Source organism: Populus alba, chromosome 5, assembly GCF_005239225.2.
Source record: "Populus alba chromosome 5, ASM523922v2, whole genome shotgun sequence".
Classification (NCBI taxonomy): Eukaryota; Viridiplantae; Streptophyta; class Magnoliopsida; order Malpighiales; family Salicaceae; genus Populus; species Populus alba.
The window spans coordinates 10,874,477-10,946,565 of NC_133288.1; the positions used below are offsets into that span (position 1 = coordinate 10,874,477).

General features: G+C 32.2%; 5 protein-coding genes and 1 pseudogene across 6 annotated transcripts; 3 read left to right on the forward strand and 3 right to left on the reverse strand.

Moving 5' to 3' along the window:
- Positions 1-11,769: 11,769 nt before the first annotated feature.
- On the forward strand, positions 11,770-13,838 carry LOC118048243 (protein JINGUBANG). The gene has a single exon (XM_035057846.2). The coding sequence runs from the start codon at positions 12,183-12,185 to the stop codon at positions 13,587-13,589; it is 1,407 nt and encodes a 468-aa protein (XP_034913737.1). The 5' UTR covers positions 11,770-12,182; the 3' UTR covers positions 13,590-13,838.
- Positions 13,839-20,849: 7,011 nt separating this feature from the next.
- LOC118048251 (extra-large guanine nucleotide-binding protein 1) lies at positions 20,850-26,894 on the forward strand. Its single transcript, XM_035057859.2, has 8 exons — positions 20,850-22,385; positions 22,493-22,630; positions 22,721-22,825; positions 22,920-23,105; positions 24,094-24,274; positions 24,752-24,993; positions 25,547-25,710; positions 25,948-26,894. The coding sequence occupies exons 1-8, from the start codon at positions 21,240-21,242 to the stop codon at positions 26,537-26,539; spliced, it is 2,754 nt and encodes a 917-aa protein (XP_034913750.1). The 5' UTR covers positions 20,850-21,239; the 3' UTR covers positions 26,540-26,894.
- Positions 26,895-30,527: 3,633 nt separating this feature from the next.
- Positions 30,528-33,824, reverse strand: LOC118048255 (uncharacterized). Its single transcript, XM_035057871.2, has one exon. The coding sequence runs from the start codon at positions 33,693-33,695 to the stop codon at positions 30,873-30,875; it is 2,823 nt and encodes a 940-aa protein (XP_034913762.1). The 5' UTR covers positions 33,696-33,824; the 3' UTR covers positions 30,528-30,872.
- A 12,347-nt stretch (positions 33,825-46,171) lies between these two features.
- Positions 46,172-50,964, reverse strand: LOC118048266 (uncharacterized). 2 transcript variants are annotated; one of them, XM_035057882.2, is made up of 7 exons: positions 50,797-50,964; positions 50,413-50,540; positions 49,941-50,210; positions 47,222-49,833; positions 47,023-47,131; positions 46,867-46,947; positions 46,172-46,407 (listed from the first exon to the last, which is right to left on the reverse strand). In XM_035057882.2, the coding sequence occupies exons 2-7, from the start codon at positions 50,473-50,475 to the stop codon at positions 46,321-46,323; spliced, it is 3,222 nt and encodes a 1,073-aa protein (XP_034913773.2). In that variant the 5' UTR covers positions 50,476-50,540; positions 50,797-50,964; the 3' UTR covers positions 46,172-46,320. The 2 variants fall into 2 exon arrangements, with proteins under 2 accessions (XP_034913773.2, XP_034913770.2); XM_035057879.2 differs by having other exon boundaries at positions 50,413-50,543.
- LOC140955622 (uncharacterized) lies at positions 50,771-52,937 on the reverse strand. The gene is made up of 5 exons (XM_073409399.1): positions 52,679-52,937; positions 51,641-51,846; positions 51,294-51,541; positions 51,044-51,150; positions 50,771-50,939 (listed from the first exon to the last, which is right to left on the reverse strand). The coding sequence occupies exons 2-5, from the start codon at positions 51,831-51,833 to the stop codon at positions 50,771-50,773; spliced, it is 717 nt and encodes a 238-aa protein (XP_073265500.1). The 5' UTR covers positions 51,834-51,846; positions 52,679-52,937.
- A 14,245-nt stretch (positions 52,938-67,182) lies between these two features.
- Positions 67,183-68,475, forward strand: LOC118048281 (dof zinc finger protein DOF3.4-like; annotated as a pseudogene).
- The last annotated feature ends 3,614 nt before the right edge of the window (positions 68,476-72,089 follow it).

Consider the following 72,089-nt stretch of genomic DNA (forward strand, 5'->3'; position numbering starts at 1 on the left):
GAGAGGAAAAAGCTCCTACCAACATTTATAACCATGCTACATTAGTCGAAGAAGTGACCAGCAATTTCTAGCAACATATATGACCCTCATTTGATTTTTTTGGCTTTCATATTTAGTTTTTATTTTTTCATTGTTAAATTTTTTAATTCTTTTTTTAATTAAATTATTATTTCGATTTCTTCTCTCAATATCTTAGTTCATTTTATTTTATGTCAGATTTAATCTTTATTTTTTTTATTTCAATTTGTTTTGTTTCTCGTCCTTTTTTATTGGAACTTTCTTTTTCGATTTCATTTCTTAACATTTTATCTATCATAATTTTGTTAACCTTTCGGGTCACAAGTTTGAAAAATTAAACAAGATTCGTTTATATTTTTTTTCAGGTCTTTTTTAACAATTGATTTTCTCTAATTCTATCCTTCTATAAAATTATCCCGATCTAATGTATCAGGACACAAATTTTAAATGTTAACCCAACTTGATTTATCCCAATATTTTTTTATTACTTTTGTTTTATATTATATCATCAAATTAATCAAGATTTAACCTTCTCTTAAGTTTCTCTCCTTTATTTAAAAATGCTACCGTTACCTAAATATTTTTGTTTTTTGCAAGACACCAATCTAATTATAGCTGAGAAGTTTTGATGGAGAGCATGAATGTGGATAGAGGTGATCATTTTCGGTTTGGTTTTTACCTATAAAAAACAATCAAACTGAAACTAGTCCAAATCAACTGGTTTTAGTTTGGTTTTTGATGTCCAACACCAAGAAAACCTATATTCTTTTTTTGGGTTTTTTTTTTTTGCTTTGTAATGGCCTTTATGATGGGCTTTTAATGGATTTCTGATGGGCTTGTAATTGATGTTAATATTGTCTAATTTTCTTAGAATATTCCAAAGTATATTTAATTTTTTGGCCACTAAATATTCATTTGTATTAAATTGTTATTGCCAATCTTGTGTTTATTAAGTTTTTTGGCCATTGAATATTCATTTATATTAAATTATTAGTGTCAATCTTGTGTTTAATATATTTTTTAGTTTTTACATTCCAAATATTTTTCTTCTGTTATGTTTGAGTGAGGAGGACTCCTGTCTCCTGCTTCAGAAAAGTTTAATTCACACACCAATAAGTTAAAATCCAAATTACAAAGCATTGCCTTCAAAGAGCTTAAAGAAAAAACAACAAATAATGTCATCATAAAACACTCCAAGCCAAAAAAATAAATCTTCATTTGCACATCGTCTCAATATAAAAAGCACATCAAGAACATTGCATTTTGATTTTTGAAATTCAAAATCTAGAATTATAACATGACAAATTAAATTAGAAGATATAAAAATAAAAAAAAAATTGTATTTTTACCATACATTTTCAATAAATACATCAATTTGTGAACTAATTATCATCCATTGCTAGATGCAACTTTTCACCAAATTCTACAAAATAAAAAATTAAACAAGTTAGAATAAAAATGCTTTAATTAATAAATCATAAAATAAAAAGTGTAACTTAGCAAAATCAAATCAATTCTATAGCACATGATGATTTAACAAAATTTAAAATCTCTATCGTTAACTCTCTGCTGTTAAAATCAAAGGAAATTAGGTGTTGGTTTTTGACGACAAATCACATCGAACTAAAGAAGAAATCATGTTGTCAAAGAAGAAATCACTCTCTATTGCTATAACACATGATGATTTAACATAATTTAGAAACATTGAGAAATCAAAAACATATGTAAAAAAAAAAAAAAACAGAGAGAGAAATCTTACTGCAAAGAACTGAAGAAGGGTGCTTAGATTGATTACTGCTGAGGCTTGGCCGCTTGGGGGTGTTGCTGGGATGCTAGATCTGGAGATATCTAGCACTGGAAGGTTTTCCTGCTATATCTGGTTCACATCTTCGTTCACTACCATAGAAGGTTTTCCTGAACACAGGATCTAAGCCTAAGCTTGTTGAACTTGCTAAGGGAACCTCTTTCGAGATGCGAAGAATAGCCCTAGTATGGTAGCGAAGTTAAGTGGAGGGGAAGAAAGACAAGCAATACAGAAAGGAAGAGCTCTAGGGTTTGTTTAACGAAGATAATGGCTCACCATCGCTAGAATATGGTGATGACTCTGTCAGATGACTGATGAAGATTTTGAAATTGGGTGGGACTTGTTTGTTTCTCTGTTTTAAAAGTATTTTTAAAAATTTTAAAAATTATTTATTTTTTTATTAACTTTAAAATTAATATGTTTTTGATGTTTTTAAATTATTTTAATGTACTGATATCAAAAATTATTTTTTAAAAATAAAAAATATTATTCGCATGTATTTTAATACAAAAAATTATTTAAAAATCAATCGTAACCACACTGTCAAACGAGGAGGTGTGGTGACATGTCTGTGTCTCTAAACTTTTAGAGGGAAAGACCGATTGTGCTGAGTTAATCTGTTAGGGTTAATGACTTAATGAGTTATTGTCTATTAGAAAGTTTTTTTTTTTTTTTTTTTTAATTTTTAATCTGAACTAGTTCGATTCGGGTTGCTTGGTTTAAACATTACAAAACCAAAAACTTAACCGAACTAAATATTTTTTTAAGTATTCTAGTTATTTTAATTGGTTTTTTTTTTCTCACAATTTGGTTATATAATTAATTTTTTATTATTTTCTCAATTAAATTGATTTTTTAATTTTTTTACTCATTTCTAAACACGGATGCGGAGCCGCTAAAAAAGAGAGCGCAAGACAAAGCGAGTTGCTCAACTGCCCAAAGCTTATTTTCAAGCTATTGCGCCATAGTAATTCTTACATGATGCTCAACTCCTCTAAAGCGCATGCAAAACTGAGTTGCGTCGACACATCAAACCCCGCATTTTGTTTTATATCATTGAATTACTTTATGATTTCCATAGATTGATTGTTGATTATTATGAATTTTTAATCTGTTCTGGAGAAATTGTTTGCGGCAATCTGACCCATTTATTGGGGGGCCTCCTGACGTCCTCAAATCTTTGCCCATTTTGAATCTCAAGGCACTACTACAACCATTGGATTCCAACCATTCTTCTTCTCTTCTCTTCTCTTCATTGGTACTTCAAAAGTCGATAGAACATATTGGTGTCTCGTTGTTGCTGGAAAATACAGGTTAGTCTTTCAAAAGGGACCACTGCATTCTGGATATGGAGTCTCCTCCTATAAACAAATTTGTAGAATCACTCAGAAGCCCTCTCCTGCCATCTACGGATTATTTTAATCTTGGTGTCTTGCTGGATTCAATCTCTTGGATTGATTAATCTACTCGGTGCATGCATATAATAGGTAGTTTCCTGTACTTTTCTTCTCTATGATTAGTGATTAAACTTGCCGTCGCATACACCATAGCTGCTTTATCATCCGAGACCACACCAACTATGATAGATTTTATAAAATATGACTCGAGAGTTTCGAAGATGGATAGGAAAAACTAACCCCAAATGCATTATGGGCACTCGAGTCTCTCTGTGACTCTTTCCCTTGAGACTGGTAACAACATGGAATTGGGGGTGAAGATGCTTCGAGCTTATATTAAATTCAGAGAAATGTTCTTCGAGGCAAGTTCGTTAAACTGCAATTGCTGAACAAAGCCGTTTACTTTGTAAGAACTTCCATACCTTGAAGGCTTACAAACTAGTTTATTATAACCTATCATTGCTTCTGATTCTGAGTCGTTTAGATGACTACATAGATTAGAGGATCAGTTCTCACTACAGATCCTTAAATGCTCATGTTTTATGGAGATCTTGCTGAGGGACAGCTCCAGAGGCGCACTAATTGTCAAAAAAGAAGCTAAAATACTGATACTAAACATGGCAATGGAGGAACGTCAATTTAAAAGATAATATATGCAGCAATCATAAACGTGCAGGTTACAATATCTTTACCTGGTCAGAATGAAGCTTTAATCAAGCAGTTTACAATCATATTTTATTAATGAAAACAAAATTGCCACATTCAAGGTGAGGAGAACGCATCATGAGGTTCCAGCCACTTTTGTTGGTAAGCTGACGCCATGTTTTCTTGGTCTAAGCTGCTTGCAGCCAGAGCTTGGAAAGCTTTCTTAACCTTGTTTACGCTCTTATGGTGGCGGATACGTTTCAGAATAACATCTTTCTCCATGGCATGAACTGCTGGTTTTAAATGAAGCTGGTTGCTGATGGGGTTAGTGAGTACCTGGTTGTCTTCGACTTCTCGGTGGTTAAGATTCAATTTCTCGTTTTCTGAGAAAGATTGCGGGGCTTTAGAAACCATGAAAGACATTGTTTTTGGAGATGGATAGATGAAGGAGAGTAAGAAGTGTCCCATGTCCTCTCTCTCTATAAATAAAGTGAGTGTTGAGGTTTCAGTGGGAGCTTCCTTTTGTTTTGTTTAGTGGTTTGCTTTGACACCAAATCAGTGGGTGTTCCATTCTGGTGGTAGTGGCGGCTATCCAACAAGACACGAAGAAGCTGTAATTGGTGAAAGCTAAAACGTTAATCTGTCAATTCATGACCAATTTTTTTTATTTATTTTACATGCAAAATTTTATCTTACAACTGTTTTAATTAAATACATATTTTTTAAATTTACTTTAAATTGCAACGACAAAAGCTACCCAAAGACACACTTATTCTCTTAGGCGAAAGGCTTAGTTGGAAACAATAGAGTACTTGGGGTTTCGTGAATATTGCCAAAGAGTAACTTGAAACAAAGATCATATATGAAGCAACACGTCTTTTGACGCTGGGCTTTTTCTTCCGTTTTAAAAATAATTCTTTTCATCCCAAGAGACGACTCTTTTGGATTAAAAAAAAAAAATCATTCTCAACGTTTTTTGAAATACCTATTCAAGAATACATAACACCAACTAAGTAACAAATCCATTCATATATATAATGGCAAATGAGTTAGAAAGAGATGCTATGATTTTTGAAGAATAAGATGGGACAATAATATTTGAGAGAAGAATGGTATTCTATATTTGTTTTCATAGTTTAGTGATGATTATATAAAATATTTGCTAAGCATAATTAGTTGAGCGTGATTTCTTCAATCAATCATGCAATTCCTAGAAGCCAAAAACACCATGTTAGGAGCATGCAGCATATCAGATAACAACATATCATCCGTAATCCATGCTTCTAATCAAGATCCATCAACTTCTCCCTTCTCCATTCCATCATGCCTCCGCAAGCACAAGCCATTTGGTAGAATGCTAAGCTTGGTACGGTGTGTTTGAAACAGTTTTTTTCTTGGCAAGATGTTTTGTGAGAGAATCGATCAACTTATCAGTACTTGAGTGAACGTGAGAAACTCGTATTAGATGTTCGGCAACTTGATCAATGACAATATGTTTCATACGAGAGTGAAATAGTGGATGAGCACAAAGATAAGTGGCCCTAACATTATCAAAATAATAAATAGTTGGAGCTCAGGATAATGGAAAACCAAGTTCTTAAATAAGCTGGGTTAGCCAATTAACTTCCGCAGTGGTAGACGCCATGGCCCGATATTATACTTCAATTAATGGAAGCTCTTGCAACAATAAGTTGCTTTTTTAAGCTCCAATATATTGGATTGGTACCAGGGAAGAAGACAACATAAGCCGAGGTGGATGTTTTGTCATCAGTGTTATTAGCCCAATCTATGTCAGCAAGGCATGGAGAGATCATGTAGATGGTTTTTTGTTTAAAAATAATCCATAATCAATAGTGCCCTTAATATATCTTAATATCCTCTTGACAACATCCCAATGAAAGATGGATGGTTTGTGCATATATTAAGAGATTATATTAACAACAAATATAATACACTTATTTACATCGAATGTATATATATATATATATATATATAGAAAGAAAGAAAGAAAGAAAGGAAACCTCTTTTTTTTTTTTTTTTTTTCTGTATAATATATATTAAACAACCATGTTTTTCATTCAATATTCCTCCATATATGGCGAAGTCCTTAACAAAAGTATCGTAATACTTCCTTCCCAATCCTTTTTCAAGCACTTGAGCTTTATTTTGTAAGACCACAATTTTGATTTTTTTTTTTTTAATCTTTAACTACACTCTTCTCATATAGGGACCAACTGCACTTTTGCCATATACATTATAATATTATAAATATTACATTGAGCAACAATTGTTGATCCATCGATAAATCTCCATCTTCCATTATCAAAATAATTGTAATATTTGGAGGCAATATCCAAGGCATGAATAGAAAGCAAATTCAAACATAAAGTCTTATACATAAGACGCATTCTTCAAAGTCAATGTACACCTTGTTCTTGTCTTTAATCTTTATACAAACATTCATTGACTTGTAGGTTCCTTGAACATATAGTCAAATTGGATAATTAAATGAATCTAAAAGATCAAATAAAAGATTAGGATTCTAAAAAGAAATCCTAACCAAGGGTTTTATATCTAGCAAAAGTTGGTAGATATTGAGAGGAAAATGAGGATAATTACACTTACAAAAATAATAAAGAAAACATTAAATCATGACAGTGTATAGCTATTAAAAAGCAATAAAACTTGTTAAAAATATATTATGCAGCAGATAAAACATTGAGTTATAAAGAAAGATAAATCACAAAACATAAATCTTGACATAAAAATATTGTACCAAAGTTTGTTTGATGGAAAAGATGTTAGAAACTTTGTTTTAAAACATGATTAATGAACACATTTAAGGTCAAATTAAAATTGATATTCTTTCACTTCTGAGGTTAAAACTTTGTTTGAAATTATTCTCCAACAATAGTTTTTTAACATGGAACGTTAATATCATTCAAACAAATTATGAGCTAGTGAATAAGAAATTGATCTAAATGAACTTTTGGTTGATATGTTTATATGAAACCTAATTAAAAACTCTATTCCAAATAGAAAAAAAAAAGATTTTCTTATTATTTGCATGGTGAAAATATAAAGAATTAAAATTGGGTCCGAAATATACCTAATAGGTAAGGGAAAGAGGACCTGAGTAAAGTCGGTTGTAGGCTTAAGCTACATGCATGCGCTCAACTCGTGTTTGGGCTTCGAACTGAGTCTAACCTTGAGTTTATAGTAAAATAATTTTTTTTTATTACAAAAATAATTATGTTTTTTTTACTACCAACGTATTTTGGACCTAAGTTTGAGTTTATAATTCTTTGGTCCATGAAAAATTATTTTTTATTGATCCTTTAGTTTGTCCAACCCATGTATTCTTTATCAACTTAAACAGTTTTACATATTAAAAAATATCAAATTCAAAGCCAAAAGGTTTAATATTGTTTTATGATAGATAATTAAGGCTTGAAAATGAAAGGGAATTTATTATGGTAAAATATCATAATTCATTTTATATTAATTTTGGTTAAAAATCCACTATAAAGGGGGCTGAATGAAGAGTTTCTACATAGATTTTACAACTCATCTTCACATCAATTTTCCTATTTGTTTTTCCTCTTACTCTAGAGCTTATGTGTAGTATTTGTAGAGAGATTTTTTAATAAATTTTTTTCAAGTATATAGACCTTGTTTATAAGTGTATCTAAACAAGAAATCTTAAGAGACTAATTGCACACATCATATTTGCACTAAATGAGGAGCAATAAAACATCAAGGATAAAAATTAATCATTGACAATAACTTATAATCAACTTAATCAGATTTTAAGAGCTTTAACAAGTAAGTATTTTATGTTATTTTAGTTTAAGTTTAATATTTTATGTGCTTAGTATGCATGCTAGGATCTTATTATATCTCTTTATAAGTTTGATTATATGCTTAGTACGCATGCTAGTATTTTGATTTGATATCAATTACTCGTTCACATAGTCAAATTAAAATGGCATGAATATAAACTAAATAATTATAATCACTACTCTAATCTTTGGACAATAATCTTAATGCTTTATGTTAATTAGTCTTTTTTTTAGAATATTATTGTTTTTTTGTGCAAACTAGATAATTCTTAAAAAGGTTATTAACAACTTTAAGTTTAACTTTAACTTTAACTTTATCTAATTTACTATATTCATGCTATTTTGAATCATATTGTATTGACGCATATTATATATCCTTTTGAACTAAGTAATTAAAACAATGTTTAATTCTACTAATTAATATTTGTTTAGTTTCTACATGTAATTTTGCAATCTTATATGATATGTTATGCTAATTGTTTAATTCAATTAAACAAATTTTTATTGGTATGATACATGCAAAAGGTATACAATTTTAATAAAATCTTGCATAGTTAGAAAATTTTGATTTTTTAGCTTTTGTAGTTGCTATACTTATTTATACAATTTTTTTAGTTGTTTATTTCTTGGATGTAAGAAGCCAAAATTCTAGTTGTAAATTTTTGGCTATTTTTTATTTAGAGTACCCAAGTCATCAACTTATGAATTGGTTGCCTTAACCTTAACCAATGTTGCTTTGACGATTATTAGTTTAGTAGGGATGACTCCACCTTTACCTTCTTCGAAGCATGTTAAGAAACTTGAAAAGTGCAATGGATTGGACTTTAAGAAGAGGCAACATAAAATATTATTCTATCTAATCACTTTAAACTTGGCTAAGTTCTTGATCGAAGAAATGCCAAAGCTATAAAAAAAAAGAATATGATCTCGCAATTATGGTAGTTGTGCACGCATGGAATCACAACAATTTCATATATAGAACTACATCTTAAATAGATTGAATAATTTAATATATAATATGTATAGTTCAATAAATAATATATGATCTAATTACTAATGGACAACTGAAAATTATTTGTGTTTAGGTGAAATAGAGTTATTTTTTAGGAGCATTTATTAATATTATGTAATATATCGTATTCAACAATTTCTTTCCTATTTCATTTAAAATTTCACATTTTAACCAATAATTAATAGATAAATTTTGTATAAAGGCTTTCCTTCCTATACACTTGTTAAAACAATAAAAAATTTAAAAAACTATAAATAATAAAGAAAGAAGAAGCATTTTTTTTGTAGCTGAATATTCCCGTTCTGATATTAGTTAATAGCTGACTTTCTAATAATATATATATATATATATATATAGGAAAATAAATAACTTTTTTTAAAAAAAAAAAACCCACCAGGGGGATCATGATATGCATGCATTTTATCTTTCTCTACCTCCAATTCTAAACTTATCTTCAATCTACGATTTACCAAGTGGCTAGAGCCTCTTGGTTGGAGAAACAGGAGGATGAAAATATTTTGAGGAGCCGACAGAGAGAAATGCTTCAGTCCTTGAGAGTTGAGCTTCATTTTCTGTGCATGATCGATGGAGATACGTGTATTTGGTGGAGACTTCTGCAACACATCTTGCAAAAATGGATTTATCTACTGTGTCTTTCCTTGGATTCACCGAGGAAGACAAGTCCTCCTGTTCATTGTCGTATGCAATCCGACCGAAACATGGTAATAAATGGCCTCTCTTTTCACTGTTTGGATCATTATCGTCGACTCTCTTTTCTTCCTTTGAACATCATCATCCTTGTTAAATTCCTTTTTCTTTAATTTATTGGTCCACATTGTATTTAATTAGTTGACATAAAAAATAATAGAAAGGGTTATATATTGATGAAGAATATAAGCGTAGAAAATCTTACGGGTTTATCCCAAAATAAAAATCAATTGTATGAGATTATAAGCAGTTAAGTTAATTATTGTGATAGAGATTGTTTTTTAAAATTTATTTTACTTGAAAATATATTAAAATAATATATTTTTTTTAATTTTTAAAAATTTATTGTTGACGTTAGTGTATAAAAATGATTTAAAATATATAAAAAAATTAATTTTTTTTAAAAATACAAAAAACAAACTTGATCAATCAAGGGGCCATCCATGGTATTTTGAAAGTGAAGAATCTAGAAAGGTCCAAATTCCCAAGCTAAAGACAATGGGCAGATAAGCTTGTTTCAAATATCAAAACTAGGGGCATATTTAATGGGGCTTTTCTTTCGCTGTCCGCTATCCTTCAATGTTGAGACTTTGACTGTGTAGTAATTAATATTTGAGATTTTTGTTGATTTTGCAATATATGTAATTACTTAAGTATCCGTGTTACACTGCAGGTAACATTCTAGATTAATTTATTTAATTATAAGATAATAAAAATATATTTTTATGAAAAGAATAATAATTTAAATTATGTAGAAAAAAGTTAATTTTTAGTCAAAATTATCCTTTTCTTATTAATGTATTAAAAAATTTACAGTTTTTTAGCTAGGTGTTTTATTGCATAAAAACTAAAAGCAATTAAAATAAAGATATGAATTTGTTTTCAATTATTTGAAATTAGTAGAAAAAAAATATTATCTCTTTAATCAAAGCTAGCTTTTCTTATTTATGTGTTCCCTTTGTTATTATTGTGACTTATTTCAAGCATTTGAGAAAAGATGATTTTCAATAAGGCTACATCTATAAGTGATGATCATACCTTAATTAATTTAATCTAGGGCATGATCTATTTGCTTTATGGGCTTATTTTTTGTAATGCATAACTTTACATTATCAAGAATATTTTTTATCTGATCTTTGGATCAAGATAAAATTTTACTAGAAGATTTTAGATTTTTTTTTATATATATACAATTAAATTTTATAACTATTGGATATCGCAAGGGCTTTTCAATAAGGTTTAAAAGCTATTATGCGAGAATTGTATTAGTATTCTAGTTGATTTGGGATTTTTTTTCTATTTTTTTTTAAATTTTATTATTTCTACATCCTTGTTTAAGGTGTTTAACCTAGTATAAATAAAGTTGTTGAACTTATAATAATTTTCTTTTACAGACTTTCATTTCAAAATAATCTATTATATGTGGGAGAGGAAATTCTCTTAATTTGGTTCTTCATTGAACTACTTTGACTTACCAAAAAATTAACCAAGCTCATGGCTTCTTCTATACTACTGGTTTGTGTCTCTTCATAGGTATTAGGTTAGGGTACAATTTCTATAATTTCTATAAACTTGAATTTGGATTTCTTAAAAAGGGTTAATTTAACCGTGCATTTCTTGATTTTTATATCAACAGAGTTAGCATTTAGTTATGTAGTGCTATTAATTGTGTTGTGGTGGTTATGTGTTAGTCAGCTAGAGGGTGTGGATGTATAATGTGGTTAGTTAGTCATGGTGATAGAGAGGTATTGTATGGCTAGAAGAGAGAGATGAATGCTTAACAATGGATCATGTGTGGTTAATTATGCTTGAGTTATTGGGTTGTGTAAGAGAGTGAAGGAGCAGATTATGTGCAGTCTTTTTCTTGTTGTTGCTAGGTGAAGGAGAGATGAATTTATACCAGGAAAATAGGGCACATCTAATTCGAGGGTGTTTGGATTGATTTTGGAAAGAAAAAAAATCATAATATATATAGGATGTGGACATGATGAAAAGAGACTGGGATATTCTAACTCTAATTTTTTTTCTCTTTTTACTCTCACTTTATTTTTTCCCTTTGATTTCTGTCTTGTTTTTTCTCTTCCTGCTTAAAACTAGAATACATTATACAAAAACATCAAAAATATATATATAAAAAAGTTTAGGATATAGTTAAATTTTGAAAAACATCAAAAATCTACTTAATTTTGTCGATTGACCAAGTCAAAGTTGGTTCTGCCTCTTATTTCACCCAGAATCTGTCACCTGTTGTTCCTTTTAGAAGCACCCTTGTTTTAACTCCACCAATCATCCCTTTTTTCCCGTTGAAGAACCTGATAATAACATGAAATCATAAATCCATTATCCTTTTTAAGTTTAACACAGCCTGGTGGTCTAATTCGTGTCCTAAGCTAGCTACCCTGTTGACTATAATTTCCAAAAACAAAAATAGTCTGCATGGCAAGCATGGCTGGAATATAATAACCTAATGAGATAAGCTGTAATTTTAACCGAGTAGCTGCAAAAAAGATGTCAATCTGCTAGCAAAAAAAAGAAAATGGGCCTGCCACTAGTTTCCGTTTCATTGACAGTCAGGAATAAGCTCATAATCCTCTCCTCTTTAGGCCTTTTGGTTTACTCTTTGCTCTCGGATTTCTTCATACCTGGCTACCCTCTTTATTCTCTGTTTGTGAATATCATACAAAGGCATCTTCTTATTTTTCTATAGTTGTTCTTCTTTCACCTTATTTACAGCTAATCGAAACACAAACTCTTTAATGCTAAAGAAAGGTTCAAGAAGAGCGAGCTCATCAAGAGGAGCGCGCATCTTCTCTGAAGACAATAGCGTGCATAAATTTAGCAGAATCAAGAACCCAAACCTTCTTGAAGAGGACGATGACATTTACAATACAAGAAATAGACAAGATCAGTTCTTAACTAATTCCAACTCGAGCTCGCCTTATAATGATCGTTCTTCTTCCTCTCCAATGGACAAGTCTCCGTGGTCCTCTCAGACGAACGTCAGCGTTCCTTTTGAAGACAATGATGATAATTCCACTCCTAATGTGCTAATGGGATCCCTAGTACGTGAAGAAGGTCATATTTATTCCTTGGCTACATCTGGTGATCTTCTGTATACAGGTTCTGATAGCAAGAATATAAGGGTTTGGAGGAATCAGAAGGAGTTTGCGGGTTTTAAATCGAATAGTGGATTGGTTAAGGCAATTGTGATTTCTGGTGAAAGAATATTTACAGGCCATCAAGATGGTAAAATAAGGGTATGGAAGGTATCTTCCAAGGATCCAAGTGTTCATAAACGTGTAGGCACCTTACCAACCATGAAGGATTGCATCAAGAACTCGATGAAAACAAGTAATTATTTTGAAGTTAGACGTCGTAAGAATTCTGTATGGTTCAGACACTATGACGCAATTTCATGTCTTAGCTTGAGCGAAGATAAGACATTTCTTTATTCATCATCATGGGACAAGACCTTCAAAGTTTGGAGAATTTCCAATTCCAGATGCATTGAATCAGTCATTGCTCATGATGATGCTGTTAATTCAATCGTAGCCGGATACGATGGTCTAGTCTTCACAGGATCAGCAGATGGAACTGTCAAGGTCTGGAGGAGAGAATTACAAGGGAAAGGAACCAAACATTTCTTTTCACAAACGTTGTTGAAACAAGAATGTGCCGTTACAGCGGTGGCAGTTAATCCTGATACCACAGTTGTCTATTGTGGCTCATCGGATGGGCTTGTTAACTTCTGGGGCCGTGAAAACCATTTATCTCACGGTGGTGTTTTAAGAGGTCATAAATTGGCCGTTCTGTGCTTGATTACAGCGGGGAACCTTGTGCTTAGTGGCTCAGCTGATATGGGGATATGTGTGTGGAGGAGAATGGGAATTGATCACACGTGCGTGTCATTGTTAACAGGCCACAATGGACCTGTTAAGTGCTTGGCAGCGGAGAGAGATGACGAGTCCGCATCCAGCGGGAGGCCATGGATTTTGTATAGTGGTAGTCTAGATAAATCTGTGAAGATGTGGAGAGTGTCTGAAAACTCACCTCCAGTGGCCTGGAAAGGATGCGCTAGCAGTGCTCCTATCGCCATACCAAGCTCACTGCCGGCAGCTCCAAGCTTCCCAGCTCAGAGCAGGGTTAACGGTGTACAGAATTAAAGGAAACAAAAGGGTTTGACTGCTTGCTTGTTCGTGTCTAAATGTAATTTGTTGCCTTTCAATATCTGGTGGCGGATTTGGGTTTTATAAGTTTTTCCTTAGAAACTGAGAGCTGAAAAAATGAAATTGCAAATTCACCAGTGTTAGTGCCAGTGTTCTTGGACGCATAGGGCTTGTGGAACACCCACTTCATTTGTTATTGCAGTTCAATCACATGAAAAAAAAAAAAAAATTGATTTGTGGTAATGCTGTTGAGTTTTTACAGATTCCTTTCCTTTATTCTTTTTTCCCCTGTTATCTTCTGCTTGCAACTTCCATCAAATTAAAAAAAAAAAAAAAGTGTGATTTCATAAGTAATACAATTGCTTAAGAAAAGGAGGAAAGAATCTAGCAGAGCATTGTCTCAGTGAAAGCTACTGTTAGAAATTCTACCTCTGATAAGTTTCTGCTCCTTGTTTTGAAGGTTGATGTATGAAAGGGATGGCTTCCGGATAAACTATGTAAATGTTTGAAGATTCCTCACCACCGAAAGTATATTTGATAGTGAACTTGATATAATCTTTTGTTAATTAAAGCTCAAGAAACTTCAATGCCGAGGAATTATATTTATTATTCCTACCTATTTCATTTTGTGGTTTGGACTATCGTGGATAACCTCATGAGCTCTTAAAGCTTTTTTAGAAGAATGTTTTTTCTTTAAAAAAAAAAAAATATGTTTTCAAATTATTTTGATTTTGGTATATCAAAACTAAATTTTAAAAAAAATAATTTAAATATATTTTTAAATAAAAAAATACTTTAAAAAATAATTATTACCACCATCATAAATAAAATTTTTTAAAAAAGTTATTTGTCCTTCAAATTCTAAAACATGATTAATTACTCCTCTCTATTTAATCAATTCCATCTATATCATTATTTTTTTCATTATCAATGGTCCCAACATAATAGTAATTTCTCTAAATCATGAAACATGTGTCCATCAAGAAATCATTAATTTAAGAAATATGTTATGAAAATATTTAGACCATGATTTCCAACATCAATCAATCTATAATAAACTCAACAAGCAAATATGGATCTAAACCCTAAGGTTCTTTTTTTTTTAATTTGGGCTTGAAAAGAATCTGAAATCATTTTTTTTAATTAACGTAGATGTCCGAACCAGCTTGCGCGCACCTCGACTAATCCCACAGATCCTGAAGTTAAGGACCATGTAAATCTCTAATGGTCATTATATTAGTAATTATAGGGCTCGAACTTGAGACCGCAGGAAGAGCAAACCTCTGATTCCAAGCTCTTACCACTAACCGGTACTAAATGGTTTAAAATCATTTCTTTTTAATTGTATGCAACTTGAATGGTTTGGCATCTTTCAGCCCTCTTACAATAAATTCTTTATTTTTCTTGCATGAGAAACCATAACCTAACCTTTTACAAAAAAATATACATTTTTCATTTAATCTTGAGTAATTAAGCTAAATTATAAGGCTTTTGTTCTTAGGAACAAAATTTGATATTTCAAGGAACGTAGGGACCCAAGTACAGAGAATAGAGACAAGCCAACTTGATTTTAGTAATTGACGCTGTGGCTGGACTTCCCTGCGGATACTGAGCCAAAGTTTGGTTGGTTTTCTATTATGAACGGAAAAATTATAGAAAAGAGGAATTGATAATTATGAATAATACTTGACCACAAGTTTAACATCCTCAAAAATAATTTCCGGAGTTTCATTTTATTAGAATTAATGTTTATTTAAAAAGACGTAGGATAGTACTATTTATTTTTCTATTTTATTTAGCTTACTACTAGTCTTGGTTCCAATATTTTGCTGAGGAGCTGTATTATTATTTTTATATAAAAATTAATGTTTAGGTATTAAAATAAGGTTAAAAAATAATATAAAAAATTAGTCATGATAAATATAGAACAACATTAATTAGGGTTAAGTTAACACGGAATAACAAATATTTTATTATTATTATTATTACTATGCTATTATTATTATAAATAACATTATTACTATTATTATTATTTTTAACAACCATTATTATTATTATTTCTAAAAAACCATTATTATTATTATAACTAACATTATTACTATCATCATTATTATCATCATTATTATTGAAAAAAATAAAAATCATTCATTTGATTTTAAGGATATAATTTGTCGGATTGACTCGGATTGACAAGTTAATCAAGATTGACCTAAATCGATCCAATATGTTGCCATCTTAATATTTTAAAAAAAATATCATCTTGAAAAACTATTTTGAGTCAAATCAAATTTTTCCAGGTCACTTGGGTTGCTTTTGAACTCTTCAAATTAATTCGGTTACAGTAGGTCAATTGCTCACTATTTAAAAATATTTTATACTAAAAAAACATCAATAATGCTTATATATTGTCTTAATTTAAAAAAAAAAAAAAAACTTTTGATCCAACCTACAGCTTACAATGACTAATGAACATTATTCAATAGTTTTAAAATTTTATTTTATTTATTTTTTAGTATCAAGAAAGAGGAGAGTGTTACCAAAAAATAATGAATGAGATAATATTAATGATTGGTCAATTCTCAATGACAAAACAAGTTGTTTTTTGTGTACATGAATTTTATTTAATGAGAATAATTTTATTTAGAATTTTTTTTTTTCACTTGATCAGAGTTAAAAAAAAAAAAAAAATTTGAGGTTATTAGGATATTTATTAGGTGTTTTTAAATTAAAGAAATATGTTGAAAAATGGTTTCTTGGATCTAAAATACCCTTCTCAATTTCTGATCGACACTTCGGTGATTAAAATGTAGGTTTTTAGACAACACGTAGTTAACCGCAACGAAAGATGGGCTGTCTGATTTATTTTTTTAAAAAAGTTAATCTGCACGTAAGCCAAGCAAAAAAATGAAAAGAATAAAAGGCGGTGCACAGACTTGTCCTTGCAAGCCTAGGTGTTAGTCTAGCCTTCCTAGCCAACGCATGTGGCCATTTCATTTTATAGGCCATGCATACTTAGCCCACCTATGTCCATGGGTATGACTTTTTTTTTTTTGCTTTAATTTATTTCCTCTTTGATATAACTTTAAATTCAATTCATTTTTTTTGTTTTTAACTTTAATTTTATTATGTTGCTTCATTGCAAGTATCTATTTTTAGTGTCTTATAATAAAATGAAAGATAAATTCTAAAACATTATAAGAAAATCTAAAAGGTGTAAGAAAACTACTCTAACAATCAATAATAAAATTATATTTTTTTCTAATTTCAAAACAAACCAAATAATTAGCTATCGCAATACAATCTTTTTCGCAGGGCTTCATTGGTCATTGTGATATGCATGAGAGATAAATAATTCCTTTTGCATTTATAACACACAATGAAATAACTAATTTGCCATTCAAATCAAAATTTATAAAACTGATGCCCAAAGATGTTTTAATATTTTTAGTTTTTATACAAGGTAAAATGATTGTATTACCTCTAAAAAGTTAAATCTCATTCATTGGTCGTCAAGGGTGTTTTGGTGTGTGTGTGTGTGATGGAGGGAGAACTTAGTAATTTTAAAACATCATAATTGTACTGCACTGCACTGCACACGTTAGCGTATGAGCTGCTTGTGTACCATTCAGGTGATGTGTGAAGAGGCTTTGGGTAGCTAAATGGTGTCTTCCATGGCGGTGTTCGAATTGTCTTGGTGGTCCCTCCATCTCTAGATGACGCATGTAGCTTACTAACCTCTGATTTAGCGTCGACGGACTTTTCCCCCCCCCATTGTTTTCTCTCTCCTCCTAAATTTTCCTGCATGACCTTGCAAAATTTCAAAGCAGTCATTCAATTTGTTTTTTCTTCAGATTTGGTCCTGTTGTTTTGATTATTATTTGTGTTTATTTGAAATGATTTATAAAATTAGGATTTTTTTCAATTGTAGTTTTTTAATTTTTTTTTTATCTATTAGATTTGGTTCTCATTCTTTTGATTGCTATTTATTTTGTTTGAGATAATTTTTATAATTAAATTTTTTTATGATTTCACCCCCTTTCAATTTTTTTTTCTATTAATTTTGATCCTCATTTTTTATTTTAAATTTTTTACATTGGTAAAATTTTTAGATTGATTTTATTTCTAGTTTCATTCTTCAACATCAAATTGTTTAAGAGGGTTTCTTGATTGAGCCTGGGTCTAAGATTTCATAGGATGCGAGTTTAGAAAATTAACCTAGGTTCAGAAGATTCACCTGAGTTTGCTTGGTTTTTTTCCCTCTTTTAATTTTTTTTTAATTTCATCATTCAATATTTATTTAATTAAAGATCAAGCTCTATTAAATTTTTTATCTGTTTCCTATAAGATTTTTCACTAATTTTGAAGATGACCCAGGTTTTCATAAGTCTTTTTATTTTTTATTCTTTGTTAAATTTATCTTTTTTAAAAGATGTTCTATTTTTTTTATTAAATTAAATTAATTTATTAAATATAAGCATGAGATACTCACTTCATGATATTTTATTAGCTCATATTTTTTTAGTCTCAACATTTAGTATTTGTTTAATTGGAGATTAAAGTTCGTTCTTTTTTTTAGTTTCTTTCTATAAGATTTTTCACTGATTTTGAAAATACATAAGTTATCTCAACTCTTTTTATTTCTCAATCTTTTTTAAATTTAGTTTTTTTTAAAAGATATTTTGTGTTTAAATTAAATTAAATTAACTAATTAAATATCAGTATAAAATGCTCATTTTGTGATATTTTATTTTGTTCGATTAAATATAAGCAAAAAAGATGAATTATGAGATTTCAATTTTTACCTATTGTCTACCAAAATAATTTCTCATGACTTAGAATATTTTATTTTAGTGTAACTGGTGAGGTAACACATTCTTCATAGCTAGTATTTATTAAATTTTAGTGAATTCATGATTAAAATCATGGATTTTATGGATTAATTAGGCTGGACTATTTCGATTCAGAATAGGATCCTCTTAATATTTGTTTTTTAAATAAGGTAAAATGACATGACTTGGAACATTTCTTCTTCTTCTCTTTTAATCGATATAATAAATTTTATTATGAAATCTGAAGTGATAATTACATTACAATGAAAAGAAAAACCAGAAAGCAAACATATAATAATAGCGTTTTATTTTAATAAAAGATATTTTATCATCCCACATGATTATCCCTTAGAAACCCCAAATCAATAAAGAAAAAGTCAAGTATTATTTTTGATTTTTTTTTCCTTTCCATATCCATTAGAGATGCTATAGCTATCACGAAAACCTTGTGCAATTCAACTTTGTCTTTCAACAAGCAACCACCCACCCACCCACCTGCCCATGGAAAAAAATACCAACTGAAAAAACAGTATCAAGCCCACGTCCTCGCAGAATACAGAGCAATATTCTTCCTCCCGTTGGGTGGTCGCGGTGGTCCCCGGGCCCAACCGAGCCCCACATCTATCCCCCGATTCCACCCCCACGACGGAAAAGACAAAAGTTTTTGCCCCTCCACCCACATGCCCCACCATCCCCGGCCTCTCCTCCAGTTACCTCCTCTATCTAATAATAACGAAGAAACACATATCCAACCCCACACCTTCTACGCTAAAAGGGTATTTGGAAGGTAGTTTTTTTTTTTATAAGTATGTTTTTTTGTTAAATGTTTTAAAATAATATTTTTTTATTTTTTAAAAATATTTTTGATATCAGCATATTAAAATGATTTAAAAATATAAAAAAATTATTTAATTTTTTTATATAAAACACGGTTTGAAAATTATAGGAATTTTATCTATGCATACAAATCTTTCACTCCTTTCATATCCAAGAAAGAAAAATCAATTATTGTTATATAGATGTAATTTTAATTAGAATACATATGACACCGTGCCCGTCTATTTATACTACGTGTTATATAACTTTATTTTATTCAAATGCTAACTTTGAAATCCAAATTCAGAGATTGTTAAATTGTTTGGTAATTACTTTTGTAGTATAAATAAGTTTGATCTTCAATTATGATTTTGGGTGAGATTGCAAAGCTTCTTAAAAAAATGCCACCAATATTAAATATAGATAGTTTGGTTAAGATGCGGTGAGAAAAGAAATTAATTTAATTATTGAACTGGTTATAGATTAGCCTTTGATTGGGTAACGTAAAAGTTAGATGACCTTCATTCTGAATAATAAAATAAAGAGTTGAAAATGATAGGGTGTTATATAAATTCATTGCATGATGGTGATAACCTTTTCTCGAATTATGGGTTTAACAAATTTTTTTTTTTAATTGAACTCGGTTATATAATTATATTTTTATTATATAATTAAAAAATAATTTTAAAAAAATATATTATTAAATTTTAGAAAGTTCATACCCTATTAATAATAAGTACAACGAGTTTAACTTTTTTTTTTTACTACGTATTTTTGCTTTATTTTTTTTTATATTTGATTGATTTAGAATTGAGTTTTATAATTTGTTTTTTTTACTCTTTTTGAAGTTCTTATACTCTTAGAAAAAGTATCAATATTAATTTGACGCTTGATTTTGCCTTCATTTATTTTTATTATCATTTACTTAAATAAACAATATTTGTTTTTTAAAAAACAAAGTTATTAATCTCAATGGAGTCCATTACCTGATTTGCGAGTTTAACGTGTTGACTCGGGTTACCAAATTAACAAGTTTACCCATCAAACTTAATAAAAAAAATTTTAGTTTTAGATCCTTTAATTTTTTTAATTATTTTTTTATTTTACTTTTTTTAATATTGAATTGGTTGATAAATGTAATTCATGGTTTATTTTATTTTTTTTTTTACTTTTTATAAATCTCAAATAAATATTATTTTTATGGTGGATGCTCGATTTTGAATGTATATAGTATTATCATAAAAATAAATAAAAATAATTTATAAAAAAATAAAGTTATTAAATTCATTGAAATTCATGATTTAAGTCATAAGATGACTGAAATCAATCTAATTTGGTATCATCTTAGTATTAAAAAAATTATTTTAAATTTTTTTAAAAAGTTATCTCATTTTTTTTTAATTTTTTCAAGTTGTTTTTAAATTTATTAAATTAAATAATTTATTTTGAATAATTTTAAACAGTTTAATTTGAACTTGAGTTAAAAAAATAAAATAAAATTGACAAATTAGAAAATTAGAAAAAATTATATTCAACGGATCACGGCAAAATATATTACAGACTAATCCATCTCAATCAAAGAAAGAAATACATAATAAAATATAAAATACTGAACATTGATTGATTGAGCTTACAATACTCCATTAAAGGATAAAGCAAGCTCATGAGTTCCAGCTGCCTGGTTTTCTTCTTCTACTGTCACTTTCTTCACTCCCCCCAACATATTCTCTTTCTACTTCTCCCCGAACACCTGCTTGCTTCCCCCAAATACTTTGTCCTCTCCTTCCAAGCTACTTCTTCTTTCCCTGTAGATTTCACTTTCAATCAGCTCATCCATTTCCCTCTTCTCCAAGCATGATTATTCTTTTCTCTTTTTGTAGAATCTCACTTTATTTTCAAAACCCAACAACCCAAACATAAACCAAAACAAAAAAATAATGTTTCCTCTTCTTCTTTTTGAGGTTAAGATTAGGGCTTCACTTTGATCTACAAATTTACCAAAATGTGTTCAGTTACTGAAGATGGAGTTCAATGCTCATTTGCACTTGAATACACCGGACCCCCGGTGGGCTACGACATCCCACGCGCCGTCCCAATCAACGTCAATAACATTCCTGTCGCCGCCGTAGTTCCCCACATTAATTTCCAACAAAATATCACTTTTCCTGTAGTAAAACCTCTGTTACCCGCCTCTGATCCCAGCAAAAACCCAAAATCTGTTAATACCGGTAAAAACCCAGGTAAGGATTGTGGATCTGAAGAGGCAGCTATAACTGTATCACCAACTTCCGTTATAGAGAGAGCTGTAGATCATAATTTGCAAGAATGTGTTTTTTCTAGCGAGTTAAGTAGTTCAGGTTTATCAAATGATGCTGGTACAAGTTCAAGTACTAATAGTTTTGATGATAAATCGCGTGATGAAAGTTTGCTAAAGTTGAGGGTTTCTAATGAATTGTCTTCGAATCGAGATTGGGAGTCAAATGAATCTGTTTTAAGTAGTGTTGATGTTGATGATGAGTACCCGTCTTCGCGTGTTTCTAGTGTTAAGGTTTCAAATAATGAGTTGCATGGCGAGGGTAGAAAAGCCCCAGTTGTTACTTTTCGCGATATTGAATCGAATGATGATGGTGGTGATGATGGTGGTGGTGATATTGATGATGGGTTTGGTGGCAACGAGGGTTTTTTCGAGGAGGAGAGGGTTTTACGGATTAAACCAGAGGCCAAAAGTAAAGGGAAGAAAGGGAGTTGTTATAGGTGTTTTAAAGGGAGTAGGTTCACGGAGAAGGAAGTTTGTCTTGTTTGTGATGCGAAGTATTGTATCAATTGTGTGCTTAGAGCGATGGGATCGATGCCAGAAGGGAGAAAGTGTGTTACTTGTATTGGATTTCCAATTGATGAATCAAAGCGTGGGAGTTTAGGGAAGTGTTCGAGGATGCTCAAGAGGCTGTTGAATAATTTGGAGGTCAGACAGATAATGAAGGCAGAGGAGTTGTGTGAGGCAAATCAGTTGCCTCCGGAGTATGTTTATGTGAATGGAGAACCTCTTTCTCATGAGGAGTTAGTTGTTTTGCAGACTTGTTCGAACCCGCCTAAGAAAATGAAACCTGGAAACTATTGGTATGATAAAGTTTCCGGTCTTTGGGGAAAGGTGAATTTAGCATAATACTTTTGGTGGTTATGTTCTTGTCATAATTTGATACGGTTTGTTTCTTTATTATGGACTTTGATGGTTGTTTCAAATTTTCAATTTAACAGGTAGGGCAAAAGCCTTCCCAGATTATAAGTCCTCATTTGAATGTTGGGGGTCCAATTAAGGCAAATGCTAGCAATGGAAACACACAGGTTTTCATGAATGGCCGGGAGATCACAAAAGTTGAGCTTAGGATGTTGCAGGTTGAGTTTCAGTACATGCTCTTCTTTTTGTTTGTTTTGATGATTTAATGTCAAGGGTTTTAGTATTGAGACATTTCGTTGAAATTGCAGCTGGCAGGAGTTCAATGCGCTGGCAACCCACATTTTTGGGTGAATGAGGATGGATCATACCAAGAAGAGGGACAGAAGAACACTAAAGGTTACATTTGGGGCAAGGTATGCTCTATATGGAACCTCATCTCTGCCTGAATTTTCCCTTTCTGCATTTATGAATGCATTTGGAATCATTTGTCTGCTTGTTACTTAACAGGCGGGAATGAAACTTGTTTGTGCTTTCTTATCACTACCTGTTCCTTCAAAACCTTCGAATTCTTGTGGAGAGCAAGTTAACAGTCTGATTAGCAGAAGCATCCCAGACTACCTTGAGCAGAGAACACTTCTGAAGCTTCTTTTAGTTGGATTTAGCGGCTCTGGAACAAGTACTATCTTTAAGCAGGTACTTTCTCAACTAGGCTCCTCAAAATTTGTTTATGTTAAGGATCACCTGTCTTTGCTCAGTCTCATATTGTCATGGTCTCATTTTCCATCTTAAAACATCCGAAGATGTTTCAAAAAGTAGATGGATGTTAGTGGAGTTTGCTGTCTTTACTTTGTTTTATATGCTTGTGGTCTCTTTTCCTGTCTAAGCACATCCAAGTGATGTTTCAATATAGGTACATGGATCTTATTCTGTTAACTTATGTTAATGCATTGCTTTGATTATCAAATTTAGTTGGAGAACCTTGGATGATAAAGTAAAAACCAGTAACAATATTCAAACTATGCATATTCTCAAGCAACTGTCAAACATTTCCTCTGTCCCAAATTATATTTCCTTATTTTATTTGCTCAAAACTTTAACTTTTAGTAAACGTGGATCCCATTTATATTTCTTTGTGCTTACCATAGCAGATCCCATGGTGTGATAAATGATATTTAATAAAGGATAAAATGGGAAAAAAATGAGAGTAAAAGATGTTTATTTAAGAAAGCAGAACTTTTCCAATCCAATCATAGATATTATGCTTAAAAATGGTAAGCCAAAGTTAAACTTTGAAACTAAGAAAACCATCAACAAAAGCAATATATATAGATTAAAAGTGAGTTCAATATGCCCAAAACTGCCAGATCAATTAAAAGGCCAACTAATTTATGTGGTCATGTGGTTGTTGTGCCATTGCACCATTTGTCATTGCCCATAAGGGACTGGTTTATAACACCTGACTACACATTGAAAGAGTTCTTGTAAATGAACCTTGTTCTGTAAGTGTCATACTTTTAGCATGCATTGATCTCTGTACACGGATGCTTATACTTGGTTTCTCTAATTCTGCCTTTGGTAATATTGGTATCATACCTTTTCCTGCAAAGCATGGCTTTTATGACATGCTAGTCAATGCTGTAAAAAATTAGCTTGCTTCATTTTAATTTGATGCTTTTTTCAGGCAAAGATTCTTTATAAACCTGTCCCTTTCACTGAAGATGAGCGTGAAAACATTAAATTGACAATCCAGAGTAATGTGTATGGTTATCTTGGTATACTTCTTGAGGGCCGTGATCGATTTGAAGAGGAAAGTTTAACTGCAGTGACAAGAGAGCAATCTACTGATGGAACAGAACATATTGGTATGTTGAGTCTCTCTATTCTTGATTTCTTCTCAACTTGTATGTTTTTTTCCTTGTTCTTTGTATTTTTTCTTTGGAGAATGACCCTCGTGTTTATCCCCAACACATGTGGGTGGGTGTGCATAAAGGGGGGGGAAAAGGAGCAGATGTTGTGTAATTTTTTAACAATCTCTTTTGTTGTATGGGAATACATTAGATTCTTACTTCCTCTTGTCTCCAAGTAGTGTATATAAGGAAACAGATTTTATGTGGGAACTGGGATGGCCCTAAGAAGTTGTTCTGTCTTCAAGATGTGATTAGATAAATATGATTTGTAGCATTGATGAATAGCATGCAGTTGCAGAATGTGTTGAAACCACTAACAACTTACAATGTAAAAGTAGGTGTGTGACAGCTGATTGATATACATTTACTTTAAAACTCTTCTCTGGCTTATATTCTGTTAAGTGCCTGAAAGAAAATGTTGTGTGATAATAGGGAGTACAAGTAACACCAACCACCAAACTATCTACTCAATTGGTCCAAGGCTTAAAGCATTCTCGGATTGGCTTCTGAAGACTATGGTTTCTGGGAATTTGGAAGCAATTTTTCCTGCTGCTACTCGCGAATATGCGCCACTAGTTGAAGAGTTGTTGAAGGATGAAGCCATTCAGGCCACTTATAAGCGAAGAAATGAGTTGGAAATGCTGCCTAGCGTGTCAAGTTATTTCTTGGAGCGGGTAAGATCTTTTGTCAGGTTCATTTGCTTGGTTCAAATTTGTTAGACTATATTTGGTCTATACATGCTTCTCTGTTGTTACTTGGTAGTTTTTAGTCAAGATGTGAAGTTTTCTGTTTTCATGCTTGCAACATTTCTGGCTGAAATTAGAGCCATAAAATATCCTAAAAGAGAATAATTTTGATTTTCTGACTGATATAGAGGAAGTGACTGATATTGTTTTTTTTTTTTTTTAATTTATTTATTTATGAAAAAAAAAGAAGCAATATTGTATTCTGCTATAGCAGTTGCCTGATGGTATGGTATTCATGTTGATAGTACATGATTCATGGTTAAAATGGGATTCATTTTGGTTCCTCAGCTTGCCTAGGTTGAGCCAAGTGCTGCTTTAGTTTCGCTCATTAGACATTGGTAATGTTTAAGCTTATGCATTGTGTTGAACAAAGGTTTACAGACTATTTTGTTTCATGTCATTGTGCTCTTGCCAAATATATCTACATGATAATGCAAATGCAGTTTCTTTGTTATCGCTACTAAAATTATTCTCTTTGCAGGCTGTTGATATATTGAAAACAGACTATGAGCCCTCAGATTTGGATATCCTATACGCTGAGGGTGTTACTTCATCAAATGGGCTTGCTTGCTTGGATTTCTCATATCCCCAATCAGCATCTGATGATAACTATGACACTGAAGACCAGCATGACGCTTTGCTTAGGTAGGAGCTGTAGTTTATTAAGAAGTGCCTTAAATTTCTGATGGTTTTAGCTCTCACCTCTGTTATGAAGTAGCTCGTAAGCAATCACAGTATCACTTCTGTGCTATGTGCTGGACCCCCGGCATGGCTCGCCTAATTCTTCTATCTCATCACACGGGACATTATTAAATATGTAATCATTTGTAGTAGAGGTATCCTTTTATTGTTAACATTTCCCCCCTTTACTCTGGTCACCAGGTACCAACTAATTAGTGTACATTCACGGGGGCTTGGAGAGAACTGCAAGTGGCTAGAGATGTTTGAAGATGTTGGGATGGTCATTTTCTGTGTTGCCATGAATGACTATGATCAGTATACAGTTGATGGGAATGGCTTGTCTACTAACAAGATGTTGCTGAGCAGGAAATTCTTTGAGAGCATTGTTACTCATCCAACATTTGAGCAGATGGATTTTCTTTTGATACTAAATAAATTTGATCTGTTTGAGGAGAAAATTGAGCGAGTACCGTTGACTCAATGTGAATGGTTTGATGATTTCCATCCAGTGATCAGTCGCCATCGCTCCAACACCAACAGCAACAGCATTAATACCAGCCCCTCCCTTGGTCAACTGGGTGCCCACTATATGGCAGTCAAGTTCAAGAGGCTTTACTCTCTACTCACCGGAAGGAAGTTGTATGCTTCTGTGGTCAAGGGACTCGAACCTGATAGTGTTGACGCGGCGCTTAAATATGCGAGGGAGATTATGAAGTGGGATGAAGAAAAACCCAACTTCAGTCTCAGTGAGTATTCAATGTATAGCACCGAGGCAAGCTCCTATTCCCCCTGATGAGTAAAGTAAGAAACACTCTGTATATGGATCCTAGCTCTTAACAGCAGTTCTCATCGCCACTGTACATATGAGCTCCTCATGCGTGAGAAGAAGCTCCTCATGCGTGAGCTGTTGCAGCTGGAAGATTGCCAAGCCGGCCTTGTAGGTTTATCTCAATGTCATTTAGCAAAAACATTATTTACAATATAAGATTACTACCATAGAAATTAGGGCGAAACATTAGCTCTCCTCGACGCTCTGTGAAGGAATCGCTTGATGTTGTTTTTGTACCTTGCGTGTAGTTCTTTCTCCATCTGAATAGGGTTCGAATATTCATTTGCAATATAAGATGATCATCATCAGATCTTCTAAATGCCGCCTTTCCTCAGATATCAGGTATATATCTAGTAACTATCGTGCATGCTTTATGCTGCTCAGTAATTTTCAAAGTCAATTTAGCATTAATTAAAATGAATATTCGTAAGAGGATTTAAATTTTGAATGAGAAAATATATTTTTTAAGTCAAAACTTTCCCCCATTTTTTTTTATTTATGCATTTGTTTATACGAGGCATGTTTTTTTTTTTTTTTTTTTTTTTTTTTGTATTTTTGTCAACATGGTTTATTTAATAAAGGAAAACCTCATTTTCCTTATTTTATTTTTTGACAAAAACATGTTTTTTTTTTTTCATTGGTAAAATAAAACAAAAGCTTCTCATGATGTTAAAAGAAAAAAAAAACGTGTTTTTCACATTAAAGTATAAAAAAATATAAATAAAAAACTAAAAAAACCTCAATAATTATATTATTAACCACAAAACACACTTTAATAAGCTTAAAAACTCAAAATCAAATAAGTCATAATATAATATCTCTAGCTCAATCTATTTTGTTTAGCATGATTAAATGAATAAACAATCTTTATGGAATTACCCTTGTCAAAATACAACTTATCAACACCAAAATTGATGGAAATTGGTGGATTTGGTGGGCGGAATGAGATTCTCTCTTCCCTTTACAATATTTTTTTTTCTCCTATGTTAATTTCTCATGACTAAAATGTAAAAATAAAATAAAATAAAGCTTAATGTTTAAAATAAAAGTTTGAAACTACATGGACCAAAGTGTAGAAAAAGTATATTGTGACCCCCTACAAAATTTGCATGGTTTAAAAATATAGCATCCCATAAAAAGTATTAATAATTAAGTTTATGCATGCATTATAACCATATTTTTCATGCACTCCTATATTCATAACCATGACAAATATTTTCTTCCCGAACATTTCTTCATAATTATAATCACATACTATTATTTCCCCCTTTAATCACATTATTAATTTTTTAAAACATGCCTGCAATATTTAGATATTATTTTTTTTATACAAAAAAATACAGACCCGCAACATAGCATAGATCGAGGTCTAGTTTCTTCATAATCATAATCACATGCTATTATTCTCCCCTTTAATCACATATTATTATTTGTCCTCCTTGGCATATGTTTATCACACAATCATCTCCTTATATTTTCTCACCTTTTGGCACATCAAAAAAGGAATACAACCGCAACCGCATTTCAAACTGCGGTTGGCCGTAAAAAGCATCTTCGAATAGTAGCCTCTTTTTTCTTTTTTCTTTTTTTTATCAAGCTTGCAAAGTACATCATCTAATTCACGTAGAGAGATGCTGACTTTTGCTGCAAACTGCAACGTGGATAAACTGGTTTAACTTCAAGCATATATCATAGATGTCCTACTTGTATCTCAAGAAACCCACATCATAGACAGATCTTCGTACTTTTTTCACAGTTTGTGTTTATTAAGTGCAGTTCCTGAAAGAGGGACAGAGGGATTCTCGTCTTCTGCTATTAAATGAAGTCGTACAAGAGAGATACCTCGCATGCGTGCACACCGACGTGTTATTATGAATACATGTTCTTTGTTAGAGCGATCCATGATTCTTGCTTGGAATATATATATCATCCACTTCATGGCTTTGATTCCTAACGCAATTAATGGCTGATTCAAGACTCTTATTTAATTCTTTTCCAGATAAAATATTCTTCTTTTCATCTTTTAGAAACAATGATTGCTCTTCCTTTTCTTTTGTCTCTAGTGGGATATGCTTATGAGCTTTATCTTCGACGTCATTCAGATTTGGGGTTTGGGACACGCCAAAATGGGCTGCCGGAGCTCGTGAACATGCTTTAATTTGGCTACAGATAGCTGCAGTGCGAGGAGTCACTGCATTCCTTATGAAGAAGATGGGATCATGAAGTCGTGTTCATTAGTGCCAGTTAAGAATCTGTTAATCCCTTCCATAAGCTGGCGAAGTGGGATATCATCTTGGGAAGATCTGAGATTTGGATCTTCCTTTAGTTACCAACCGGGACCCAATCACAAGCTGAAGGAATTCTTCACTTTTGCTTTTTGTTAATATTTAAGTGACATTTGGTTTAATATCTCAGAGCTTAAAGATGGTTGATCTGGCCTGCTGAAATTGCAGTGCTTTTAAATTTTTAATATGCGTAGTGGACAGAAATAACTTTGTACAGACACACCAGACCTTCAATTTCTGGTGACATGTTGCTTTCTCCTATTGAGATTGGAATTTTTTTATCTGTCCTTATCAATCTTATTCTATTAAAAAGAATTTAGAAAACAAAATTATAGTTTGAATCGGAAGGAACTCTCTTACCCTTTTCTCTTGATAATCTGATATAATAATTTGGCATGGGAAGCATTAGGCTGAACATTTGAAGTATCTTCGTTGATGCAAGCAACATTTCTTGTTTATGATTATGACAAGCAATATCTTCCAAGTCTTCCAGTTTAGTAGCCAACTAGGCTACCACGAACAGTCTCATCTCATCAGGTGAAGCTCGTCAACGATTCACCGTCACCAGCAACAGCGTAAAAGTTCCCTTTAGAAGCAACTCCCCCCACAGGAGAGCTGCTTCGTCAAACAAGCGCCATTCTTTTCATAGTTTATTATGCTATGCTATCTTTTGAATTGTACAGAGGATTTCCCATTTGAAATGGTAACTAAGAGTATCTGGCAGTTAGTCAAGTATTGAGGTTTCTTTTCCTTTTCCTTTTCCTTTTTCTTTTTTCTAGGAAAAAGCATGTATTGATCATCATGATATGGTTTTCAAAATGAAATTTGCAATGCCATGCCCACACCTACTTTACGAAAAGGACTCTCCCAGGCTCTCCAGAACACTGAACAGTGAGAAATCAACAATCAGCAAAAGGAAAGGAAGCAGAATCATGCATACGTCCACCATTATTTCCATGGAAACAAGTAAAATGGGTGTGGCCCAATGATATGATTATTACTAAAGAAATAGAGACCCCCTGAAATTGATGATGAGCTTTGGAGATATCCACTCCCTGCTAACATCAACTCACTATTCCTCGGAGCATGACTTTGCCCATACTAATGGTTTTGGACGTTTCTTTTCCATACTGTTAGCTTTGAAGTTAAGGAAAAGAGAAGCAGATTAACAATAAGACAACTACTTTGGATGAAGACGTATCAAACGTTACTGCTTAGCACTACCTGCAATCTACCAACAAGACAAGGATGTGAAGGACAAAGCGGGCGGTTTAAAGACCAAACTACATGCTTCTTGAAGTGTTTGATTTGACTGAATCAACCAAATTACAAGCTGACTCCGAAAGTCACCTGAATTGTTTTTAAAAAAACTCAGTCCTAGTCGAGCTTCATGTTGGCTTGTCAAGCGGAATTAGACCAGCATTTGTAGTACTAGTTAAACCTAGTTATCCTGATTACAGTCGATATCCAGCATCATCTCCTAACAGATATGCACTAGGCTGCGAATTTCTTGGGATACCAGTTCCTCTTCCCAACAAAACACGATTCTCTTGAGGTACAACTTAAGTGGTAACAAAGCTAATACTTAAGCATGCAGTCTCGAATTCAAGCTATCATAGACTAACAGGCAAAATAAGGTTTGAGTGTTTTTTTTACAGATATGGAGCGTAAGCAGGAACGTTTTGGGTGCTGAAAGTTCTATCCATATAATTCTGCTTGGAGATCAACATAACTTGCCGAGTTGATACAGATTCTAAAGCCACCTCTACCCCAAAAAAAAAAAAATGATAAATGGGAGAAAGGGGGAAATATCAAACAAACAAGAATTAACAAATTCACCCATTGCATCAGAGAGTCATGAGGAAGAGCAAAAGGATCTGGCCACACAGATTTAACAACCCTCAATCTTCGGCTCTGACTCTCAGATTTTGCACCCTAATTGATTGTCCATGCCTTCTAAGTTCATTTGTTTTCATCCTGGAACAAAACTATTAATACATATATCCCAAAACTCAAGCCTCCGTGCCCTCTTCAACAGTTGGGAGGCCACCGTCGTTGATAAAGGTTGGATTAAGAAACTTGGAAACAAAAGCCCACAACTTGTACACATCCTCAAAGTTGGTCAGGAATCCCAGAGATGCGGTGACTACCTCAACCCTTATGAACCCCCTTTTTCCATTATGATGCCCATTTTCCATTGGTCTGCATAAAGAAGTATCTTCAAGGTTCACAGCACCGTATTGTGGTCTTGGGCTATCTAGAATCCTTATGTGACTAAGGAAACCAATGCCAAGAGAGACACCTTCTCTTTCAGCTAGCTTCTGAACAACTTCTGGATTTATAAGCCCCCGGTTTCTATCTCTGACATTGAAAGCTACTGCTGCACCCCTTTCATATTTTATTTTTGGGCCATAGATGTGTACAAGATTCACCCTTCCATCTCCATCTGGACTGGGTAACCTGAGTTGAAGTAAAGAGGTTACTAGCCAGTTGATCAAATATCTCAGTCGGAGAGTAGTTTTGTTGAGACCCAACATATTCACATGGTCCAGGTGTCGGCAAATTATCTCAGGTTCCCTTCTATCCCAATCTTGCCCATCGACATATTCTCCATCAGTGCTGTAATCTTCATCATCCAGGCTGGTTGCAGATATCTCTCCTGGCTCCAGAGTATGGCTCAGACGCTCTTTGTGGTTGTCCTCCATGCTAAACGATACCCTTCTTCCCCTGCTTGAATGTCCATTCTCTTCCAACCCAAAGAATCTACCACCACCACCATATCTACTCCCTTCCCTTCTCCCCAACAATCTGAATTCACCTTCTGTTTCTCGTCTTATAGCACTTTCTTTCATCTCCGAGCAAATTGCAGCAGTTGAGCCATTTGTTAGGTTATGTTGCAAACCAGAGGTTGAATTATTGAGATGGGATCTGTTTATGGCAGAGTTTGAAAAGAAGCTGGTTCCAGGTTCCTCCTCAATCTCATGAACATGCAAACGATCTGAGCCCTTCTTATTGTTTCTTGAAGAGAGGTCTGTTCCTGAAAATTGTTCTTCTTCAGAAACCTCCTTAACATGGTCCAGTTCCTGTGAAACTGATAGAACAGCAGCATCGAAAGACAACACATGGTGGTCATCATGTGACCCCGAGTTTACCCCTTTGTCATCATACATTGGGCTGCCGTATACTTTGGATGTTGGTTTTGGGGAGAGTCTCGCGTTGTTCTTCTTTACAGAAAGCCAGAAAGGTGGTAATGGAGAGGACAGTTTCGGCTTGTTCAACTGGCCTGCACTGTCTGATCCCAAGGGACTCTGGCCCAAATCAATCCAGAATGAGTTGTCCGATGATTCATCTTCGCTGAAGACAGGGCTTTTCATCACTTCCCCCACTGAAATACTTTCAGTTTCTTCAAATATGGTGCTCGTTCCATCTCTGTCAGAACTGTTCTCATGCTCCATCTCAGTCTCGAATACATCCCTCACCTGAGAAGATGTGAAAGCACCAGAAAAGGCAGGCAACTGTGTTACTGGATGATTTTCTGTGGCTTTTTCAGCATTCCCAGCAACCTCATCATCTTCAATGCCAACCAACCCATCCAACCCATCCACAGAATCACTCAAATACATAGGAAACTCGGGAGTAATCTTTACCATTCCAGACCCTGTACTGCCAGACTGATTTTGGAGGCTTCCCATCACTGATTTCTTGATAAGAAGACATCCAAAACCAGTAGGATCATATCCAAATACTCTGTAAAATGACGTGATAATGAAGTCAGGACGAAACAAGGACAGCCCAAGTGAATCCATATCTTTAGGACCCAATGAACCAGCATCAAGCAAGACATGCCAATGGTTCTGTTGAGCTAGTGCCATCCACTGGTACGAATACTTTACCCCAGTAACTCTCGACTGCACTGGAAATACAAACAAACCAACTGCTGAATCCTTCTTCCTCCTCTTCTTATTTGAAATTTGCTTTCTCAAATCAGTGGAACAAAGTTTAAGAGTTGGCCATTTAAACCACGCATTATAAACTTTAGCACCCTTCTCTTTGGCACTTTGAGCCATCCAATTCACTGACTGGCTCTCGTAATCAAACATAGTCAACAACTTCTTATTGGTATGAAAAGGGTACGATTCAGCAAGCAATTTAAAGGCCGACCCTCTACTCACAGTAAAAACAAGACCATACTCATGCTCAGGGATATTCAAATAATCCATTATTCTAGTCTTTATATCATATTCCACAGTGCCCTTTTCAGCACCACCATACAGAGCATGATTACTCAAATTTGCAGTTATCTCCGACAAGCTAAATGTTGAAGAATCCCAATAATGCAAAGACTGAAGATATGAAAAAAGCCCAAATCCACAGTAATCAAGGCATACCTTTGGAGACAAATGTGCATACTCATCTGACCTTAACTGATCCACCTTCTCTGAAGACTGATACTTTGGATACATCATGAGGAACTTGGAGAATGCCTCATGAAGGTCAGGTATAGATTCTTCATTCTCAAATATTCGTTCAGCAGCTAACGCAGTGGCACGCAAGAATTCTCGCTGCGCATGGAGTCTTGCTAGGGATCTTGATCTCCCAAGACTCTCATCTTGGTTTGCAGGAGTCTCAGACTCCATATCTTGAGATTTAAGGAGTAACCCATCTTCAGATGCTTCTTCAAGAGCCTCCCTGAGCTTGTGTTCTTGAAGTTTTCGAAGAATAGATGAGTCCCTCTTGATATCAAGACCGGTTTCAGACCCATCTTTCCTTCTGCTCTTCTTGTCCAAGAGCAGAGCAGCACACTGAGATATAGGCTTCCACAGAGAAAGATGCATCAAATCTTGTAACTTACCAATCAACTGAGACAAAACCAAGAAAGCAAATCTAGCTCAAGATTCAACGAAAACAATTTTGGTTTAGCCCCTCTAAGAAAAACTCAAATTTCTCAAAAACAAGGCTAAGTTTCAAAAACCCTAAACAGATCAAGAAAAAGCTCAGAAAGGAACACAGATTTTTCTCCCCCAAAGAATCAGACTTTTTATAAGGAACCCAAAAACAAGAAACAGAATCTGTACAAAGATGTATACTTCAACAAATTGCGGGTCAAAAACCAGAGCTCAGAATGAAATGTCTCAATTCCAGAAAGAGAGTATAAGAAAGAAAACAGATTTAGAAGAAAACCCAAGAAAGAGAGGTGGAGAGAGCTAAGACCTAGAACCCAAAATCCAGATCCCCAAACCTTACCAAAAGAAATAAAACAGAAAAAAGGGTTCCACATTAAATGGACACACAGTTTAAAGAACCCCTTTCTAAACACTCCTGGATCATCAAGACTCCATTAACACAAACTTAAAGAGAGCTCAGAGAAAGGATCCCTCTTTCTTTTTCTTTCAGTCTCCCTCTTTCTCTCACTGCACAACACAAATAAGAAAGCTCATTTACTACAACTCCAATCAAAGTAAAACATGCCCAGTTTTGCTTCGATAATGATAAGTTATAATAACCCCACTCTGCTCCCTCTCAATTGACTCTCTTACCTTGACAAACAGTGATGGAAAGGACATTGACTTTGCTCATCCAGAGGTGTTTTTTGTGACTGTGTTTAGTTTTATTAATTATGCTAGTTATCAATGTATTATTTTTGGCCAATTAAGGGGTTTTTTCTTTTTTTTTAATGAGTTATGTGTGTGGTGGGACCTACTCTGCCATTTTTCTTCAGTGTCCTTGCTAAAAAGTCAAATAATCAGCTGGTGGCTTGTAAAAGCTGTTTTCTGTCCAACTATGCAGCTCCGAAGTTCTTACAAATTAAAACCTCACTTCATATATTACTACTTAGTTTTTTTTTGTTCTATTTTAGTCTTTTAATCATAATAATAGTTGTTAGATTTGATAATTGAATAAAAAAGATAAATATATATATATATAAATTAATTTAATCATAATATATTTTTTTACAGGTGATGTTTGTGATTTTAAATTTGGGTCACACCTCAATGAAATCTTATGAATATAACATAATTTTAATTTGGGTCACATTTGTGCATGACGCTTGAAATGCCTTGGACCATGATATAAAAAGGAGCATTGACCTTATTAATTCTTTTTATTGTAGCAACGAGAAGCAATTATGCAGTGCATGTGGCTTCATCTAACCATATACAAGTTTAGTGTCCTTTTCATTTCAAATAGTTAAGCAATTTCTAAGAAAATTCCCAGAAGTTTCTGGTGATTAAAATTGTTTATAGTCATGCTTGGGTCTTGGTTACGGGTAGAAGTAGGTGAATATTATTAATTCTTACTTTTGGGTTTTACTTGGAGTGCAGGGCTAAGATGATGTTTGTGAATATTAGTTCTTTAGAGGCAAAACATTACAAGATAAACTAATGAAAAAGAAACCAACTTGGATGGACTTGTTTTATTCAAGAATAATTAAATTATTTTTTTATGGATGGATGTATTTGACATTGAAAAAAAAAAAATTTTCTTGTAAAGTTTATGACTATAAGGGATATTAAAAAAAATACATTATAAAAACTCAGAAGTGTTCAAATCCTATAGCAAGAAGTTCCAATAAAATATTAGACCCAACCCTCCTATTAAGCTTGACTATGCATCAAGACCAGACTCTTGTAAATCTAGTAAAATGTTAAACTCAACCCCTTTATGTTCGGTTACACACCAGATCTAAGGTTCTAGGGTCAAAGCTATTTGAGCAAAGGATTCCTTTAGATACGAGCCCCCAAAACAGGAATCTATGATCATCATCTCCTAACATCCTAACTATACAAAAATTCTTATAAAGGTCGTCCATACGTCAATCAATATTAATGTTGAATATAAAAGATAATCTCATTGACATTAATGTTATATATAGATTGATGTAGGATCGTCTTTTACAAGCATGTATATTCCCATCAATAATTAATGTCATAGAAAGAGACACTTACAATCAATATTAATATTGATTATAAAGGTTTTCCTTCCACTTGGATATATATATATATATATATATATAGGAAAAGACATGCAACCCTCGAGTAAGAAAAGAAAAAAATAAGGTTATAAATATAGTCTGAATAATCCGGTAAAGAAATCCACTATTTTCACTCTCTTACAATGCACTGTTAACATTTATCATATATAAACTAAGAACAAACTTTCTTGTTCTTATAATTTAATGTTTATTTACTACAACTTTTTATATAATAAAATCACTGACCTAATCATTTAAGAGTCTCTAAAATTCTCAAAAAGAGACTATTTTGCAAGAAGTCCAGCCCTCATCACCAACCCTTTAAGGTTTCAGTTATGGAGAACAAAAGATAGACATGAATACATGATCATCCATCATCTAAACACAATGAAAAGTAACTTCCCTAACATTTTGGATTTTAAAGCATAATCAATTTTAGTTTATAACCAAAAAGAAAAAGATGTCTTAAGCATCACTTGAAAGTGCGGTTGGCTTGCTATTTTTCAAAATTTTGAATGTTTTTTTTTTAAGTTTTAAATTAATATTTTTTTGATTGTTTTGATGTACTTATGTTAAAAAATAAAATATTATTTTAAAGTATTTTTAAATGAAAAACACTTTAAAAAATAACTTTTACAATACTTCTAAATAGACTTATAAATTGCATTAACAGTTCTTTATCTGATGTTAACCTCATAAATTAAATAGTTCAGCAACTTTCAACTTGTTCAAATTCTTCAATACTTATTGAATTAATTAATGCCATTATTTTCTTAGAAACCTTCGTATTTTTCATAGAATTTGATATCTTAGAATAGATAGGTTTTTTTTCTTGGATCCTCAGGTTAGATTCTAATTAGGTAGACTTCCAACTGCTTAAGAGCTAGCAATAAAGGCTTTTAATAAGGTCAATTTATTACATGCATTCGTTAGTATTAATGTTTTGTGTTCATGACATGCCCCCATTAAAGGTGCTAGGTGATGTGGGGGCTCCTGTCTCCACAAAATAAAATAAAATAATAAAAAATAAAAAATCATTGAGACACTCTCACGAATCTAGCTCCTCGTATGATTTAAGTACAAACCCTATGAAGAGGGAAACATGTGTTGAAGGAACACTGATCCAGATCAATAGTATTCTTTCAATTGTCGTGTCATTTTAATGTTATGACAACTGCTCGATAAACCATAACAAAACCGAAAAGTTTCCTCTTTTTTTTTTTGTTTAAGAAATATTTTTAACATTTTTTATTTACAATTATTTTTTAATGATTTTAAATAGTTTTAATATAGAAAACTATAAATATGGTGTTGGAGATAAGAGATTAATGAATGTAGTTTTTCTCTATAAATATGCGGGAGAGAATCGATCGTGATTCATAAAGTTTATTTTATTTTATTTTATTCTGTTGGGTTTTGAATTTTAGAGTTATTAGAAGGTGTTTTAAGATTGAAAATGAATTTATTTAGCTTATTATGTTTTCTGTAAGAGAATTACAGCATTTTATGATAATATTAACAATTGTTTTTATGAATAATCATGTATTAACCTAAAATATAAAACTTTTAAAATAATTTGATTATTAATAATGAATGAGAATAAAATATCTATTTTATTTTTATTGTATTTTTTAATATAATTTTCTTATATTTATTATTTTTATAGTTTTTTTTCGTATAAATGCGTAAAAATGATCTATTTATGATTTTTTAGTTGGGTTTACTTTTATTATCATAACATGTTTTTTTTTTGTTTTTTTTTTAATGTTTCTCTTAGAAAAGGCATGTTTTCGTTAAGAAAATAAGAAAAACATGAATAAAACAAAGTTTTTGGTTACAAATATATATTTTTCCCTTTTTCATTCAAATAATTCTAATTTTTGTGAATATCTTTTTTTTGTATTGCTATTACTAATAAAAAAATAATTTATTGTCACAACACAAAAAAATACATGAATAAAAAAAATACAGTTTTGATGAAAAAAACAATTTTACTTCATAATTTTATTCATTGTTTTTTCTAATAGTATTTTTATTTTTATATAACCATCTTGCTCTAGATTTAAATTAAACAGTTATGATTTGGTGTATAAGAAAATAAAAAAATAACTTAATTTCTTATAATTTTATTTATCTCACTTAATTTAAATATCTAAATTCAGCTGAAGCTTCCAGCAGTCCCTTTGTAACACACCCTTTCATAAAACAAACTAATATTTAGCCTCCACATGCTTGTTAGTATTTATTAAATATTAATAGGAAAATCCAACACCACAAATATATATATAAATATATAAATAAGTTTGGAAAGGTAGTTCCCTAGGTATTTATGTTTGTGAATACGTACAAAAAATGTTAGGTCAACTCCAAGGTAGGCATGATGAGGGGATCACATGAGATATTTAATAATATTCAGAGAGAGGAAGATAATACTGTAAGGTCCTCGGATTCCCATTTGTTCAGCAGCAGGACTTGTGCGCAGCCCCCCAGAAGAAAAAAAAAAGGGCCTATTAGCTACATTACTTTGTTATCTTGAGAAATTGACCGAAGGCCACAAAAGTTATAATAATAATAATAATAATAATAATCTGGTTCATATGTCGAGGCTAAGGAATTCTTCAAAAAAGTGGTCCACCTCAAGAAGAATATATATATATATATATATATATATATATCATAGAATATAGTTTCTGATTATTATGATTCAAACTATTAGATGCCCAGCCAACCAGTGGGACATTCATTGCAATTTTGTTCGTTGTTGTAAGTTAAAGCACCACCATTCTTTACGGTAGCATTTGATTACTATCATATCATAGGATAAAAAAAATACAGAGATATTAAAAATAAAATTATATTTGATTAAATAAATAAAGATAAAAATATAAAAATAAATTTATTTTTTAAAAAAAATTAAAGTTGATTCTTGCACTTTTAAAATAGAAGATATGGAGTGGACAAGTCTTAAAAGACAATATATATTCCTAAAATATTATTTTAAAAAACTCTCAACTTCAAAATTATTTAACTAAGATATGTAAAAATAAAAATAATTATTATTGTAATTTTAAAAATTAACTCGATGGTTGATCTGGGTCAGCATAAAATTGAATATAAAAATAAAAGTTATTATGATTATAGTTTTAAAACCTGACTTGGGATCTACCTGAGCAAGGTCTAAAACCTATGTTAGGAGAGTCAACATATAAATAAAAGTAGTTATTATCATAGTTTTAAGATCTGACTCGGAAGTAGATGCTTAGGTCACAAGTCGGGAGGGTTAACACGACTGACCTATTTTTTTAAAAGAATAATAATCAAAACAACCTTGTTTTGACTAGATTGTTTTCAAAATATTCAACTAGTATTTGACCCATGTTTTATCTCTGGTTAACCTAGGTTTTTTACTGAATCAAGTCGAGTTAATAATTTCTCTATTTTTTTTTACTCTCGGGTCAATTCAGGTCTCGAGCCAACCTGTGAAGTCAATATTGGTTTTATAACTAAGAATGTATCATTAATTTCATCACTTAATGTAAACTAAAGTAAGAAAAAATAATATCTAATTATTTTTTAAAATATATAAGTTTGAAAACAATATATATTAAGGGTAAAATAATTTTTTTCAAATTTTATTTTCTCTTATCCACTATAATCAAATATAATACATAAATAATTACTTTATCTTGTATATCATTACCAAACACAACTATCTAGATTTTTTTTTTTAATCTTGTTTCTTTTGTTTTTACAATCCCATCTCTTATATCGTGACAATAAAAAATCGCTACTTATAAATAATTTTAAGAGCAACATGCATTATCAAACTATAAAATAAAAACTATTGCTCTTTTTTTATATATTTATTTTATAAACCAATTAAAGTGAGATTATTTGAAAAGTAAAAAAGGGATAATAAGTACAAATCAAGCTCTAAAAAGTCACCGAATTGAACAATACAAATACAAATTAGTGATCAAATCAAATTTATCTTCATGGTCAAATACGTGACTCAAAAACATGGCGAGTTTGTAACAACCATGCATTTGTCTAATTAATTATCTTTCAATTCTTGCGTCCATCTCTATCAATCTGATTAGGAACATATTATTCTTAAAGCTTCTCAGCTGCCAAGCATGTCATGAAGAAAATTAATCCTCAACTTGTTCTGATGGTTGACTAGGAAGAGCATGTGCTTGCTTGTTTAATTATTGAAAACTACAGCCTTAATTAATCAGTTGCGCAACGTGTTTCGTCTAAAGCTAGTCTTAATCATTTCCACTAGCTCTAATCGGATTTTGTTTCTATAATTTAATTAACCCTTCAAATCACCGATGATCTTCAACGGAGATTTGCGTTCAGGCTAGATTGTCGTTGGTCAAACACAAGGAACGGACTGCATCAAAAGTACTGAGGAACGAATCATATACCAGTCAAAAAAAGAGGAGAAAAAGAATGATGCAGGGAGAGCAGATTACTCTTTGCTCAAATCACCAGGCTCCAAGGCTTTGCATGCTTCTTTAACAAGACAAATAAGAAATGGCTTGCTCACTGTCCCTCACTGAGCATGTCTCTGAAGCAGCCCCACCATGGCCATGTCAAATGAAAAGCAAAATGATATGCTTTTTTATAGCAGGAAGACGACAGCAAGCTTCGTCAAAGTTGGGCTTAGGAAACTCCGTTTTGAATTGAGCGAAATGAGTAGGGAATCATCTCCTTCGCTGTAATTATGCCCTTTTTCTTTACGAGGCTTTACTGGTTCCCCTTTTTTTTATTCCCCATGATGTTCCATTCCTTCCAAGTTTACTGAAAAAGTGTTTGGTGAGGATGCGTTCTAAAATGGGATTGGAGACTAGACTTCTTGGAAGATGCTGCTCTCGTATCCATGTCCTAGTTATGAGTTGAAGCCATCATGATAAATTGAAAGAGGCAAGCCCATTGACCTTGTTTTTTTTTTTGGTATAACCATCCGGTTTCCAGCCACTGCTGACTAATCTGGATTCGGTGAGACCCGTAAGGGCGGCAAAGCTCTCCCACATAGCACCGCTGCATACCCAAGGCTCGAACTCGAGACCTTGGTTAAGCTAGGACAGCCCTCTGCCAGCTGACCTACATGCTCGGTAGTTGCCCATTGACCTTGTTGATTATTCTGTATCTGTAACTATATGCAGAAACATCAACTTCAGACATGTTTTGATGACGGTTGCATATTTTGGGACTGATTAATATTAAGTTTGGACGTTGTTTTGCACAAAATTACTAAAGAAAAATCATGATATACAGAGACTCGTGATCATTTTGATACATTGGTATAAAGTTTTCATGGGAGATCATGACTGCATATACATCTTAGGGCGCGCAGCGCGCGTGTGTATATATATATATATATATATATATATGTATGTATGTATGTATGTATGTATGTATGTATCATCAATGACACACATTCACTCGAGTTTGATGCTCACAAATTAACATAGTTTAATATATAATTATCTCATAAACGTAAGGACTTGGTCGCAGTGCTAGGTTGTTATTTTCATGATTTAATTGGAATTAGAGAGTAATTAGATATTACTTGGCCTATGAAGAGGTGGCTTTTTCATAAGCATCAAACTTGCGCGGCTGGATTGCTCCCCAATAAAATTTTGCATCCCACAACGGGTAAATTTATCGTAGCCAAAAAGAACTAGGATTTTGGTGAACTCTGCAACATCTTTGCCATTACTTTTTCTACGCCTCCGTCGTAATCTTTGCCATTACTATCTGGGTCTGGTTCAATAGCACAGGCACACTTCTTGAGGTTTGGACTGCTTTCCAATGCACCAGCGGTGTCAACATGTTTATCGTTCTGCACGTGCATTTCATTTTCTACCTCCATGCTCCGGTCTGACGACACTGTTTACAGCTGGTTTCACATCGGAGTTTTTCTCATTAATTCACCCCCATAATCTCTGCGTCATCTTGGCCACTTCTTTTCAGGCAACTTTCCTGCAGAATATTGCCTTCAACGTTCTCTTTATTAGTCAAGTGTAATTCCTTATCCCCTTCCTCGCTTTTGAACTCATTTTCACGCATCTTCAAATTTAGGCTTTGATAATGCAAGATAGTCATAAATCTCATGGGAGCCTGCTGATTCGATGTTCCTGGACCTTGCTTCACTTCCAAAAAACACCAATAACCCGTCTGTCTGACAAGCTGTGGCCCGATTTCCATTGCTTTGCATGTGCTTCTCTATTTCCAACTCATCATTCATTTCTTCAGATTGAGGCTTTGATAAATCGAGGTTGACAAGAACCTCACGGTTGACCTTTGCAGATTCCACATTCTTAGACTGCAGCCTCACTGCCTGAAAAAGTCAATGTCCTTTTTGTCTGACCTTCATTAGCCATATTTCTGCTGCTTGATAATTGATTCTCTTTCTTGCTCTTGAACTCATCAAGTTTTTTCCAAATATAAAATGTCTCCATGAAAAACAATCTCCGTTAAATCTCTATTATGTCTTCACGTCCCGTGACCATTTATCTCCAGGTTCCGTGACCAACTATTTTCAGGTCCTCGTGACAAATTATTTCTAAGTTCTCATGATCACATATCTCCAAATGGATTAGAGATCTTTCTCTAGGTCCATGTGATTATTGTTTCTAAAAAGATCATTTATTTTTCTCTAGAAAACATTGACAAAAATCTCTCATAAATTCACCAAAAATGGATAACATTCCGAGGTATGCCTATAAAGTGATATTTTTGTGCAAGCATGGCAAAGATAAATTTTCTTTAACTCGTTAAAATCTTCCAAACATGTATGTTTATAAGACTTGGAAAGGCAAATAATGATGATAAAAAAAAAAAAAAGAAGAAGCAAGATCTAGTCTTTACTTGATAACCCCAATATAGGCTACACATGCAACCCACACCGAGGCTGGTGCAACCTTGATCTACGTTGTCATATGTAAACTCAATAGACCCGGCTACCATGTAACTTGGTTGAGCCAATTTACAGAGCCCAACAAGCTCAACACTATTTATCTCTCTTCCCTTTCTCTTCCTCTCTCTCTCTCTCTCTCTCTTTTATTATTAGACTCTATTTTTTTGTGCTACCACCATGTATGTTGAGATGTATAAGCTACAACTTCAACTATGACTTCAGTTAGAGTTACCATAGTGCCAACTACCATGTGACATGAGTGGACTACGAAATAGAACTGTCACCTTTCATGATGAGTTGCTCCAAATTTTTTCCAAGAAAGACTATATATTCTCAAGTGTAGTGAGAGAGAATAAGGATATTTTTCAACTCAACAAGATAGAGAGAACACATATAGCTTCTCTACACACAATTAGAAATCATTTTTCATCCTCTTGATTTTTTACATGCTTGTCATTTGATCAACCAAACACAAATATTAACTTAAGTATCAGAGTGACATTTGTTCCTCGGAACAACACAATCCTAAAATTCAGCTAGGGAAAGTCCATTTGAAGTTTTTCTACTAAATGCAAGATAATTTGCAAGGATAATTTCATGTGGAAAAACTTCTAGCTTATGCCAAGATCACTCCAAACATGTGTTTTAGGATCCTTAACATCTAAGTAAGGTTGCCCAGCCTCATACTTGCTAAGCAACCATTGGATGGAGACACAAGATGCATATCTCCCATGAATCTCAGGCAACTTCGAGATATTTGAATTAATATTCCTTAATTGGTGGTGGTTACTTCTTAGAGCAAAGGATATGAACCAATTACTTCTTAGAGCAACTATAGAATTCAATTTGTATGTCTCACTTTAGAGGATAAAAAAATCATAGACATGTCTAATTTTTATTTTCAGTAGTATATGATGGAAAGAAAACAATATTGAAGTAGCATACCTGAGAAAATACAAGAAATTTTATTACAAAAAGTGAGGACCATATCTAGCAACCAACAAACTTCATTGTTGATGGGAAAGTTTCCAGCCAATAAATGATAAATCTTGTAGTCAATGGACTTGTTACTTGTATTAAGTAAAATAAGTGATGGATCCAAATAAAATGGACCCCCTCTAAATAAGCCCAAAACATTCCCCCAGTATAGGCCCAAAAAACACTTATTGAACTAGAGCTTGGTACCTTGAGCAAAATGTACAATAGAGGGCTCAAGGAAAGTGTGCGTGAGTTTGGTAGCTCAAGCCCAACACCCAAAGAGCTTAGGCTCAAAATACTATCTGAGTCCACCTTTTTTAGAAGGCATAGGCTCGGGCAAGAAACCAGAGCCCATGTATGGCGTACGCCCAAGCTAGGCGTGCACCCCCATGGGCTCAGGCTTTTATGTCCAAGCCAAACATGCTCAAGCTCGAGAGAGCACCCCAAGCCCAACATGCTTAGGTTTAGGCAATGCATTTGGATCCATTGCTCACCTCTAATGGGCTCAAGCCTAACACTTACCAGGGATTGTTCAAGGATCTCACACGAGTCTCTTAGTATTTTATATTAATCCAATACATATTGTTTTGAGTAGAATACAACTTAAATATCAAAAGAATAAAATTACACTATATCCCCTCCTTTCTAAAAAAGGACAAGATTCATGAGCTATAAATATATCATGAATTCTTTAAGTCAAAGGTTCACAATCTCTTCATCCTCTTTCTAGGTACTAGTTACTAGTCACTTGACTTACCAGATACTATCTACTACTACTAGAGCTAGATCACCTGGCTTATCAGACATCACCCACTACTACAACAACTATCAGGCACCTAACTTACCAGACACTATCTTCTACTACCACAGCTACCAGGCACCACCTGCTACTACCACTACTACCAGTCACATTGGCTTATCAGGCACCACCTGCTACTATTATAACTATCGGTTACCTGGCATATCAGGTATCACCTATCACTATTATAACTACTGGTCACCTTACTTATCAAGCACCACTTGCTCCTACTATAGTTACCGATCACTTGACTTACTAGACATCACCTGCTACCATTTACCAACCCTCTAGGCTTTCAATATCAAGTCATTAGATATCTTGATTATAGAGAATGAATCAAATTGCTTGAACTAGGAGATCAACCAATTATCCAAAACAACAACCTTATTTCTAAACATCTTAGATTTTGAGACTCATTAATAAGTATAAGAGTTATTTTCATTTTGATATAAAGTATTTAAGTGTTAAAAATGTAAAAAGGTTGGAACCTAACAAAATCTCCATATAACATTTAATCTCTTCAAATGTTAATGGTTGGTTTTATCAGCAAGAATGAGCAACAAATGACATCTCTAAAAGTGTCTGTTAAAAATAAAGCGTCGTTAAGCACTTATAAGGAGCAAATTAGAATAAAAGAAGTTTGACTTTCTTAAAAATAAGAGACAATGATGACATAACATTTGTAATTTTTTCTGCGAACTCAATCCCTTGGAAATATGTTGACTTTGGTCAAATGCCTCCTCTCTATAATGGTCTTAGGTCTTTTTTTCATTTGCAATCCACTTCAAGATCACTTGCCCAAATGAAATTCAGAGCGAAACAATTTATAGAATGATTCTTCTTAAAATAAAGATACTATTAACAAGATACATTTTGAAGATCACAATAGCAATGACGTTATATTTATGGTTATTTTGCTCGATGGGTAATAAATAAAACATATATATTATCAAATTTACCTTAAGAACCCAATCCAGTATAACATATTCATATCTCAATATTGATTTAACACAGTTTAAATAATGAAATTACTATTACTATTTTAAATAATATATAATACTCTTATAATAAATACTTATATCCATACTCAAAAACTCCATGAATTGAATATAAAGATTTAAGTTTCTTATGATAAAATATAAAAAATTGTAAAAACTCATTATCATCCATAAGAAAGGTGTCGAAATTTAGTAGCAGGAATTCAAAGTTATCATTACTTAATAATCTAGAGTCAATAGTTGAGGCACACAACTAAAGAGTCGATAGTTGAGGATGTGTGCGAATTGAGATCCAAAAGGTGATTTAAATGATAACACTGTGAGTATATAAATCACACTACCAAGGTCAAAAATCCTGTTTGAACCCTCATTTTTTAAGAAGCGAGCGAGATATTGCAAAATCTCTATAAACTACATTTGTCAGCAAATTCTGAAATTCAAAATCCAAGTACTTTTGTCTGAGAACACTGCAGGTGGAAGTAAAATGCAAAGAAATTGAAGTTCATGAATTCAAGCATCAATATTCAAATGTCAAAGTGCTGTTTCCACGTGCGATCATTTTAGCATCAAATATTACAAGTGCTATTCCCCCGAGTTGAAGGAAACATAAATCACAAATTAGAAAATTAAAAACGTAATCAGAATTTGTTTATTTTTTTTATATCATGATTTTAGAGAGTGACATTGTTAGTCATAGAAGAATGATCAGCTGAATCTCCTCAATTAGAACAGAGACATAGGATGCATGGTCCAGGCCTTAGATTTTTTAGCGAACCATGTCGCCTCAATTAGAAGTGGAAGGTGGGGTGTTGTTGTTCATGAATTTTGTACAATCAAATGGCCCAATCCCTTGAGCGTTCTTCCGGCGTACCTGTAAACCATGCAAGTTATAATTATCAAACCAAATACCGGTAAATAATCAGCTTCTCTTCCATAAATTCTCAGGGTAGACTTCCCCTGCATCAGTCTCCACCCTTCTCAAAACAGTCATGCATTCAACCAGAAGCTAATGACCAGATTCATAAAAATTAAGTATGATTTCATCGTATCATGTGCTACTGTAGATCAATAGTGAATTAAACTCTTAACTAGAATATTATAGCAAGCAGATGAGCTCTGCTATATCTTAACTGAAATTTATAGATTTTATCACCAAGAAAATGATTTTTTAGTTCAGCTCCCAAACGAATCCTACTCGTCCACCATACCATTTACAAGAATTAATTATATAAGAAACGTCCACTCCTCCCTTGACCCACCGAAAAAGTCCCATTGCATCAAGAACTTACTGACATTATTTGAAAAGAGGGTAGAGCAAACAGGATCATACCGGGGACCACGGACCAGGTTCATGTTGAACCTTGTCAGGGGGTGAATTTCGTACAGCACCACCTTTCATGGTTAGAATTTCCTGCAGAAGTTTTTTAATTAGAGGCCACTACTTATGTTTCATAAAAATCATTTACTTGTAGTCTCAGTCAATTACCTCTCCAGCAGCTTCAAATGCCGCCAACCACTCATCGGAAAAAGGAACCACATTTGGTGGTGGTTTTATAACACAAGCATCTTGTTTCTTGTTTTTAACAGGTTTCTGGCTGTCAATACAAATTTTCAGATGGATTCTGAAGAATTGGAGTATGTCTATAAAAATAACAAATCATAGTGATTCAGATTAAAACACTTACAGTGACAATGTTGCAGCCTTATCTTCCGTGGGGTACATTACATCCAACTCATGCTGCGCTTCAATGCTGGGACTGCTACTGGTCTGAGGAACTTTAATCAGAGCTTCCTCTGGCAAAATATTCCTATCTGATAAATCAACTTCAGCATCCTGCTGGACTCTCTGACTTGATTTCTCTTTTGTTTTCATTAATAACTTAGACTTCTCATTCAAATAGCAAAACGAACTAGAGTCGCAATTATCCACTGATGATGCAATTTGATGCCTGCTCTTGTCTGAAGATGAATTAAATTCCAAGGAAGCAGTTTGATCAATCAGCTCATCATCACTCCTTTTCTCACTATCCATACTGCATTTGTAGTTTTCAATTGATGGCAGAATCTCCATGAAACATGGCTCTGTATTAACCATAAATGTGTGCTCAGCTTTTTTATCCATATCTGAACCAGCATTTTTAATAGGAGGTACTTGAGTGTCAACATCAAAACATCTTGATTCACACGAGCCATCACCCTGTTCTAAACCAACACCCAGAACATTTTGAACAACATCTCCCTTTTGCAGTTCTACAGAAGTATTATTCATGAGCAACAGGCTATCATCCGAACAAACTTCATGATTTTCCAGGGGAGCTTGCTCAATCATCACATAAGGATTTTGAACTGCTAGATGTTCTTCAAGTTCTCGAATGTCATCAACCATTACTGTAGAAGTTTTATTTGATACTGAAGGACTAGTGTTGCAATTGTGGCTATCAGATAACGGACTTTCTTCTGAGGACTGCACGTATGCATTTTGCATTACTGTTTCCTTTGTAATTCTATTTACTTGAGCAAGTTCATTTGTTTGTTCCATTATTTCACATTGGTGAATACCATTTAGACTTTCCACTTCACTTGCAATTGTTCCTCTGACATTTGCAATGTTACTATTACTGCATTCCCTTTGTTCTTCAAGAGATCGGCTCTTAGAATACAACACATCATCAAATGCTCTTTGACTCTGATTGTCCTGATCAGATTCACAGAAAGAAGTTATCACCTTAGTTTTCTCCATGTCTTCGTTCACATCATGCATACAAGTGGAGCAATTATTCTCTGGAATCGAAGAACCCCTGCCATTGGCATCATTTCCTCGCTGTAAATAAGAGGAAACAATGAATTTTTTAACCGAAGAATCACATTTACTTACTAAACTTTTGTCCCCGCTCATATCTTTTATCTCAGAAGCAACCTTAACTAGCCCTTTGACTACAGAAGATACCAAAGGGTTTTCCACATGCAAGCACTCTGACTTTCCAGCTGCATTAGAACTAGAATCTTGCTTGGCAGGTGATTTTGAACTAAGAACACCGGAACTTTCCAATATACCTCCAGAAGCATTAACATTTGATACCATATCTTCAGCACTTTGAAGGAGATTCTTCTCCTTGGATTCTTCAGAGAAGAATCTTTTTCCATGCAATAAGTAACCACCATGTTGCAATCCACAATCATCTGCCATTGCTTGTTCCATTACAAGGCATGGAAATGGAAGCTCTGTCTGTTTTGCAGTTTTTTCACTTGGATCACTAATAATCATCGACGGCAGATTATACTCCGCCAAAGTGTTTGGCATACTTTTCTCGTCCCTTTTGACTGTTAGATTACCATCTACAGACTGCAGCTGCACATTTTCCACATAAAATTCCGTATACAAGTTTCCACTTTCACTAGATTCATTGTTTGTGTACAGTATATCATTACAGCAAGATGGCCTATAAGGAATTTCCAGTTCAGCTGTACTACAGTCTTGGGATTTAAGAACTGCATTTGCACGATTTGAACCACGACAGTTGTTAAGCTCTTCAGCTGATCTCTCCTCAAATGAAGTACCATTGTTCAAGCATAGGCTCAAACTCTCTGCATTAGAAACAAGATAAACATGACAGGTGTCAAGCTTCATTGGCTCAGACTGTTTCACAGTCTGGTCATTGACTCCCTGCATCCTGGCTAACTGAACGTGCACTTTTTGGGTACCCTCATCACTATTAGTACTCATACCTAGAGATGGAAAATCTGAATAGTCACTGTTATCCTTGATGATTGGAATGTATTGTCTGTCTTCAATGTGATGATTGGCAGTCACACAATTTTTCTCTGAAAGACTATCAACTTCTGCTACGAGGCTAACATTGAATCTAGAATGGGGGTAGTCTAATCCAGCTGCAGTCATATCTCTACCTTTGAGGCAAAGCTCAGTGACTTTCTTGCTATGCTGACCTTTCTTCAGATGTTCACAAGGGCCACCTTGCAAGAGCAACTGATTGTCATGAATGTCGTGCAACTGCTGCTGATTATCTAGCCCATCACAAGTCCTAGAGTTAAGCGGTGCCTGAAACATCTTCTCTTTATTTTTTAATTCTGAATTGCCTTTGATCTTTCCCTGTGAAGTAGGATTGACAGAAGCAGCAGCATTGCTCCTCATATTCAAGGATGCAGATGTTTCATTGGATGGTTGCCAGGGACACTGATTATTTGAGAGGGTAGCTTTGTGCAAACTAGGAATGTTAGACTCGCGAAGTTTGCCAGTTTGAGTTCTTTCTAGGAGGCTAAGCGAACCAGCAGGTTTCGACTGCACCATAAATGAACAGAAGGGAAAAAAACAAGCATCTAATCAAACATTATTTCTGTTAAAATGCAACTTATTATATTTATGTGGTCATGTTTAAGTGAGCATACCTGACTAAAAAATCCCAGTGATGGCGATGGCATCCGCAAGCCTGATGCTTTTGCTGTTTGAGACTCTGTACATTGCATGTTTTCACTGTTGCGGGAAGCATTTTGCGAGAAAGAAACTGCAATTTTGCAGGCACTATTATCAGAGCCATTTAGTGGATGCGCAGCAACTGGATGTACAAGATCTGGGATCACTTCTGAGCAATTATTTGCTAGGTTAACCTGGGGGTGCTGTGTATTTGTTGATGAATGTTTTTTTGGCACCAGGCTGACCTGTACATATTAAAAGATCCCAATGAAGCAAGCATATTAGAAAATAAGGACATACTGATATGATACAGAATCTGCTAGTCTTCTGTAATCAGGTAAAAAAAAAAAAACTAATATCTTGATATACAACCAGCAATACCAGGAACATGATATTCCAGGGCACGTCTAGTATTACAAAACTTCAAAAAGTTCAGGCTCTCACTACCTTACTTCTAGCATGATGAGCAGTGGATTTTGGCAACAGTTTGTCAGAAGGACCAAGCTCCATGTCTTTTCGAACACTTCTGGTATTAGTTGAAGTGCCCTTTGATCTAATATTCTTCTGACCATTACCTACTGTAAATCAACAGAAAATAGAAATATCAATTTGCTTTTCTATGTGAAATTGACTATTCAAATTCAGATATAACAGAAAAGAAACTATACATTGAACAAGAAAACCCTCTGTAAGCAAAATTTATCACCCATGAACTAATTATGAAATCTTAGTATTCTTTTGAAAGTCATGCAGATGAAAAAATAGGTTTGAAACTTGCAGTAAAGACATAAAAATCTAAACCGCTTTACAGATGAAATACACAAAGACCACCTGGATGAGGAATCTGATTACGTTTCAAGTGGCTGGATCTAGGAGCAGCATAAACATTCGAGGGATCTGGCTTTGGAGCTAATAGTTTTGAAACTTTTGAGTCTTTTGTTGTCACTTTAGTTTTGTTTGTAGTGGGAGGCCTTCTAAGAGTTCAAAGAAGTTAAGAATAACATTTCCATAGGAACAAATAGATTAAGAACAGAATTGATAAGCCTATGGGGACAATCCATTGTTTCATTATTATTACAAAACAGAACCTAAAGGATATGAAGATGATGCCACTGGTCGCGGGCAACCACTGCGTTTGGATGCACTTTGACTAATATTAGAGGCTGAAAGAATTTTTCGCTTGACCTGAAAAGCATGTATAACAAAAAGAATAGTAAAATTTCCTTCAATTTTTAAACAATGCGATGAATGAAACAAGAGAAATAGAACAGCTTAAGCAATAAAAAAGTATAAAGAAATGGGGTGCAGATGAACTTGGAAAAACTAACCACAGAAGCTGGGCCAGCTTCATCTCTTGCTAATGAAACAGGCTTTGGAGAGAAGACACAAGTAGCCATGCCTCCATCGGCAAGAGTGTTTGGAGGCAATTCCTTGAACAAATTATCTTCAAGAGCATGCATATCTGGTAACTCATTGATGCAGTCCAAACCACCGGATAGTAACCCTCTCCCTCCACGGGACGCAGGCCTGTCAACTCTTTTACTGAGTGTTGATAATTCTAATGGATCTAAAACACCTGGCCAAAAAGAAAGGAACCCCAAGGTTCAATGGTAAAGTTGAGGTGCAAAACATTAGTAACCAAAGAGGACAATTGATTCGAAGGTTCATTGTTCACCTTCTTCAGTGAAAAAAGCTTTGTCCCAAGCTAAGCTTTTCCGCAGATTGTATTTCTTTCGCTTCATCTGTTGTGGCTCAAGATTAAGTTTGGGCACATGTAGTTTGTCCATGGTAGCACTTTCCTCGTCAATCATAACATCCATACATGATGAGGAGCTTGATTTACAAGTATCTTGTCCATTGCACTTCATCCTCTATTTCTTTCTGCACCATAAAAAAGTCAACAAGCAGAAGCTGGTGAGAACAACACGTGTGATACATGAAGGCGAGGAGTACATGTTTCTCTTACAATCCCAAAAATTAAAATTTTAATGTGTATTCTAGCAGTAATCAACTATTCATAAGATCTCTTCAAAAAAATCCAAGTTGAAGTGATAATTAGTTTTTTCAAGTAATGCCTCATAAACAAGGTTACAGCAACTTCTCCAGAACCCCACTTTGGAAAACAATTTTTTCTTTCCTTATTGGCCACACAAACATCTGAGATTCAACAGGAGAGAGCACAAATGCAATCCACATGTAGCTTTTCTATCAACTGCCAACATTAGTTCGCAGCATAGAACATAGTTCCATATTCTTCCTATGAAAATTATCATGAAAAACTGCCTGCTGCTGCAAATCTATTTCAAGTGAGCCCACATTTCCCATGAAAAATCACAGTTGCAACAGAATAGTAGGGGCTAAGGCGAACATTAACCTGTTATGTTCCACGAAATGACGAAGATAAGGTGTCAGTTTCAGAAGTTTTCGTATATAACTTTCCAGATTTAGAACCTAACAAAGTCTATTCTAAGTGCAAAACCTTTGGCTGCAAATAAGATTAATCGATACAGGTTTCTTCGGAAGTAAACCTAAATAATAAAATTAATCTTCATCCAAAATGTCTTCGCCTCAGCAGTCATTTGCCTAAAAATTAAAAAACAAAATCATACTACTGATAGGATTGAACAAAAAGGAGAAATATTAACCATTGGATTTGAAGTTGAAAAAGGAAAAGAATTAGAAACCCTAATTTGAAGAAGGATGCAGCAGATACCGAGATTAGATCTGGGGACATAAAATAGGCAGGGCGTCGAAGAAGCAGCAAAGCGAACAATCTTTTCTCCTCCGCGAATCACATTTCAGTTTTTTTCTCTTCAATTACATTACAAAGACAAATGTAAAAGCAAAATTTTACTCTTTTCAGCTTATTATACTTCAGTTTGTCGGTGCTGTCAGCAATAGTAGCGGTTAGGGATTTCAGATTTGGAAATTGGGAAATGGGAAGCGGGAATTGAAAATCATACTTCTAAATTACAAAACTATCCATTCGTTTAAAAATTTTTTTTTTTTTCATTTATATATATAACAAAAAAACATAAATTCTAACCGTTGGTTTTGGATTAAGAACGGCCCGGCCTGTCCATGATTCAGGAGCCCAAATTCAAGACCCACGCAACTCATCAAAAGGATTGGATTTGAATAAGGGAATCTCTAGTAATTATCTCGTCGGGATAAAAAAAAAAATAACGGAAATAGATGGAACATTATGGGACAAGACAAAGATACGGAGTTGTGTTTGGCAAGGTTATACAAGATGATGAATATTTTTGTATTCTGTTTGAATGATGAGAAACAAAATAGAACAAAAATGTAGAAAAAAAGTTTGTTTTATCCTTGATTTACAATGTTTGAAACAATAAATAAATACCAGTATTTTTATTTCAGTCTATAGTGAGGATTATTGTTTTTTAACTAACTTCAAATAAATAATTTTTTCATCCATCAAAATCATGCTAAAAAAATTATAATCATTGTAAAAAAGAGAATAAATTAATAAAAAAATATATATAATTAAATTTATAATTTACTCCAAATCATTAAATCATTTTTTTTAATATATTTAATAATAAAATAAATAATTAAAACAATAAATTTATCATGCAAGATAAATAATTTCATCACAAATACCATTTTTTTTATTATCATTCAATCCCCATCTCTTCATCATTAAATACAATTTCTTTGACAACATGATTAGTTTTCATTTCTCTATTATATTAATTTTCAATAATGATATTAATTTGATTTTTAATTGTTATAAATTATTAAAATTGTATAAAATACTTAATTTATTTTTTAGCAATTCATTTTCCCATGGTTTTGATGAAATAAGAAAAAACTAAACTCTTAGTACAATTCCATTCTTAAAAAAAAATATTCATAAAAAATAATGTTGCTTGTGTGTGATAAAACATATTTTGAGTTAAAAAAAATTATATCCAAGCTTATAACTAAGCCCAATCACTTACTAGGTTTGATTACACTTGGGCTAAAAAAAATTAACAACTTGTCATATATCATGTTCTTTTCCAAAACTCTATTTGGTTTTTTGATTTTTATTATTGAATTTTGATTAACTAACCAATCATTGGAAAAATATTAATTTACAGTTTTTATTTTCATATAAAAAAAATAAGATGAAAACACTCTACTTAAGATTATAAACACAAAATTAACATTAAAAATCATTTTTTAACAACTAATCTACATAGAATTCAATTTTAAGCATTTTAGATCTAGAACTCCAATTCTATGTATCTCTTGAATGGGTTAATAAAATTGCCAAATTAGCTGCATGTGAGCTTCTTATTATAAGAGCTTGCATTTGGTGGGCCTTGTTCAGTAATTTGATTAGTTTTCATCTAGTCATCATTTTCTCTTTATTCTCTATCTCTCTTTCTCTTTCTCTTTCTGTTTTATGTTTCTCATATTTTTTATGATATTTGCTTATATATTTTTTTGTTTTCATTATCTAATAGTGAAAATTAAGTTAATTGAAATCAATGATTCATATATTAATGTAATGAATAGAGATTGAAATTATAGAAAGTTTAAAGAGACATTTATGGAAAAAAAATAATTATATTTATATTTTTGTCCTTTATGTTCCTTCTCTTTAGAAGGACAATAAAACAACTAAAAATTATCCCGAGACAAAGATAGAAACTCATTTCTATCTCTAATCTTTGTCTCTTATCTAAGTCGAGAGTGGTTATGGATTTAAGACTTGATAACCATCCTAATCTCCACTTTAACAACAGCATTGAACTTGCAGGATGGTGAGTTAAGGATGGGTGTTTGAAACCCTTATGGATTATATAGGATCATGTTAATCTAACCCAAACTTGACTCATTAATAATCAAGGAAGATGCTTCCATATATCCAATATAATTATAAATATGTATTTACACTAATTCAAAATACCCCGGTGGTTCAAACATATAAGGATAGGAACTAAGGAATAGGTCCTTTAATTTTTTATTGAGTTCTCAAAATAAATGAAAGCTCATTCATCAAATATAGAAATAAACAAATATACAAGACCTAAATATTGGTGTTGTGTCAATTTGTCAATTATACATTGGTGTATGTGTTGTGGCTTTTTTGAGAACTCGATGTATGGTCCACATCTAAGATAGAAGCCAATAACATATCTTATATTCTTAGGCCGAGAGTTCTCAAAATAAAGTCCACAAAGAACACATACACCAATATACAAAAATGAAGCACATGATGAATGATAAAAAATGCATATTCACCAATTTCATATACTTGATAATCAACTCCAATGATTCGTAGAGTTGGATTTCATCTAAATCATAAGTTGGGTTCTTGAATAAAATGAAACACACAATAAACAACGCACAAATTATTCACCAATTCAAAGATTGATAGTCAATATTTTAAGGATATGAGTTGTGTTTAATAAGTCATTTAATCCTATTTTGAGTTCTCGGAATAAAAAGATAACTTTATACATAACATAGTCAAGGAAAATCATTAAAAACAACACAAAGAAATATGTAACCATGTATCAACTAGTTATCTATTCATCATAGTCAATGTCCATATATAATGGATAGAGCTGAATAACATATCATTTGATCCTAAATTCTCTGAGTTCTGGAATTAAAATATTGTCAATACACAAACACAGATGATATATGCATCAAAAATTTCTATATCGATACTAAATCATTACACCTTAGATCATTCCAACTCAAAATTGATCCTCCTAATTCCATTGTAAGGTATTGATTTTTTAATTTCTTTTATTTCACCTTAAAAAAATAAAATCTACGACAACTTCATACCCTCAGTTAGCTGCCCAGATAAGCACATCTGTAGACACATAACACGTTCAAATATTCATCAATATAAAAAATCTAATATCATCGTTAACAATTACCATAATAAATAATCCAATATGTTAAGGGTTTAGGGGGCCCAAAATGACCTTTTAGGAGTACCTAAATGTTACGATCACTAGATACACAGCACTAGATAAATTTCGAACGCATAGAATAAATCAGGTGGAACTGGGTACACGTAAGTGCTCTCACCAACATAATTGCACAAACTGTATTAGTAGAAAAAGGTTAAAAAACCATTTGGATTTGGCTCTCAATGACTGAAAAAAAGCAACCTAGGCATTAAGTTTTTGGCTCAGGAATTTGAAATAAGGCATAGTCAATCTGAATTGTTTAAAATAGATATTGATTTTGAAAAATGAAGAAAATATGATTGTAAAGTACCAATGAGAAAGTGTTTTTTAGGTCAATTAGTTATTAGACATGATAAATAGGGGTACACGTTATTGCGCATCTTTGGTGGTTAAAGAAGTCAGGGATGTGAGAGGTGGAAAAGGGTGTGTTTTGTTATCTGATGATGAATTGTTTGGTTGATCGATGAGTATGATTGTTTATAACAGGGTATGTCATGGGATTGGTGTTAGGCTATATGATATGGATGTAGGTTTATATTAAGGTTTTTTTTTTATGGATTTTATTGGTTGTTTTTAGTCAAAAAAAGTAGAGAAAGGGATAGTTGATAGTGTTGTTTGGGGTATGATGGTGGATATCCTAAAAGAAAGGTGATTGATTCAAGTAAAGTGAGGGGATGATATGAGACTAGGTTGTGTTTGTAGTGGTGGTGTGACCTGGGTTATAATTAAGGAGGGGGCATTTTTAGTGACAAGGAAAAAGAGGTTTTTGTTGGTAATGGTTGTCAATTGGTAGAGATGAAGAGAATCACTAAATCGCCTGATGATAAGAGAGTAGGTCATATAATCGCGACCTAGATAAGTGCAAGTGAGTAGACAAGAACACGCCATTATTGGACGCTTGTGAACAGCATTAATTCGTTCACCATGGACAGTGGTGTATGGATCCTTAATCTTGATATTGTTGTGATTTTCGTCTTGTAAGACATTGTTGTTTTTTATATGGTTAGCTCTGAGGTCATCATCAGAGCTTCATGTTGTTCTCTTGGTGTTGTTTTTTGTTTTTACTACGTTTTCTGCTCTCCTAAGCTCTTCATAAATTAACAAGAGTATAAGGAGACTATGGAAACAAAAAAATAAAGTGAAAATTGTAGAGTCTTGGCTAAAACGACAAAAATCTTGCCACAAAAAAAAGTTAAAATACTTTATAAGCTAATATCTAACTATTCTAAGAAATGTTTTGTTTGTTTAGATGTACTTCTGTCTCGAATCATATTTGAGAGCTAATTAGGGATTTTGGATGCGATTTCCAATTGAATTGAATAAGAAACTATATATTTGTATTTTCTCCCACATGATATATGGTAGGAACCCTCTAAGTCATAAAGACGAGAAAAAATGATGTGCTTTAAGTTAAGTCATAAAAATATGTCAACAAAGTGCAAAAAAAAAAAAAAACATTATCTCCTTAAGAGTTATGGATTCCATTCACTATAAGAAGCCTTTAATGATATTGGGAACTTATGTGACAAACTTTGGCTTACTTATTTTACAAGGATTTCATATCAAAAAAAAGAAATTAATTTGTTCAAAAATTAATTATTATTTTACAAGGCATTAGGATTTTATTCAGCAATGGATCTTTACAATAATTTATTTATCTTGGATATTTTTCACTATTATACATAGTAAAGGGTGAAAACTAATTTTTAAAAACTATTGTTTTATTTTATTTTTATTATTTTAATAAACCTTATTTTAATTAGTTTAGATTTTATTTAAATTGGATGGTGCATGTTTGACCCATAAATAACAGGGGCTAACCAAGGTTGGCTCGAAGCCTTTTAAGAAAACAAAATTAGTGGTTGATATAAAAAACACACAAAAGCCAATCTTGTTTTAAAACAATCATTGTCGAATGATGAAAACAAAAAAAAATACAAAAAGAAAAATGTCGACCACCCCGTTTTAATTTCCAAATTCAATGACTCAAGTCATTAGTTTGAAACACCATACATGAAAGACAACGCAAAAGCCCAAATACCTTGCAAATTAAACATTGAATGATGAAATCAAGAAAAATAATCAATTACATAAAAGGATCTAATATTAAAAAAACAAAAAACAATTAAAAGAATGATGATGAAAATAGAAATAAAAAAAATTAAAAGGCAACCCTAAATTTCTTGATTGGATGGTTAAATTGAAAAGAAAATTAATTTTAAAACAAAAAGGAACAAAAGCAAAGAACAAAGATCAAAAGAATCCCAAGATCAAATTGAAAAAAAAAAAATTACAACCATAAAAAATTGAAGAATGAAGTGGAAGAACAAAGTGAAAACCAACAACAATTTACAAAATATCCAAGGAAAAAAAATTAAAAACAAAAAAATAAGGACTGAATTGAAAAAAAAACAAAGAGATCAATGATAAATTGGAATTGAATGACTAAATCGAAAACAAATAAAACTTTTTATTAAAAGTTCAAAAGATAAAATTTAGAAACTCAAAAGAATTAGGAATTAAATTGAAATATCAAAATAAAAAGGACTGAAGCTGTATTTTTTTAAGAAGGAGAGAAAAAGAAAAAATAGGCTCGTCGGCAACAACACTGTCGCGCCACCGACCCACCCAACTCTAAGAGAATAAAGGTGCAGGCATCTCCCACACTCTAGCAAGCAAACGAACACCCCCCCCTCACTCATCAATTTTTTAATTTTTAATATTAAACTAATTGACCTAAAAGGACCCCCGATGGTTGTGCGAATAAACAAAAAAAAAAAAAACAATGTGAAAAGATCAAAGGCCTTTGGGCGCATGTTTTTATTTTTATTTGCAAAGCTAAAGATGTTTTCACTATATTTAAAAAGTGAAAGACTTAAATACCCTTAGGTGATAATTTAATTTTTTTTATTATGAAGGGTACGTATTTAATTCATTTTTCTCTTTCTAAAAAACCTAAAAAAAAATTCACATATACCCGAGGTCAATTTCATTAATGACCAATAGGTCATGCAAAAAAGACTGAACTAACCCCCTACTTATAGTCTTCTTAATTGTTTCTTAGAAGGGCACAATAATCATTATACTTGAGCAATGAATAATAAATTTAGGCTCTGTTTGTTTATTGGAAAGTAGGTTTACATGGAAAATAGATTCCTGAGAAGTGAATTAATTTTTTTATGTTTACTTAGTGTCATTGAAAAATGAGTTGGAAAATATTTTTCAGTATTTGGCTATATCATAAAAAAATGAATGTGAGAATAATTTATTAATGTTTTTATTTTTTTTCAAGTTTATTAAAAGAATGAGGACCGAAGTTTACAGAAAAATGTTAAAGAAGGATAAAATTGAAAAAAGAATTCTAATTTCATAAATGATTTCAAATAAAATAAAATAACAATCAAATGATAAAGACTATATATCTGAGAGATAAAAAAGTTGTAAGATGATGAAATCTTTTTTAAAAAAATTATAATTTCATAAATTATTTCAAAATAAAATAAAATAGCAATATAAAATAATAGAGGACCAAACTTGATAAATAAAAAATTTCAATTAATAAAAGATAAGAGAAAAAGCAAATAATAATTCAAAAGAATAAGGATCAAAGTTGACATTAAAATTAAATAAGATCAAATTCCTAATGAATAAAATTGAAAAAACAATAATTCAAAATAAAATATATAGCAATCAAAAGATTAAGGACTAAGTATAATATAATCAACAAATAATGAGTCATTTATGATTTTTTTTACAACTTTTAAAAAGTGTTTTCCGTCCAAAATAAAAATGAAAATATTTTTCTTGAACCATCAAGCTAAATTTTTCTTTTACTAAAAAAGTATTTTTCATTAACCAACTTTTTAATTATAAACAACATAAAGAAAAATTGGAAAGTAATTTACAAAAAACCACATTCCATAAAAACAAACAGGGTTTTAAAGTGTGTGAATTGTTTTCTTACGGGTTTTAGAGTTTTTTTTTGTTAATTGGTGAGGTAGAGCCTCTGTTTCCTTTTTAAAGAAGTAGCTATAAAAGTAAAAAACTTTTTGGGTTTTTAGCACTTTTTTAAAATGGATAAAATAACAAAGTACATAAAATATTCAAGAAAATAGGATAGTTAAGAGAATTGTAGATGACATCTGTGACTCGCGAGTTGCAAGTGTCATATGCGACTATCTTAAATTCTAAAATAAGTTAGCACAATTTAAAATAAAGAGAGAGGAGAGACAAAGAAAAAAAAGAAAGAGACCCCGAGGACACACCGAAACTCGAATGATGACACCACCAGTACTGTTAGAAAGAATCGATAAGAAGAATTTAATGACACTAAGGTGTCAATACGAGCCATCAAAATGTGTTGAGCCTCATTTACCCTCAGACCACTTATGTGGCATCCTCTAGTCACCATTGGTGACCTTTCTTATTATCGTTGGATTCTTTTCATCGAGATCTTTTTAACAGTATTGATGGTGTCATTATTAGAGCTTTAGTGTACCTCTATAGCCTATTTTTTGTTTCTTTGTCTTTTTTATCTCATCTATCCTTGTAATTTGTGAAGAGAGAGGAGAGAGAAAGCTAAAAACTAAAAAAAAAAAAATCATGGAGGCACACCGAAGCTCTAATAATGACATTACTGGTACTGTTGGAAAAATTTTGATAAGAAAAATCCAACAACATCATAGAAGATCACTATAATGACATTATCGGTGACTTTCTTGGTGTCGTTAGATTCATTTCATCAATATTTTTCCAACAAATTGATGGCGTCATTATCCGAGTTTCAATGTGTCCTTGAGATCTTTTTTTTTTTTTTGTTATTGTTTTCTCTCTCTCTTCTCTTAGCTTTTATTATTATTATTATTATTATTATTATTATTTATTTTGGAGAGAGCTCTACATGTCATCAATGACTCTTTAAAACTATGTATTTTCTACATAAAAAAAAGTGTACTGTGTTTTTTTTTTCAAGAAGTGTTTACAGTACAAAAATATTTCTATATATGTTTTTGTTGGAAATTTAAGTGGATCCTCGATGTGGGTAATTTGTTTTATTGTTTATGGTGGTCTTCCTTTGATACTCGTAGTCAAATTTGTAACAATGCCTCTACTAACTCTTTTGTTCTACGTAGGGACCCAAAAAAACTGTTCTTTGTTTTATTATGAAATAAGTTTTCCACAACAATAGTCTCACTTTGTAAACGATTGAGATAACGTTTTGAATTCTCAAACCCTAAATTTAATGGATAGGCTCGGGGAAAAACACACTCTACCATCTTGACAATGACTAGAAAAACAAGGAAAGAAAACTGCGAATTGCCCAAAGCCGCCTCAGTCATCGAGATGTTTTGTCAGTGTCCATCCTATTCAATAAATGAAAAGATTTTCTTTTTTCAGGTGAAATAAATAGATGATGGCATCAATGTATGGATCGATCGAATACAAGTGTTTTCCTTTTCTTTTTTCTTTTTTGGTGAGAATAATGAGTTGCATTTTACCACAGAAAATACAAGGTACAAGACGTAAGGTAGCCAGCAAGAGAATTACTGCAACATATTCACTTTACAGAAGCAAAAAGAATCTTTTCATATTAAGATCCTAGCTTTCCCATGACATGCAAGTGTTCGAAGATAAACACTACGATGCTCCTGATAAGAGTTTCTTGCCTTCTGCGTCTCACTCCTGACATTAGTGGATTTAGCAAGAACATGACAGGATTTAAATCTTCAAATTCCAACCCAACGAACTGCATGTTGGATATATATACTATATACAAGAATTCTTCTCTATTGATACCACAGGCACAAACAATGCTCTATATCTAATCTTATCTTAATTGTAAGGTTTAATGTTTGTTTTTTTAGAAATTATCAGTTTGAATTTTATGAATTTTAGGGCGATTGAAAGTAACATAATCATTAATTTCAAAATACATAAAATTAATCAAGATACACGTAAACCACCCAAAAACTCAATAATTAAAAAATAAATGCTCTACCTATATATCCCATTCAATCTTTGACTGAAACATATAGCTCAGAGTGACTTTGGGTACCAACCACCAACCAGATTCATTTGAATTCATGGCACCCCATGACAGATTGAAATGAAAGGGTGATGATACATTGAAAGGATAATGTGTGTCCAAAGAAGGAAACAGTGCTGTTTGGTAATGCGAACAGTGAAGCGTAAAATCCGGCAAGAGATTGGTGGTTGTAGGAGAATAGTCAGAGAGGAGAGGAGAGTAGCTATTTGCTGGAAGCTAGGCATGGCTAGCTAGATAGTGGTACGGAGGAGGAAGGGAATCTGATGCCGACGTGACGCGTCCGAAATCAGAGGGAAGACCCAATTATTGTATCCCACGCTGCCCGACACCATGATTCTGTCGGCTCTGTCCCACCACCACCTCCCTTCCTTCTACTTCTATCTTATCAAAAGCTCCTCCCAGTCTCTCAAAATCCCTGTCCTCTGTTCTCACGCTTAGACTTGGCTTCTTGATTTTTATTATTTTTTATTTTGGCTCTCTCTAGCCTGTCCATTAGCCATATTATATTTTTTTATCCAACAATTTTACTAACTATATAGTTTAGACCTTAGAGTGGGATTATGTTTAGGATCATGTGCAGCCTACCACGAATTCTATGCATTTGGGTGGCAACTAGGGATAGTAAAATATGTAGCATGAACTTGTAGTTTTATATTATATTGATGGATTTGGGTATCTTTGCTTTAGAATTGTGTTGTCACATTCTAGTTATGACTATGGAAGAAAGAAGTCGGCATATATTTTACTATTTTTTTTAATCTCACTGAGATATTATTGTTAAAATCTACTTTAAATAATTGCGTTTGCTATATAATATTTACGCAAGCAATGCTGGGATTTTCTTGCATGGTGAAGAAAAATATTGTGAGTTGCCATCTATAAGCCTTGATTTATTATTTAGTAGAGAGTAATATAAAATTACATCTTAAAATTTTATCTAATAACTTAAATTTTTAGGTCGAGACAATTATTCGACATGACATTAAAATTATGTTGACCAAAACAGTTATGATTTCAAATCTACTATCCTTGTTCTCTTTTCTAATTAAAAATAATTAATAACACAAGTTAGTATAATCTTGTACAAATTTTAAATTCAAAAAACTTTTACTTGACAAAATGTAATAAAAATTATATTTTATAAGACCTTCCATAACAACTTAATTTTTTTGATCGAGACAGTTCTTTGATGTTAAATCTTTAATTGGAAAAGAAATTAACTTTTAGATGAAATAATTTGTGATTTAGCTAGGTATACCTATGTATTACCTATAATTGCATTAATTAAGGTATAATTAGAACAATCTAAAAGAGAAAAAAGAAAAGTTGTGTTCTCTTATAATGGCTGTATTATTTGAATTTGGAAGGTAGCTACTTGTTTGGATCTAGCTAATTCTTTTATCAGTACTATCTCTATCAAGCTGTAGTATTCTATCGGCTTGTTGACAAGGTGTATTTTCTTTTTTGTTTTTTTGTTCTCATTTTCCAATCCCATGTTTTTCGAGTTTCATAGTAGATCAACAAAGAATTAAAGTGGTGGTCCTGTTGGATTAATAATGCTAAAGTTTCTACCTAACTTATCACATCTCTTCCCCACCACCAAAGAAACAATGTCATTAAAAATTAAAAAAAAAAAAAAATGATGATGTTGTACATCTTTGTATTATTATTTCGTGTCTTTGAAAAATCTTTGTATTTTTTTATTATATATTTATATTATCTCTATGCGTTGCATGATTATCATGTTTAGGTTATTTCATAAGTTATTATAAGTAATATGGTTAAATAATGATACATTTCAACTGCTCATAATATATAATATTTAATATTTTCATTCATTGATGTATATTTTGATCCTAAGTTTTTTTTAGATTTTTTATTTTAATCCCTGTATTTTATTTTTTATAAATAAGTCATTAATAATATTTTCTCAATGAAGCCCTTATATATCATCTTAAACTTGATCAAAATATTTACAATAGATATGTGATGTTATTGAAAACAAAAAAATTTTATTTTTATTTTTGTGAGCATATCTGTTTAAAATCACTTAATTAGTTTCATCAATCAATTTTAATAATATAATTTTTTTATTAATAATAATATATTTATGATGATATGAGAAAAAAATCAAAGTTAAATAAATAAATAAAAAATCTTCAATGACGTAACAATAGTCATTTATTTTTTTAATAAAAATTATTATTTTTCTATAATATCTTATAACTATTATTATGAGAATATATTTCTTCTATGAATAATTGTACTATAATATCAATGAGCTTGTTTTTTTCTAGACTTAATTTTTTATTAAAAAGAAATTATTATTGTTAGTTCATTGAAATGTTTTTACTCTGGCTTTGATTTTTCCCCCTCATATCATCATAATATTTGTTTTTTCTATAATTTAAATGGGTTGATGGACAAGATAAGGATTAAATCTTAAATAGATGTGACCATTGAAAAAATAAAAGTTATATATCCTCATAATATTCTTATGTTATTATATAAAATTCTTTTTATAGGAAATTAGATTATTATTTGAAATGTTTTTTTTTCATATCATCATAAATATAGACATCCTTTTTTTCTCAATAGGTTTTTTCCAATAAGAATTAAGTGGATTTAAAAAGACATCCTTATTAAAAAAATAAAAAAACTTTTATTTCCAACGATATTATATATTTATTTTTACCATTGTGATCAAGACATGTAGGGATTTTACTGAAAAATCATCTTGGGACTACATTGCTTCTATTGCAAAATACGAGGTAAAAAAATTCAATCAATGACTTATTTGTAATAAAATTAAAATATATGGACAAAAATATACATCAGTGAAATATTACATGTTATGAGCAACTAACAGATGTTATTATTTAATAATATTAGTGACAGTAATTAATGAAAGTAACTAATGATGAAAATTATATAGTATTGTTAATCCATCCCTTTTTTTATATATAGCATACTCTTACTTTCTTTATGATAATGTCATTTAAAAAAAAACAAGGAAAATATTATTGATAAATTTATTCATAATCGTTAATGTAATTTTACTACACGATTTCCATTTGCAAGACATGATTAATGTGTAAAATCAATATCCTCATTCCTCTAGGCCCTCTTTGAGAGTAAATTACTAATCTTAAGACTGAATTGCATGACACAGTAATTTCAAAGTAATATTTATTTGAATTTTGTAGTTGTGGAAAAATGAATAAAAGATTTTTTTTTTCATAATTCAGTTACAAGAATAAAATAAAATAAAATAAATTTGACATAAATAATACAATATAACCTTGATAAACTAATAACATTGATTAAATAATATTTTTTGACGGATCCCGACTCAAGACCAATGTTGTAAATTAATAATTTGCTGAATTTATAAGATAATAAAAAAAAATACATAGGTATCACTTAATGTATAAATTAATAATCTTATTATACTCACACACACAACTCAATAAGATGATCTTTTGATGTAGGAGTTACTATTCAAGATTTGCTATATTTTCCTAATTAATTTAAGTTTTTTTTTTATATAACTCTTTTATTATTTTCTAGCTTTGTTTATGACTCTCATTGCTTTTCTTTTATTTTCAAGTTTTTTAATTTGTTTAGGTTAGTTTTGAGTTTATTTAAGGAGATGTAAATCTCTTAGAAAGGTAGATTACTTGAAGAGAAAATGCTAAGTAATAAAATTTTTAATTAAGGTTTTTATATGATCCTTATTCAATATAATTTTGTGTTCATATGCTTATTATCTTTCTTGTGTTACTTCCGTATGTCATCTTTGTAAAATATGACTCCAATGTTACTTGATTTCTCTTGAAATTGATCTCTCTAGACCTCATCTTTAACTTTTTTTAGTGACATAAGAAGTTCTAGTGTTGTGTTATTGATTGCCATAAAAAAATATACAATGTAATTGTTTCTTGGAGTGCATATTTGCACGAGATAGGCTCCAATATTGAAATATCATCTTCAATTTCATATTTTATGTTATTTTCACTGATGTTCTCAATAATTTACAAGATTCATTGTATCTAAAATATTTTATCTTTCTTTGATTTGAGATCCTAATTTTATAATCTTCTAAAATATTTTGATAAAATCAATGATCATAATGCATCTTAAAAATTCGTATGATCTCCATATCCTTTAAAGTATTTTATTACGAGAGAATGACCTGGTTGTAGCCTATAAAACAATAATGTTTTATTCTTATTGAAAACATCTTTAATGAGAAAATGATCTAATTTCTCTAGTATGAACTTTAAATTGCTCTTCACAAGCTTTATATCTACTTATCTTATTCTTTGAAATGATAATAGTCTTGTTATCCTATCTTGATTTGAAGTGCTTGATCTAACTACAAGAAAAATATAATTCTAGTGTATGTACAGGGTGCATCATTTTAAGAAATCCCCTTTTCCTTTTTCATGATTAGTTCTTCGGTTATATTCGCATGTTCTTTGTATTGAACAAACCACTAATCAAAAACTTTCTCTACCTTAAGGATTTTTGTGGTTTTGTGTCTCTTGACACCATCTTTTTCAATATTGGTCATTGATATTGTTGTTTGGCTTACTTGCAAGTAAAATTTTTTGACACCCGTGATTACTATTGCTTTTGGTTGCAAGTTGAATTTTTTATATTGCACTCACACAAAGTTTTATGCATTTTATTCTTTATTGTTGATTTTTTTTCCACCTTTGAAATGAGAATTCATTGTGTTTTGTTTTACCATTTGTGATATTGTATATTTTTATTTTATAGATGTGTTTGCTTTACCTAATATTCATGAAATATATTAATTCAGCATACAATACAATTCATAATTTTCAAATACAATTAGGTGAAAAAAAAAGTTCAATATATGAAAATAAAATAAAGAATACCTTTATAAGTTAATTTTTTATTAATTAATACATAAATTAATAAATTATTAATTAAATAATATCTCAATTAATTAATAAATTTTCATGGTGTCAATAATATTATACTATAAAGATTTAACTACAATTACAAAAGCTAATGACATAAAACAACATTATTACATGGACTCCAAGTCAAATTCACCTCATAAACCAAGAAAAGAATAGGCAGACGCTAATCTGAATTGTGTAGTTAAAGACTATTACAAAGCAGCAGCAGCAGCATGTTGTTTCGAACCCACTAGCCGACCCCACCCCCTTAAGAAATCACCCGTTTCTGGAGCCGTCTGAATATGTCGTGTCTCTGCCTGCCTACTCCCGTATAACAGAACACTGTAAAAGTCGCTCTCGCTCTCTCTCCCTCTCTCTTCCCTGCCTCCTCCTATATCCCTCAGAATTCTCAGATTCTCCCCCCCTCGCCACCCCGCTCTCTCTCCCCATAAATTCCCTCTATCACCACCCCCTCTGTCTTCCACATTTCAATACCTGATCACAAACTCTGTTTCTATCTTCAAACACAGGAAAACATCACCAAACTTATAGTATTCAACACTTTCTTTGCCACCAAAAGCCAAAAATGCCAACAGAGTTATCAAGCAGTGAAAAAACTAGGAGACCACCGCTATCGACAACACCAACATCAAATAAGCCTGGAGGGGCACCACCTCAAGAGCAAGAGCACTTGCCATGTCCACGTTGTGACTCAACAAACACTAAGTTTTGTTACTACAACAACTACAATTTCTCTCAGCCTCGTCACTTCTGTAAGTCTTGCCGCCGTTACTGGACTCACGGTGGCACTCTCCGAGACATCCCTGTTGGTGGTGGCACTCGGAAAAATGCTAAAAGGTCACGTACTTCAGCTGCCTCCTTTGCGGGTCCTATTATCGACAACAACATTGATAACTTACCGTTGCCTGCTACCCCAGTGCTGGTTCCCCTCACAGCCAGTCAGGGTTTTTCGGTACATTTTGGTGGTGGCGGTGATGGGAAGGGCAACGGTGGTTGTGGTAGTGGTGCTCTGGGTGGGAGTTTTACTTCTTTGTTGAATACTCCAGGCCCAGCTGGGATCTTGGCTCTCGGAAGATTTGGACATGGACTTGGGCACGGGCTTGAAGATGTGGGGTGTGGGCTTGGAAGAGGGCTCTGGTCTTTTCCCGTTATAGGAGATGGCGGTGCTGGTGTAGGTGGTCATGGCGGGGTTCCTGTCACAGCTGGATTGGACAACACATGGCAGTTTGGGAGTGCTGGGGAAAATAGTTTTTGTTTGGCGGGGATTGCTTTTCTTGGCCTGAGCTTGCAATTTCAACTCCTGCAAATGGTTTTAAATGATGGAGTAGTATGTTGTTTTGCTGTATCCTGTTTTTGTCTTCTGGATTTTGGTTCTAATTATGGATTGGGAGGGTCAAATTACTATGTAGTAAGTGTTGAGATAGTAAATTACGCTTGATATTTAGAAACAAAATTACTATGTAGTATTTAAGTGCTGTGATATCATTACATGGCCTTCTTAATTAAGTTGTTTGAGGACACTGATTTACCACTGCCAAGATTAATGATCGTTTATAATCTTCAAGAGCTATCAGAAAGTGAGTTTGTTTGAGGACACATATTAATTTGTTTATTGGAATAATGATGGATCGGTTCAAATTGGATTACAATGAAAATGGTTGCTTTGAGAAGAAGAAGAAGAAAGAAAGCAACTCAGAGAAGAAATGCGAGAGAGAGAGAGAGAGAGAGCGACAGGAGAGAATCGCAATTCATTTCGTTGATATATATTCTTTATGCAGTAATTCCTTTACAATATATCAATTCCATGAAGTATCAAGAGTACCACGACAAAGAGTTCTCCTTTTATTGTTACATAGATTACTTTTAAAATATTTTTTTATTTAAATAATAATATTTTTTTATTTTTTAAAATTTATTTTTAATATTAGCACATCAAAACGATATAAAAACATAAAAAATAATTTAATTTGAAGCTAATAAAACTTTAAAAAATTTAAAAAATATAGTTGGACCGCAATGCCAAATATCACCTCAGTAAAATAATGTGTATACAAGGCAACTTCTTACACAACTAAAAAATTGATTTACATCAATGGAATATTATGTCAGTGTATAAACCGTATTTCCATCAATATAATAATCATTGATGGAAACGTCATCAACGAGTGTCTCATCAAGCACTATCAAAATATTGCATATCACTAACAAAATATTCCATTAATATTTACACACTAATTCAGTCAGATTTAATCTTCTCGATGGAATTAAATACAAAAAAATATCATAAGAAAACATATCATCAGTGATTTCTATTATGTTGATAAATCCGCCAGTAATATATTCTCTAATATCTGTAAATATCATGTCACAAAAAAATTTACTGGCATCCATTGGGTTGGCAAATCCATCAATGATTATGGCATATTACCGACAAAATAAACCATTGGTAAGTCCATCTGTGATCATATGCATATTATTGACAGAATTAAACCATAAAGATTTACATCTAGTAATTGCAGGTGTTGTAGATGTTTTTCCAACTCTCTAGAAAATTTCGAAGGACTTATTCTGTTTGTGATTCAAAGTTAGTAATTTCATTAATATTCTATTTAATATTTTTTAGAATAAATAAATAAACAAAACAAGGAAAAAATTAAAAAAAGAATAAAACTAAATTTTTATTATTAATTTAAAAAACAATATTAAATATAATTTATCTAGTGGACAAAAGATAAATGAGGAGGAGGTGTTAGAGTTAGATCTGTGTTGGAACTAGGTGGGCGATGAGGTAGATCACATGTACTAGTGAGGGTTGATTGCAATTGTTCGAGGACATTTACTTTATCCCTCACGTCAGCCATCTCAGACACAAGTTGGGTCGACTCAGCACTAAACCAGGTTGTTTGAGCTTCAACTTTTTCTTGTACAATCACCTGGACGGTTGATGATTGCTGTTTGAACTCGATTGTAAGGAACCAACAATCAATATACTATGATTTGTCTATATATCCACGGTCCTAGTGTTAGAGATACCATAATCTAATTTTTATCGGGTTCACCAGACGACCTAGCCTTTAACCACAAATCCAAATTGAATTCCGGATGGGTTGAAGGATCGTCTTTGTGTCTCTTCTGCAATCACGTGTTATATGTTTTCTAAAAAGAAAAAAAAATTAAGAAAACCAAAGAAATACAAATAAAAAACCTAATAGAAGAGGTAAAAAAAGGAAAGCAATATTATGAGATATAATATGATGAAATTCAATGTAGTCATCTTAAATTTGGTGTTAAAAATAAGTTTGAATCTTGAAAATATGACCCGACAAATATAAAGGGTACAATGTAGACCCATAGTTCGAAAATTTATGAATTAATGATGAATATGGAAAATTTTATAAATCTAGGGTGAAAATGTTTAGAAAAGTATTTTGAAATTTTTTTAAAAAACAACTTAATGTATGATTTTACACGTGAATGACTCTAATCGTCAAATTAAGCCTGTGTACAATCACATAGGTTTTTAATTTGGAAAAATATTGAGAAGTATAATTAGGGGCACATTTAAGGTATTTAAAATCAAGTTGTTAAATTAAATATAGGTGGTAAGAAATGAAAAAAAGAAGTTATAACATTAGTTGTGATTTTGAAAACATGTGGAATTTAATTAAAAATAAAATAAAATTGAAAAGAATATTTGATGATATAGGAGTATTAGGTTTCAGCCAAATGAGATGTTTGGGGGGCGGGGTTCCAATTTTGTGATAGTTATGTAAGTATGTGGATGATTGAAAACTTTATGTGAATGTGAAATTAAGCAAAGTATATTGTGCACTACAAATGAAGAAAATTAGGAAATTGTATTAACTTGAACACATGAAAAATGTTGTAAGAGTTGGAAAGAATACTTAACAACTTGGGTGCTTTTGGTTTTGGCTAAATAAAATAAAATAACAATAGGAAAGAAGTCGTTTGATGATATGCAAAGTGTATGTGTAATTATATAACTAAAACTACAAGCATGCATATGATGTTTAAATGAGATTGGTTAAAAGAAAATCTTGATACCAAAACTTTAGGCATATGCAATGATGTTGTAAAGTCGATGGAAGGAACTATGAGCAATTAATCTTAGTGGCATGTAATTGAATGCTAATTTTAATGATTTTGAGACGTACGGGAAGATGGAAAAGATATTTTTAAATTGGCCAAATTGTTAGTTTAAAGAAATTGGAAAGAATTAAGGAGTTGTATTGAATATTCAATTAATAGGAATGTATAAAAGATGATGTGATATTATTGAAATGATGTGTTTGAGTGTTAAGGAAACATGATCATGGATTTTTATTGGGATGAAATGTTGTATTAGGCATGTATTAAGGAAATTTAAAATTTTTAGTGTGTGTTTATTTACATGAAAGAGTTATTACGGTGTATGGATATGCTAGCAATTTAATTTAATTTAATTTATGCGGTAAGTAATAATGGTATTTTGGTTGGCAATTATAGCAGAAACATACGGAAAGAAACATGATTTCTTAGAAGCTTGGATAACAAGATTTACAGTAAGCGATTGCCCCCTTTGCCTCTTTAATTATTTATACATACTTTTATAATAGTTAGAATTATAATGATAATTAAATTGTGTAGTGTATTATTGTTATTCTTGCTAATGGAAGTTGCATGCCTTCTAAGTAAAAATTGGTATGTAAATTGTAGTTAATCACATAGGTGGTAAGGTGTAGTACATTATTAGATGTTATTGTCCACAATGAAAAAAAAAAACCTTGTATCTATTACTGATTGATATGGTAGGAATCACATGTAATTCGTATTAGACTGCCATGACAGAAATTAATGTATATGTGTGTTTGTGTGAGAGATGAGAACCCTAAAATAACCAATGTGTGAGATAGTTGGTTGGTGAATAAATATTGTTATGGAAAAGGTGTTTGATATCATGATAACTTATTCAACAAATTCATTATTTCAAGTAATGATAAATACATTAAATGTGGTATGTTCTTATTTTCATATTAATATGTATGAAACTAGTTATTCGATAATGAGGTTAGTGCCCGGTAATAGACAGTGGAACTAGTTATCCTGGTTAATAGGAATAGTACCCTAGATAATAAGCTATTTGAGAAACTAATGACCGTAATTAATAGGATTTGTGTC

Bases quoted from the DNA above. Each gene is read 5' to 3' on its own strand.
- LOC118048243 (XM_035057846.2), top strand. From the start codon at position 12,183: ATGCTAAAGAAAGGTTCAAGAAGAGCGAGCTCATCAAGAGGAGCGCGC.
- LOC118048251 (XM_035057859.2), top strand. From the start codon at position 21,240: ATGTGTTCAGTTACTGAAGATGGAGTTCAATGCTCATTTGCACTTGAA. The intron at 23,106-24,093 runs GTACTTTCTCAA...TGCTTTTTTCAG, and splicing joins CAAGTACTATCTTTAAGCAG to GCAAAGATTCTTTATAAACC. The intron at 24,275-24,751 runs GTATGTTGAGTC...GTGTGATAATAG, and splicing joins TGATGGAACAGAACATATTG to GGAGTACAAGTAACACCAAC.
- LOC118048255 (XM_035057871.2), bottom strand. From the start codon at position 33,695: ATGCATCTTTCTCTGTGGAAGCCTATATCTCAGTGTGCTGCTCTGCTC.
- LOC118048266 (XM_035057882.2), bottom strand. From the start codon at position 50,475: ATGGAGCTTGGTCCTTCTGACAAACTGTTGCCAAAATCCACTGCTCAT. The intron at 50,211-50,412 runs GTAGTGAGAGCC...TAATATGTACAG, and splicing joins CTCATCATGCTAGAAGTAAG to GTCAGCCTGGTGCCAAAAAA. The intron at 47,132-47,221 runs GTAAGTGTTTTA...TTGTATTGACAG, and splicing joins AAGGCTGCAACATTGTCACT to CCAGAAACCTGTTAAAAACA.
- LOC140955622 (XM_073409399.1), bottom strand. From the start codon at position 51,833: ATGAAGTGCAATGGACAAGATACTTGTAAATCAAGCTCCTCATCATGT. The intron at 51,542-51,640 runs GTGAACAATGAA...CTTTTTGGCCAG, and splicing joins AGCTTTTTTCACTGAAGAAG to GTGTTTTAGATCCATTAGAA. The intron at 50,940-51,043 runs GTAATAATAATG...TTGAACTCTTAG, and splicing joins TATCCTTTAGGTTCTGTTTT to AAGGCCTCCCACTACAAACA.